The sequence below is a fragment of the Triticum aestivum genome, chromosome 2A, assembly GCF_018294505.1.
Source record: "Triticum aestivum cultivar Chinese Spring chromosome 2A, IWGSC CS RefSeq v2.1, whole genome shotgun sequence".
NCBI classification, from domain to species: Eukaryota; Viridiplantae; Streptophyta; class Magnoliopsida; order Poales; family Poaceae; genus Triticum; species Triticum aestivum.
This window is the reverse complement of record NC_057797.1, coordinates 214,241,765-214,313,853: the sequence shown is the minus strand read 5'-3', so window position 1 is coordinate 214,313,853 and position 72,089 is coordinate 214,241,765.

The following is a 72,089-nucleotide window of genomic DNA, read 5'->3' as shown; positions in this document are numbered from 1 at the left end:
CTTCAGACGTCAACGACGGAGCGGCGCGCGCCGGATTGGACTGGAACGCCTGCTAGGCTAGGTCTGCTTCCGGTCGCCCACGCAACGTGCAGGTGTGCATTGGGCGATGGGCCCAGACCCTGTGCGCTTAGGTTTAGACCGGCGTGCTGGCCTCTCTGTTGTGCCTAGGTGGGGCTGCGACGTGTTGATCTTCCGCGGCCGGACATGACCCAGGAAAGTGTGTCCGGCCAAATGGGATCAAGCATGTTGGGTAAGTTGGTGCACCCCTGCAGGGAAGTTAATCTATTCGAATAGCCGTGATCTTCGGTAACAGGACGACTTGGAGTTGTACCTTGACCTTATGACAACTAGAACCGGATACTTAATAAAACACACCCTTCCAAGTTCCACAGACAACCCGGTGATCGCTTTTCCACATGGCGACGAGGAGAGGATCGCCGGGTAGGATTATGCTATGCGATGCTATTGGAGATGCTACTTGGAGATGCTACTTGGAGATGCTATTTGGAGGACTTCAACCTACTCTCTTCTACATGCTGCAAGACGGAGGCTGCCAGAAGCGTAGTCTTCGGCAGGATTAGCTATCCCCCTTTTATTCTGGCTTTCTGCAGTTCAGTCCACTGATATGGCCTTTTACACATATACCCATGCATATGTAGTGTAGCTCCTTGCTTGCGAGTACTTTGGATGAGTACTCACGGTTGCTTTTCTCCCTCTTTTCCCCCCTTTCCTTTCTTTCTGGTTGTCGCAACCAGATGCTGGAGTCCAGGAGCCAGACGCCACCGTCGACGACGACTACTACACTAGAGGTGCCTACTACTACGTGCAGGCCGCTGACGACGACCAGGAGTAGTTAGGAGGATCCCAGGCAGGAGGCCTGCGCCTCTTTCGATCTGTATCCCAGTTTGTGCTAGCCATCTTATGGCAACTTGTTTAACTTATGTCTGTACTCAGATATTGTTGCTTCCGCTGACTCGTCTATGATCGAGCACTTGTATTCGAGCCCTCGAGGCCCCTGGCTTGTATTATGATGCTTGTATGACTTATTTATGTTTTAGAGTTGTGTTGTGATATCTTCCCGTGAGTCCCTGATCTTGATCATACACATTTGCGTGCATGATTAGTGTATGTTTGAATTGGGGGCGTCACACCACTTCTTTCATCTTAGGATTTAGCCGTCGTTGGTGATCAATAATTGGTTTGGCGTCTTTCTCCAAATTTATTTTGTGTTGACATAGAGTAGGGCTAATGCCCTTAAGATCATCAAGGGTATATCCAATAGCAGCATGGTGCTTCTTCAAAGTTTTCAATAATCTCTCTTCTTCATGCTCTGAAAGGTTAGCACTAATAATAACAAGATATATCTTCTTTTCATCAAGATAGGCATATTTAAGAGTATCAGGCAATGGTTTAAGCTCAAACACGGGATCACCCTTGGGTGGAGGAGGATCCCCTAGGATTTCAACAAGCAAGTTGTGTTTTAGAATAGGTCCCTATTTAAAGAATACTTCATCTATTTCCCTTCTTTCATTCATAAACATATCGTTTTCATGGTCTAGCCAATATTGTTCTAAAGGATCAGTAGGAGGCACGACAATAGAAGCAAGACCAATAATTTAATCTTTACTAGGCAATTCTTTATCATGGGGTTGTCTACGAAATTTAGCAAAATTAAACTCATGAGACATATCCCCTAAACCAACAGAAACAATATCCTTATTGCAGTCTATCTTAGCATTAACAATATTCAAGAAGGGTCTACCAAATATAATGGGACAAAAGTCATCTTGTGGGGAACCGAGAACAAGAAAATCAGTAGGGTATTTAACTTTCCCACATAAGACTTCAACATCTCTAAAAATCCCAACTGGTGAAATAGTATCTCTATTGGCAAGCTTAATTGTAACATCAATTTCTTCTATCTCAGCAGGTGCAATATCATGCATAATTTCTTGGTATAAGGAATGAGGTATTGCACTTGCACTAGCACCCATATCACATAAGCCATGATAGCAATGATCTCCTATTTTAATAGAAATAATAGGCATGCCTACAATAGGTCTATGTTTATTTTTAGCATCAAGTCTAGCAATTCTAGCAGCTTCATTGTAGAAGTAAATAACATGCCCATCAATATTATCGGCCAAGAGATCTTTAACCATAGCAATACTAGGTTCAACTTTAATTTGCTCAGGGGGTTTAGGTGTCTTAATATTACTTTTGTTAACCACAGTTGAAGCTTGAGCATGATCCTTTATTCTAACAGGGAAAGGTGGTTTCTCAATATAAGCAGTAGGAACAACAGGATCATTATAAGTGATAGTCTTTTCTTCAGCTTTAATAGGTGCAACTACTTTTACTTCAATGGGAGGATTATATTCAAACCACTTCTCCTTAGGGAGATCAACATGAGTAGCAAAGGATTCACAGAAAGAAGCTACTATCTCAGAGTCAAGTCCATATTTAGTGCTAAATTCATGGAAAGCATCGGTATCCATGAAAGATTTAACACAATCAAACTTAGGTGTTATACCCGACTCTTTACCTTCGTCAAGGTCCCAATCTTCAGAGTTGCGTTTAATTCTTTCCAATAAATCCCATTTGAATTCAATAGTCTTCATCATAAAAGATCCATTACAAGAAGTATCAAGCATGGAGCGATTGCTGAGAGAAAGCCGAGCATAATTTTTTTGAATAATCATTTCTCTTGAGAGCTCATGATTGGGGCATGAATATAACATTAACTTAAGCCTCCCCTAAGCTTGAGCAATGTTTTCTCCTTCGCGAGGCCAAAGTTTATATATATAATTATGGTCGTGATGAACAAGATGCATAGGATAAAACTTCTAATGAAATTCCAATTTCAATCACTTGCAGTCCCATGATCCCATATCATCACATAACCTATACCATGTCAATGCCTCTCCCTTCAAAGATAAAGGGAATACCATCTTCTTGATAACATCATCGGGCATACCTGCAATCTTAAATAATCCACAAACTTCATCCACATAGATTAGGTGTAAATCCGGATGCAATGTTCCATCTCCTGCAAAAGGATTAGCTAGCAGTTTCTCTATCATACCCGAAGGAATTTCAAAGTAAACATTTTCAGTAGGTTCAGTAGGTTGAGGAGCAACTCTTTGCTCTACTGGACGGGGTGAAGATACCCCGAACAAGCCCCTCAAAGGATTATGTTCCATATTAACAAGTGATAGTAAATTTTAGCACACTATATAAATTTTTCCTTACCAAATTCCACCTACCAAAGGCGCTTCACTCCCCGGCAACGGCGCCAGAAAATAGTCTTGATGACCCACAAGTGTAGGGGATCTAACATAGCCTTTTCGATAAGTAAGAGTGTTGAACCCAACAAGGAGCAGAAGGAAATGATAAGTAGTTTTCAGTAAGGTATTCTCTGCAAGCACTAAAATTGTCGATAACAGATAGTTTCGTGATAAGGTAATTTGTAATGAGTAGCAAGTAATAAAAGTAAATAAGGTGCAGAAAGGTGGCCCAATCCTTTTTGTAGCAAAGGACAAGTCTGGACAAACTCTTATATGAAGGAAAGCGCTCCCGAGGACACATGGGAATTATTGTCAAGCTAGTTTTCATCACGTTCATATGATTCGCGTTCAGTACTTTGATAATTTGATATGTGGGTGGACCGGTGCTTGTGTACTGCCCTTACTTGGACAAGCACCCCACTTATTATTAACCCCTATTGCAAGCATCTGCAACTACAACATAAGTATTAAGGTAAACCTAACCATAGCATGAAACATATGGATCGAAATCAGCCCCTTACGAAGCAACGCATAAACTAGGGTTTAAGCTTCTGTCACTCTAGCAACCCATCATCTACTTATTACTTCCCAATGCATCCCTCTAGGCCCAAACAATGGTGAAGTGTCATGTAGTCGACGTTCACATGACACCACTGGAGGGATGACAACATACATCTCATCAAATTATCGAACGAATACCAAATTCACATGACTACTTATAGCAAAACTTCTCCCATGTCCTCAGGAACAAACGTAACTACTCACAAAGCATATTCATGTTCATAATTAGAGGGGTATTAATATGCATAATGGATCTGAACATATAATCTTCCACCAAGTAAACCAACTAGCATCAACTACAAGGAGTAATCAACACTACTAGCAACCCACAGGTACCAATCTGAGGTTTGGATACAAAGATTGGATACAAGAGATGAACTAGGGATTGAGATGAGATGGTTCTGGTGAAGATGTTGATGGAGATTGACCCCCTCCCGATGAGAGGTTCATTGGTGACGATGATGGTGATGATTTCCCCCTCTTGGAGGGAAGTTTCCCCGGCAGAACAGCTCTGCCGGAGTCCTAGATTGGTTCCGCCAAAGTTCCGCCTCATGGCGGCGGAGTTTCATCCCGTAAGCTTTCTTATGATTTTTTTCCTCGACAAAATACTCCATATAGCCAAAGATGGGCATCGGAGGGCCACCCGGGGCCCATGAGGCAGGGGGCGCGCCCAGGGGGTAGGGCGCGCCCCCACCCTCGTGGCCAGGGGGTGGGCCCCCTCTAGAACTTTCTCCACTCAGTATTTTTTATTAATTCCAAAAACAACTTCCGTGAAGTTTCAGGACTTTTGGAGCTGTGCAGAATAGGTCTCTAATATTTGCTCCTTTTCCAGCCCAGAATTCCAGTTGCTGGCATTCCCCCTCTTCATGTAAACCTTGTAAAATAAGAGAGAATAGGCATAAGTATCGTGACATAATGTGTAATAACAGCCCATAATGCAATAAATATCGATATAAAAGCATGATGCAAAATGGACGTATAAATTGTCCCTGGGTAATTGAATATAACATGATAAATACTTATCATATGCAATGAGGGAGAGGCATACGCTGACATACTTTCCGTACTTGGATCACATGTTCTTATGATTGGAACTCTAGCAAGCATCCACAACTACTAAAGATCATTAAGGTAAACCCAATCATAGGACTAAGTAACAAGTCCCCTTTACTCCCATACGCAACAACCCCCTTACTCGGGTTTAAGCTTCTGTCACTCTCGGAACCCACTATAAGCGAATCGTGAACGTATTGGAACACCCTACAATAGGAATTCCCAGACATGTGCGTGACACGGAGGGGGCCATAGTACAACACCATATTAACATACATCTCATATGAATCATGCGATACCACAACTAACATGTAGGACAAAAGGAATCTACTCAAACATCATAGGATGGCAACACATCATTGGATAATAATATGTGGCATAAAGCACCATGTTCATGTAGATATTTCAACGGGAAAAGAGAGGTTACACCGCTGCATAAAGGGGGAGAAACTTGGTGATGATGGTGGCGAAGTTGTTGGTGTAGATCGCCATCACGATGGTTCCCCCGGTGGCGCTCTGATGCGGCTTGAACTACGTCGGTATTTCCCCATAGAGGAAGGGATGATGCAGCACAGCTACGGTAGGTATTTCCCTCAGTGATGAGACCAAGGTTATCGAACCAGTAGGAGAACCACGCAACAGCACGTAAACAGCTCCTGCACACAAAGAACAAATACTTGCAACCCGGCGTAAGAGAGGGGTTGTCAATCCCTCACGGGTAAAAAGATAGGTAAAATTGTAGTAGATTGGATAAATAGATCTCACGGGAATGCGAGATAAAATAAATAATAATAAATTGCAGCAAGGTACTTTTGTATTTTTGGATTATTAGATTTGAAAATAAAAGCAAATAAAAATAGATCGCAAAGGCAAATATAATAAGGAAGAGACTCGGGGGACGTAGATTTCACTATGGCTTCTCTCGAGAAAAATAGCATATGGTGGGTAAACAAATTATTGTTGGGCAATTGATAGAACTTCAAATAATCATGATGATATCTAGGCAATGATCATTATATAGGCATCACGTCCAAGATTAGTAGACCAACTCCTGCCTACATCTACTTCTATTACTACACACATCGACCGTTATCCAGCATGCATCTAGTGTACTAAGTTCATGGGGAAACAGAGTAATGCAATAAGAATGATGACATGATGTAGACAAGATCTATTTATGTAGAAATAGACCCCATCTTGTTATCCTTAACAGCAACGATACATACGTGTTGATTCCCCTTCTGTCACCGGGATCAAGCACCGTAAGATCGAACCCATCACAAAGCACCTCTTCCCATGGCAAGACAAATCGATCTAGTCGGCCTAACTAAACCAAAGATTCAAAGAAAAAATATGAGGCTATAATTAATCATGCATATAAGAGATCAAAAGACTCAAATAACTTTCATGGATAAAAACATAGATCTGATCATAAACTCAAAGTTCATCAGATCCCAACAAACACACCACAAAAAGAGTTACATCAAATAGATCTCCAAGAGACCATTGTATAGAGAATCAAAAGAGAGAGAGGAAGCCATCTAGATACTAACTACGGACCTATAGGTCTACAATGAACTACTATGCATCATCGGAGAGGCACCAATGAGGATGATGAACCCCTCCGTGATGGTGTCTAGATTAGATCTGTGGTTTCTGGAACCTGCGGCGGATGGAATTGATTTTCGTCCACTCCCCTATGATTTTTGGAATATTGTGGTATTTATAGAGCAAAGAGGCGGTGCGGGAGGCCACCGAGCTGGCCACAACCCACCTAGGCGCACCTGGCCCCCAGGAGCGCCCTGGTGGGTTGTGCTCTCCTCGGAGCCCCCCTCTGGTACTTCTTTGGCCCAACATGTGTCTTCTCACTAGTATGCGTCGGTGCTATACGAATGGTTTTTAACCCCTTTCCACGACGACATTTGGAACATCGCCAAGTGAGTGTGGGCGATAAGGGGGTCCTTCCCACATGACCCAGAAATCATCGAGGATAGGCCCTCCTGGGACACAGGCTGGGTCCGTGTGCGATCGGGCGCGGCATCGAAACCCAATCATTTCTGTAAGTATGTACATCCCACACGGTGGATCCCAGAAAACATTTCCGTAGGTATGTACATCCCACGTGGTGAATCCCAGAAAAACATTTCCGTAGGTATGTACATCCCACCCGATGAATCCCAGAAAAACATTTCCATAGGTATGTACATCCCACACGGTGAATCCCAGAAAAACATTTCCGTAGGTATGTATATCAGACACAATCAATCCAAGGAATATGTTTCCATTCTTATGTACATCCCACACAGTCAATCCAGGGAAAACGTTTCCGTTCATATGTACATCCCACATAGTTTTATGTGTAGGATCGTGTGTGAAAGGTGTAACTATCACACACGGTCTTCCTTGGTTAATTGTTTGCTTTTATCAACTACATCACACACGATTTGATGAAGAAAACTGTGTGGCATTGGGCTATCCATCGCAAGCGCTTTTACTGCTAGAACCGTTTGCAAAGGTCCATGACACATTTAGCAGGTTTATTAGTTTACAATTAATAATTCTAGTATTACGCAAATTCACATTTCATATCGAACAACTGTTTGCCAATTTCATATCAGGCACATAAATATATTATAACATCATAGTACGATAGCTACATGAACAACATAGTACAACATATAGCCAGTTCAACTTCATAAGAACAATATATTCATTTCCCTAATCGAGATCATCCGGGCTCGTCTTATCCACCTCTGCTTTCAACGAGAGGGGAGAGTGTGTCTACGTATCCTCGTAGACCGAAAGCGGAAGCGTTTAGTAACGCGGTTGATGTAGTCGAACGTCTTCGCGATCCAACCGATCCTAGCACTGAATGTACGGCACCTCCGTGTTCAGCACACATTCAGCTCTAGGACTTCCCTCGAGCTCTTGATCTAGTTGAGGACGAGGGAGAGTTCCGTTAGCACGACGCGTGTTGACGGTGATGATAAAGTTACCGGCGCAGGGCTTCACCTAAGAACTATAACGATATGACCGAGGTGTGTAACTGTGGAGGGGGGCACCACACATGGCTAAGAGAAGACTTGGTGTGCCTTTGGGGTGCCCCCTCCCACGTATATAAAGGGGGAGGAGAGGAGGTCGGCCATAGGGGGGCGCAGGCCATAGGGGAGTCCAACTAGGATTGCCAATCCTAGTTGGAGTCCCCTTCCTTTCCAAGAGAGGGAGAGCGAGGGAAGGAGGAAGACGGGAGAAGGAAAGAGGGGGTGCCGCCCCCCTGCCTAGTCCAATTCGGACTGGCCATGGGGGGCACAGCCTCCCTTGTGGCCCTCCTCTCCTTTCCACTAAGGCCCATGAAGGCCCCTGAACTTCCGGGGGGGGGGGGGGGGGGGTTCTGGTAACCCCCGGTACTCTGAAACTTATCCGAATCAACCTGAACCATTCTGGTGTCCGAATGTAACCTTACAATATATGAATCTTTACCTCTTGACCGTTTCGAGACTCCTCATCATGTCCGCGATCTCATCTGGGACTCCGAACAAACTTCGGTCATCAAATCACATAACTCATAATATAAATCGTCATCTAATGTTAAGTGTGCGGACCCTACGTGTTCGAGAACTATGTGGACATGACCGAGACACATCTCTGGTAAATAACCAATAGCGGAACCTGGATGCTCATATTGGCTCCTACATATTCTATGAAGATCTTTATCGGTCAAACCGCATAACAACATACATTGTTCCCTTTGTCATCGGTATGTTACTTGCCCAAGATTCGATCGTCGGTATCATCATACCTAGTTCAATCTCGTTATCGGCAAGTCTCTTTACTCATTCCATAATGCATCATCCTGTAACTAACTCATTAGTCATATTGCTTGCAAGGCTCATAGTGATGTATATTACCGAGAGGGCCCAGAGATACCTCTCCGATACACGGAGTGACAAATCCTAATCTCGATCTATGCCAACTCAACAAACACCATCGGAGACACCTATAGAGCATCTTTATAATCACCCAGTTACGTTGTGACGTTTGATAGCACACAAGGTGTTCATCCGGTATTCGGGAGTTGCATAATCTCATAGTTAGAGGAACATGTATAAGTCAGGAAGAAAGCAATATCAATAAAACTAAACGATCATTATGCTAAGCTAACGGAAGGGTCTTGTCCATCACATCATTCTCTAATGATGTGATCCCGTTCATAAAATGACATCACATGTCTATGGTTAGGAAACTTAACCATCTTTGATTAACAAGCTAATCTAGTAGAGGCATACTAGGGACACTCTATTTGTCTATGTATTCACACATGTACTAAGTTTCCGTTTAATACAATTCTAGCATGAATAATAAACATTTATCATGATATAAGGAAATATAAATAACAACTTTATTATTGCCTCTGGGGCATATTTCCTTCAGTCTCCCACTTGCACTAGAGTCAATAATCTAGATTATATAGTAATGATTCTAACACCCATGGAGTCTTGGTGCTGATCATGTTTTGCTCGTGAGAAAGGCTTAGTCAACGGGTCTGCAACATTCAGATCCGTATGGATGTTGCAAATCTCTATGTCTTCCTCCTTGACTTGATCGCGGATAGAATTGAAGCGTCTCTTGATGTGCTTGGTTCTCTTGTGAAATCTGGATTCCTTTGCCAAGGCAATTGCACCAGTATTGTCACAAAAGATTTTCATTGGACCCGATGCACTAGGTATTACACCTAGATCGGATATGAACTCCTTCATCCAGACTCCTTCATTTGCTGCTTCTGAAGGAGCTATGTACATCACTTCACACGTAGATCCCGCCACGACGCTCTGCTTGGAACTGCACCAACTGACAGCTCCACCATTCAACATAAATACGTATCCGGTTTGTGACTTAGAGTCATCTGGATCAGTGTCAAAGCTTGCATCAACGTAACTGTTTACGACGAGCTCTTTGTCACCTCCATAAACAAGAAACACATCCTTAGTCCCTTTCAGGTATTTCAAGATGTTCTTGACCACTGTCCAGCGATCCACTCCTGGATTACTTTGCTACCTCCCTTCTAAACTTATAGCAACGCACACATCAGATCTGGTACACAGCATTGCATACATGATAGAACCTATGGCTGAGGCATAGGGAATGACTTTCATTTTCTCTCTATCTTCTAAGTGGTTGGGCATTGAGTCTGACTCTACTTCACACCTTGTAACACAGGTAAGAACCCTTTCTTTGACTGGTCCATTTTGAACTTCTTCAAAACTTTATCAAGGTATGTGCTTCGTGAAAGTCCAATTAAGCGTCTTGATCTATCTCTATAGATCTTGATGCCCAATATATAAGCAGCTTCACCGAGGTCATTCATAGAAAAATTCTTATTCAAGTATTCTTTTATGCTATCTAGAAATTTGATATTATTTCCAATCAACAATATGTCATCCACATATAATGTTAGAAATGCTACAGAGCTCCCACTCACTTTCTTGTAAATACAGGCTTCTGCAAAAGTCTGTATAAAACCATATGCTTTGATCACACTATCAAAGCATATATTCCAACTCCGAGAGCCTTGCACCAGTCCATAAATGGATCGCTGGAGCTTGCACAATTTGTTAGCACCTTTAGGATCGATAAAACCTTTTGGTTGCATCATATACAACTATTCTTTAAGATATCCATTAAGGAATGCAGTTTTGACATCCATTTGCCAAATTTCATAATCATAAAATGCGGCAAGTGCTAACATGATTCGGACAGACTTAAGCATCGCTATGGGAGAGAAGGTCTCATCTTAGTCTACTCCTTGAACTTGTCAAAATCTTTCACAACAAGTCGAGCATTATAGATAGTAACATTACCGTCAACGTCAGTCTTCTTCTTGAAGATACATTTATTCTCTATGGCATGCCGATCAACGGGCAAGTCAACCAAAGTCCGCACTTTGTTCTCATACATGGATCCCATCTCAGATTTCATGGCCTCAAGCCATTTCGCGGAATCTGGGCTCATCATCGCTTCCTCGTAGTTCGTAGGTTCGTCATGGTCAAGTAACATGACTTCCAGAACAGGATTACCGTACCACTTTGGTGTGGATCTTACTCTGGTTGACCTATGAGGTTCAGTAGTAACTTGATCCGAAGTTTCATGATCATCATCATTAGCTTCCTCACTAATTGTTATAGGAATCACTAGAACTAATTTCTGTGATGAACTACTTTCCAATAAGGGAGCAGGTACAATTACCTCATCAAGTTCTACTTCCCTCCCACTCACTTCTTTCGAGAGAAACTCCTTCTCTAGAAAGGATCCATTCTTAGCAACGAATATTTTTTCTTCAGATCTGTGATAGAAGGTGTACCCAACTGTCTCCTTTGGGTATCCTATGAAGACACATTTCTTTGATTTGGGTTTGAGCTTATCAGGTTGAAGCCTTTTCACATAAGCATCGCAGCCCCAAACTTTAAGAAATGACAACTTGGGTTTCTTGCCAAACCACAGTTCATATGGTGTCGTCTCAACGGATTTAGATGGTGCCCTATTTAACGTGAATGCAGCCGTCCCTAAAGTATAACCCCAAAATGATAGCGGTAAGTCAGTAAGAGACATCATAGATCGCACCATATCTAATAAAGTGTGGCTACGATGTTCAGACACACCATTACGCTGTGGTGTTCTAGGTGGCGTGAGTTGTGAAACTATTCCACATTGTTTCAAATGAAGATCAAACTCATAACTCAAATATTCACCTCCACGATCAGATCATAGAAACTTTATTTTCTTGTTACGATGATTTTCCACTTCACTCTGAAATTCTTTGAACTTTTCAAATGTTTCAGACTTATGTTTCATTAAGTAGATATACCCATATCTGCTCAAATCATCTGTGAAGGTCAGAAAATAGCGACACCCGCCGTGAGCCTCAACACTCATCGAACCATATACATCAGTATGTATTATTTCCAACAAGTCAGTTGCTCGCTCCATTGTTCCGAAGAACGGAGTCTTAGTCATCTTGCCCATGAGGCATGGTTCGCAAGCATCAAGTGATTCCAAAAGCCAATCAGCATGGAGTTTCTTCATGCGCTTTACACCAATATGACCTAAACGGCAGTGCAAAAAATAAGTTGCACTATCATTATTAAACTTGTATCTTTTGGCTTCAATATTATGAATATGTGTATCACTACTACCGAGATTCAACAAAAATAGACCACTCATCAAGGGTGCATGACCATAAAAGATATTACTCATATAAATAGAACAACCATTATTCTCTGATTTAAATGAATAACTGTCTCACATCAAACAAGATCCAGATATAATGTTCATGCTTAACGTTGGAACCAAATAACAATTATTCGGGTCTAAAACTAATCCCAAAGGTAGATCTAGAGGTAGTGTGCCGACGGCGATCACATCGACTTTGGAACCATTTCCTACGCGCATCGTCATCTCGTCCTTAACCAATCTTCGTTTAATCCGTAGCCCCTGTTTTGAGTTGCAAATATGAGAAACAGAACCAGTATCAAATACCCAGGCACTACTACGAGCATTAGTAAGGTACACATCAATAACATGTATATCAAATATACCTTTCACTTTGCCATCCTTCTTATCCGCCAAATACTTGGGGCAGTTCCGCTTCCAGTGACCAGTCCCTTTGAAGTAGAAGCACTCAGTCTCAGGCTTCGGTCCAGACTTGGGCTTCTTCACTTGAGCAGCAACTTGCTTGCCGTTCTTTTTGAAGTCCCCCTTCTTCCCTTTGCCCTTTTTCTTGAAACTAGTGGTCTTGTTAACCATCTACACTTGATGCTCTTTCTTGATTTCTACCTCCGCAGCCTTTAGCATTGCGAAGAGCTTGGGAATTTGTCTTATCCATCACTTGCATATTATAGTTCATCATGAAGCTTTTGTAGCTTGGTGGCAGTGATTGAAGAACTTTGCCAATGACATTATCACCAGGAAGATTAACTCCCAGTTTAGTCAAGTGGTTGTGGTACCCAAACATTCTGAGTATATGTTCACTGACAGAATTGTTCTCCTCCATCTTGCAGCTATAGAACTTATTGGAGACTTCGTATCTCTCAATTCGGGCATTATCTTGAAATATTAACTTCAACTCCTGGAACATCTCATATGCTCCATTACGTTCAAAACGTCTTTGAAGTCCCGATTCTAAGCCATAAAGCATGGCACACTGAACTATCGAGTAGTTATCAGCTTTGCTCTGCCAAACATTCATAACATCTAGGGTTGCTCCTGCAGTGGGTCTTGCACCTAGCGGTGCTTCCAGGATGTAATTCTTCTGTGCAGCAATGAGGATAATCCTCAAGTTACAGACCCAGTCCGTGTAGTTGCTACCATCATCTTTCAACTTAGCTTTCTCTAGGAACGCATTAAAATTCAAGGGAATGGTAGCACAGCCCATTAGTATACAATAACATAGACATGCAAAATACTATCAGGTACTAAGTTCACGATAAATTAAAGTTCAATTAATCATATTACTTAAGAACTCCCACTTAGATAGAAATCCCTCTAGTCATCTAAATGATCGCGTGATCCATATCAGCTAAACCATGTCTGATCATCACGTGAGATGGAGTAGCTTTCAATGTTGAACATCACTATGTTGATCATATCTACTATATGATTCACGTTTGACCTTTCGATATCTGTGTTTCGAGGCCATATCTGCATATGCTAGGCTCGTCAAGTTTAACCCGAGTATTCTGCACGTGCAAAACTGGCTTGCACCCGTTGTATGTGAACGTAGAGCTTATCACACCCGATCATCACGTGGTGTCTCGGCACGGCGAACTGTAGCAACGGTGCATAATCAGGGAGAACACTTATACCTTGAAATTTAGTGAGGGATCATCTTATAATGCTACTATCGTACTAAGCAAAATAAGATGCATAAAGGATAAACATCACATGCAATCAAAATAAGTGATATGATATGGACATCGTCATCTTGTGCCTTGATCTCCATCTCCAAAGCATCGTCATGACCACCATCGTAACCGGCTTGACACCTTGATCTCCATCGCAGCATCGTTGTCGTCTCGCCAACTATTGCTTCTACGACTATCGCTACCGCTTAGTGATAAAGTAAAGCAATTACATGGCGATTGCATTTCATACAATAAAGAGACAACCATAAGGCTCCTCCCAGTTGCCGATAACTTTTACAACACATGGGCATCTCATACAACAATTTATATTTCATCACGTCTTGACCATATCACATCACAACATGCCCTGCAAAAACAAGTTAGACGTCCTCTACTTTGTTGTTGCAAGTTTTACGTGGCTGCTACGGGCTTCTAGCAAGAACCGTTCTTACCTACGCATCAAAACCACAATGATTTTTCATCAAGTGTGTTGTTTTAACCTTCAACAAGGACCGGGCGTAGTCAAACTCGATTAGACTAAAGTTGGAGAAACAGACACCCGCCAGCCACCTGTGTGCGAAGCACGTCGGTAGAACCAGTCTCATGAACGCGGTCATGTAATGTCGGTCCGGGCCGCTTCATCCAACAATACCGCCGAATCAAAGTAAGACGTTGCTGGTAAGTGGTATGACTATTATCGCCCACAACTCTTTGTGTTCTACTCGTGCATGTAACATCTACGCATAGACCTGGCTCGGAAGCCACTATTGGGGAACGTAGTATTTCAAAAAAATTACCTAAGATCACGCAAGATCTATCTAGGAGATGCATAGCAACGAGAGGGGAGAGTGTGTCTACGTATCCTCGTAGACCGAAAGCGGAAGCGTTTAGTAACGCGGTTGATGTAGTCGAACGTCTTCGCGATCCAACCGATCCTAGCACTGAATGTACGGCACCTCCGTGTTCAGCACACATTCAGCTCCAGGACTTCCCTCGAGCTCTTGATCCAGTTGAGGACGAGGGAGAGTTCCGTTAGCACGACTCATGTTGACGGTGATGATAAAGTTACCGGCGCAGGGCTTCACCTAAGAACTATAACGATATGACCGAGGTGTGTAACTGTGGAGGGGGGCACCACACACGGCTAAGAGAAGACTTGGTGTGCCTTTGGGATGCCCCCTCCCACGTATATAAAGGGGGAGGAGAGGAGGCCGGCCATAGGGGGGCGCACGCCATAGGGGAGTCCAACAAGGATTGCCAATCCTAGTTGGAGTCCCCTTCCTTTCCAAGAGAGGGAGAGAGAGGAAAGGAGGAAGATGGGAGAAGGAAAGAGGGGGTGCCGCCCCCCTACCTAGTCCAATTCGGACTGGCCATGGGGGGCGCGGCCTCCCTTGTGGCCCTCCTCTCCATTCCACTAAGGCCCATGAAGGCCCATGAACTTCCGGGGGGGGGGGGGGGGGTTCTGGTAACCCCCGGTACTCCGAAACTTATCCGAATCAACCTGAACCATTCTGGTGTCCGAATGTAACCTTACAATATATGAATCTTTACCACTTGACCGTTTCGAGACTCCTCGTCATGTCCGTGATCTCATCTGGGACTCCGAACAAACTTCGGTCATCAAATCACATAACTCATAATATAAATCGTCATCTAATGTTAAGTGTGCGGACCCTACGTGTTCGAGAACTATGTGGACATGACCGAGACACATCTCTGGTCAATAACCAATAGTGGAACCTGGATGCTCATATTGGCTCCTACATATTCTACGAAGATCTTTATCGGTCAAATCGCATAACAACATACGTTGTTCCCTTTGTCATTGGTATGTTACTTGCCCGAGATTCGATCATCGGTATCATCATACCTAGTTCAATCTCTGTCGGGGAAACTGATCCACGAACACCTATGGGGCCGGCGGACCGGGCCCCTTTCGGTTTGGCGGGGGGCGGAGATCACACGAAGAGCAGATCGAGGCGAAGCACACAAGCAGTTTACCCAGCTTTGGAACTCTCCGGAGAGATAACACTCCTACTGCTGCTTGTTTGATTATCTTGTGTTCTTGCTCCAGAGAGAGAGCGTAGTGTTTTTCTGGGTTACGAATGAGTCGAACCCCGCGAACCTCCTCTACGTTGCGCATGGGCCTCCTTTTATACGCTAAATGGGTCACCGACACGTGGCAACGCAGAGAAGGGTACAAATGTAAAAAGTGAGGTGGTTGGTACAGTTACTTGTATAGTGCACCCTACCTAACCCTGACGGCAGGGGACAAGGGCATTAAATGCCCGTCTGAGTCGCCCAAACAGTGCAGAAAAGGACCGTTAGGGGCGCCACCGTTCGCCACGATGGCGATCTTGTCAGCTTCGCATGCCACTGCGCACCGCTGGCTGCACAGCCTCCCGCCACGCGCGCCTGGAGAGGCCCCCAGAGCGACACGTTGGTGGATGCGCTGGAGCGTGGGCACAGAGTGGCCGCCTGCCGCGGCAAGCGCCTTGCCGCTGCTGTTATCTTGTCGGGTCCGGAAGCTTGTCGCTCACCGGGCCTCGAGGTACCTTGGTTGGTCTTCCCGGCAAGCTCCTCTTGCCGGGGCCTTGTTGCCTTGCCGGAGCGCGTGGCGCGTCGCGGCAAGTTCCTTGGAGTGCCTTGGTTGGCCTTCCCGGCAAGCTCCTCTTGCCGGGGCCTTGTCTCCTGAGCTTAAATACTTTGTTCTTGAATGGCTCCAAGGGAACCACGGAGGATCTTGGCGTTCGCCCGGCAAGCCTTGCCGCGGGGTGCTGCAACTGCCCGTGCACAAGTTCGGGGTACTAGGGTACCCCTATTCTAGTACACCGACAGGAGCCCCCGGGCCTGGGCCAGACACGGTGCCGAGCGCTGTTGGGCCAGGCCCAAGACAGGGCACGGGCACACGCGGACTGGGCCACGCCGAATCTCGCTCCGTATCCACCGCGCTCTCCCCTAACGGCACGCGTTGAATGCGGCATCGTGGGAGAGATCGTGGGTGGTTCTTTATTCGGAAGGGCGAAACGTCCGCCCCGTCCCTCTTTATAAGCAGAGGAAACAGGGGCAGTTCGTTCCCCCTCGCTGGTTGCTACTACTCCATCTTCACGAACCTCCGCCGCTCCCCCCCTTCTTCTCGAAGCCGAGAGAGCAGCGCTCCGCCCCCCATTGCCACCAGCATCACCAACGCCGTCGACCTCCCCCACCACCTCCGCCATGGCTCCGAAAGCCGACAAGGGAAAGGGCGTGAAGTCGGCCGAGGCGCAGCGGCTCGCGGCGCTGCGGAAGGAGCGGGCGATCTTCTCCCCCCAGCTCGGCGTGAAGGAGCTGAGGGAGTACTTCTACCTCTTTTGGGCGACGGAGACGCGGGCGCATCCGCGCACGAGGGTACTCCCGGCCGCTGCTTCGGAACTGGCTCCAAACGGGTACCCATTCTTCGCGCTGTTCTTCTATTGCGGGCTCTGCCCGCCCTTCTCGGAGTTCTTCTGCGATATCATGAACACCTACGGCTTCCGCCTCCTTGATTTCACCCCCAACGCCGTTCTGACCATGGCAGTTTTCGCACATTTGTGCGAAAACTTTGTCGGAGTCCACCCCAATGTTGCCCTTTTCCGCCACTTCTTCATACCTCGGGTAGAGAGAGGAGAGCCGCTTGCCGGAGGGATCGCCTGGATCTCGAGAGTCGGCAAGAAGGAGGCGTACTTGGAGGGTGAGCTCCGCAGCAAGTGGGAGGAGTGGAGAGCGGAGTGGTGCTGGATCGTCGAGGAGAATCCGCAGCCCTTCACCGCCGTGCGCCAAGCTCCAATAGTGCGCGGCAATGACTGGAGCAACGTGGCCCCGGAAGACGAGAGGCTGAAGATCGCCATTACTAGGATCCTTCGCCTCAGGCTTGCCGGGCTCACTGTAGGCGCTGTAGGCGCAGATTTCCTCCGCCGCCGCATCGCCCCCCTGCAGGAGAGGGGGAGGCCCGCCTGGGAATTCAAGAACTCGGCGGACATCATGAGGCTGCGGCCGGGCCTCAACTACAACTTCACCGTCATGGAGCTGGATGCAATGCTCCTGGAGTTGTTCAAACGCGATCCCCAGCACCCATTCACGCTGGCGAGGGGCGTCGTTCCATTGTGCAATAATTCTTCGCTTGACCGGATCCGCGCCATGATGCCGTTGTGCGATTCACACGGAATCGTTCCAACTTGGCAAGAGCCTGCGGATGACGTCGTGCAAGCGTTCTTCGACAACTTGGAAGAAGTGCCGGTCCGCGCTGACGAGCAGAAGAGCCTCACCCGTGACACCACCGACGAGGAGCTGCAGCGCATCGCCACTAGGGCGGAAGAGGTTGCGGCCGCAGCTGCCGCGGGCGCGTTCGGGTTCACTGTGGAGGAGGCGGAGGCGGCAGAGGCGGCAAACCTCGCCGAGCGCGCGGAGTTCATTGGCGAGGAAGAGCCTGCCGGCTCTGAAGCTGAGCCGAGCGAGGCCGGCGAGGAAGAGCCCGAGCCTTCAGAAAGCTTGCCGCAGGCGGAGCCCCCGGCCCCGCCAAGAAGGCGTCTTCGCAGGGCCGCGGACGTAGCGGGGCGGCAGCCGGGTCAACAGCCGCCGAGCCGTGCGACACGCTCTACCGCGGCAAGCAATGTTGCCGCGGGAGCGCCTCACGCAGCAGCGGCAACTGGAGCGGGATCTTCCCGGGCCACCGCCACCGCCCCCGCCAAGCGGGCAAGGGATCCTACTCCTCCGCCTCGCCGCACCGGAGGGGAGCCGGACTTCGATCTTTCCGCGCTCAGCTCCGACGAGGAGGAAGAAGAGTAAGTTTCTTTGGTGCTCTTGTAGTTCTTCAATCTTGCTGTTTTTATCTTGTATCTGACTTGCTTCAATCTGGACTCCTTTCTTTTCAGGACGCTGGCCCAGAGAGCGGCGAAGAGGGCCAAGGCCGCGGTGATTGTCATCGAAGATGACCCCACCGTGTCAGCAGGGGGTGGGTCCGAGACCACCTTGACGGACCCGGCAACCACTCCTCAAAGCAGCCCCCAGCGCAGCCCCTAGCGTAAGTTCATAGTTAGCTTTCCGCTGTCAGGCGCGCATGAGTGCTTTTTCCTTTGTTGATATCTTGCTTGTTGATTCGTGTAGGAGCAGAGCAGCCATATCAGGAGCGCCCGGAAGCTGGTCCCGAAGTGCCATCTGCTTCGACTACGCCGCCAAGGGAGGAGTTCCCGGTAAGGGAGCGCTCTCCGGCAAGGGGCAGCACCGTCGATCCTGCAGCGGCCGAGACCGCAACTGCAGGTCTTGGCACAGGTAATTCACTTGTCCAAAAACTTTCCCTTGGGTTCTTCTCCTTCTGATTTTCTTCTCTTGGATTTTTGATTGATTTTTCTCCCTTCTTCGTTCTTCAGACCCATCTGCTGCTGAGCCAATGGAGACAGAGGGCGCCGGCGAGGAAGGGGCCGGTGCTGATGAGACCGCCGGCGAGGAGGCCGCCAAGGCTGCCGCCGCAGAAGCCGGCGAGGGTTCGGCGATCGCACTGATGACCCTGAGGCCGCAGGAGCGCCAGGCGCTGCGCCGACCGCTGATCCCTCTGCCGCTTCTACGGAGCCAGGCTCCGAGGAGCCCTAGCCCGGCGCCTACTTGAAGGCCGGTGACGATATTTTCATCAAGCTACCCTGGGCGTCGAGCTCCAGGGCGCCGGTCGAGGGGGAAACTTTCGATGAGGAGGTGCTCGCCTCTGCTGGACTGTCGTTGGTCGACGCGCCCAGCAGCAGCAGTGGCGAGCCTGAGGAGGAGCAGCTGCTGCGGAAGCTGCTGTCACTCTACCGCGCACGGCAAGCCAAGCTGGCTTCCCGGGAAGCGCTTGTCGCGAAGGCGGGAGTTGACATGGAGAAGCGCGCGGAGGAGCTCCGGGGCCACAATCAAGAAGCTCTCCGGTCCCTGGCACAGGAGCGGGAGCGACTCGACGAGGAGCGCACGGCCTTCCTTCTCGAGAAGGCCGAAGCTGAGGAGGAACAAAGGCTGGCCGCCGAGAAGCAGTCCGCGCGAGAAGGCGAATTGGTGCAGCGGAAGGCCAACCTCGACAGCTACGAGGAGGAGCTCGCCGAGCGCGAGCAAGCACTTGGCGGGGCGCTCAAGGAGGCAAAGGACGCTGCCGCAATCGCAGAGGCTGCCAAGAAAGAGCTGGAGGAGAAGGTGGCGCAGCTGGAGGCCAACATCGGGAAGAGCGGCGAGGAGCTTGCCGCGCTCAAGCGTGAGCGTGAGAAGGATGCTGCCGCCCACGGTGAGCTGCAAGGTCTTCTCGCTGAGAGGGGCAAGGAGCTCAGCGCCGCCAAGGATTCCAATGCAGACCTGGAGTTGAAGCTGGCCACGCTGACGCAGACGCTGGACGCCGCCAAGGAGCGGGAGAAGACCTTGTCGGAGAAGGTCAAGGCTGACAAGGCGCTGCTGGAGAGCATCGCAGTTACCCAGAACTCATTCAGAGATACTGTGGAGCACTGGACCGAGGGTCTGGTGAATATTGCCGCAGTCATCGACGAGGAGCTGGCGCAGCTGGGGATGGAGGACTTTGGGTATCCCTCCGACGAGAATCTCCAACCCAGCGCCAAGCTCAGCCTGTTCTTCAAGGGCGTGGCGACGGCACTCCAGCGGCTCCGGGAGAGGATCCCAAAGCAGCTGGCCGACGAGTCGCGCAAAATCTGCGCCGGGGTTCTCCAGAAGGTGCTGATGAAGGTGGCCTTCCGCAATCCAGGCCTCAGCTTCACCAACGTCCTCAAGTCCTTGCCGCCAGACGCCGATCGGGACGCACTCAAGGCCCTTGTCGCACCCATTGTGGACAAGGTGAGCGAGATCAAGAGGGTTGAGGGCGATCGCGTAGACTAGGCCGCTCATTTCTTCTTTTCCCTTGTCGCTGCTAATCATGTTATGAAAACAGTCTGTTAGAGCTGCGACAAGTTATCTTGTAATATAACTTTATTTCTGTTATCAATTGCTATGTTATTTCCTCTACTAGATTCCTTCCTTTGTATGTTTTTACCCTACGCTTCTAGGGAACTTGTCGGCGCAGGCACCCGAGCCGCGAGCGCTGAGTGCGGAACGTCAGCAGCCTGCTGGCGGCGCTGCTTCCGACAAGAAACCTTGTCGCGACTAGATGCAGCACACTTAAGTTGTTGAGCGGACTCGAAACAAAGTAAGGGCGCAACTAGCCACGAGTTGGTTCCTCCGCGCACAGGTTTTCCATACAAAGCAGGGTCGTTCAAGGAAGATAACTCAAAAATTTAAAAACTGATTGCTCAAACTTTGGCAACTTAGCTTTTCTGTCGTTTGCTTCCCGGCAAGGCAAAACTTTGCTTGAACAACGCCTGGTCCATACCACAATCCTCTCCTTCCCCCCCGGCAAACTTGTGTGCGAGGGAACCTTCTTTTCCTTTGTTGAAAAAGAAGAAAGAAGAGAAAATAATGATATGGAGCCCTTCGGCTCGTTATTGCTTACCGGATGTAGGTGTTGCACAAAGTGTCAGATAACGCATGCAAGAAAGAAACTAATGCATGAAATGGACAAGTTGTGCGGAGCACATGGGGTTTTACTTATGCACGGGATCTGCGCCCGGCTTTGTACAAAGGATTACATGCAACAGCGGCAAGACTTGTACAAAAGGTGGTTGTCGGAACGGGTTCCGGCAACCGTGCCCTACGGGAAACACTTATGAAGATGTTCTATGTTCCAGGAGTTGCTCACCGGAATGCCATCTTCGGTCTCAAGGCGGACAGCGCCGGGCCTAGTGACTCGTTTCACCCGATAAGGGCCTTCCCACTTCGGCGTCAACTTGTTGGAATTCTTGGCGGACTGAACGCGCCGAAGAACAAGGTCGCCTTCCTCGAAGCTTCTGGCCTTAACTTTGCGGCTATGGTAGCGGCGCAAAGCTTGCTGGTATCGAGCAGCTCGTACAGCAGCCTGAAGACGATCTTCCTCAAGGAGCAGCGCGTCGTCTTGTCGCAGCTGTTCTTGCTCAAGCTCATCATAAGCGAGCACTCGAGGCGATCCGTATACGAGTTCCGTGGGGAGAACTGCCTCTGCTCCATAGACTAGAGCGAAAGGCGTCTGGCCAGTGGCTCGATTTGGTGTCGTTCTGATCGACCAAAGAACCACTGACAGCTCCTCGTTCTAGTTTCTTCCGCACTTGTGCAGCCTGTCGAAAGTTCTGGTCTTGAGCCCGCGCAGCACTTCAGCATTTGCCCTCTCTGCTTGAACGTTGCTTCTCGGATGAGCAACAGAAGCGAAGCAGACCTTGGCGCCAAGGTCTTGGACGTACTACATGAAGGTGCGGCTCGTGAATTGCGTGCCGTTGTCGGTGATGATCCTTTTAGGGATCCCAAAACGGCAAACAATTGACCTGAAGAACTTGACTGCTGACTGTGCTGTCACCTTCCTCACTGGCTGCACTTTCGGCCACTTTGTGAACTTGTCAATTGCGATGTACAAGTACTCAAAGCCCCTGACAGCTCGGGGGAAAGGGCCGAGGATATCGAGCCCCCAGACCGAAAATGGCCAGGATAAAGGGATCGTCTGGAGAGCTTGAGCTGGCTGGTTTATCTGTTTGGAGTGGAACTGGCACGCTTCACACTTGGTTACTTGTGCAGTTGCATCCTGGAGGGCTGTCGGCCAAAAGAAACCTTGCCGGAAAGCTTTGTCGGCAAGTGCTCTTGCGCCAATGTGGTGGCCACATATGCCTCCATGTATCTCTGCCAACAACTTTTGTCCATCTTCCCGGCAAATACACTTCAATTTCACACCGTTGAGTCTTCTTCTGTACAGTATGCTATCGACAAACTGGTACATACTTGACTGCCGGGCTACTTTTTCCGCTTCTTCTTGCTCTTCGGGAAGTTCTCCTGTCTGAAGGAAATGGACAATCTGTTGTGCCCATGCTAGAGCTTGTGGCTCGACAACAAGGACTAAAGGCACATCTGCTGCTGTGGGAACATCCGCTTCTACGGAAAGTCTTCTTCTTCGGTGGCATGTTGATGAAGGGAATGAAGATCTAGCTCGTGTGAACGCCGGATCAGGTTCACACAATCTCGACGCCCCCTACCTGGTGCGCCAAAGATGTCGGGGAAACTGATCCACGAACACCTATGGGGCCGGCGGACCGGGCCCCTTTCGGTTCGGCGGGGGGCGGAGATCACACGAAGAGTAGATTGAGGCGAAGCACACGAGCAGTTTACCCAGCTTCGGAGCTCTCCGGAGAGATAACACTCCTACTGCTGCTTGTTTGATTATCTTGTGTTCTTGCTCCAGAGAGAGAGCGTAGTGTTTTTCTGGGTTACGAATGAGTCGACCCCCGCGAACCTCCTCTACGTTGCGCATGGGCCTCCTTTTATACGCTAAAGGGGTCACCGACAGGTGGCAACGCAGAGAAGGGTACAAATGTAAAAAGTGAGGTGGTTGGTACAGTTACTTGTACAGTGCACCCTACCTAACCCTGACGGTAGGGGACAAGGGCATTAAATGCCCGTCTGAGTCGCCCAAACAGTGCAGAAAAGGACCGTTAGGGGCGCCACCGTTCGCCACGATGGCGATCTTGTCAGCTTCGCATGCCACTGCGCACCGCTGGCTGCACAGCCTCCCGCCACGCGCGCCTGGAGAGGCCCCCAGAGCGACACATTGGTGGATGCGCTGGAGCATGGGAACAGAGTGGCCGCCTGCTGCGGCAAGCGCCTTGCCGCTGTTGTTATCTTGTCGGGTCCGGAAGCTTGTCGCTCACCGGGCCTCGAGGTACCTTGGTTGGTCTTCCCGGCAAACTCCTCTTGCCGGGGCCTTGTTGCCTTGCCGGAGCGCGTGGCACGTCGCGGCAAGTTCCTTGGAGTGCCTTCGTTGGCCTTCCCGGCAAGCTCCTCTTGCCGGGGCCTTGTCTCCTGAGCTTAAATACTTTGTTCTTGAATGGCTCCAAGGGAACCACGGAGGATTTTGGCGTTCGCCCGGCAAGCCTTGCCGCGGGGTGCTGCAACTGCCCGTGCACAAGTTCGGGGTACTAGGGTACCCCTATTCTAGTACACCGACAATCTCGTTACCGGAAGTCTCTTTACTCGTTCCGTAATGCATCATACCGTAACTAACTCATTAGTTATATTGCTTGCAAGGCTCATAGTGATGTGTATTATCGAGAGGGCCCAGAGATACCTCTTGATACACGGAGTGGAAAATCCTAATCTCGATCTATGCCAACTCAACAAACACCATCGGAGACACCTGTAGAGCATCTTTATAATCACCCAGTTACGTTGTGATGTTTGATAGCACACAAGGTATTCCTCCGATATTCGAGAGTTGCATAATCTCATAGTTAGAGGAACATGTATAAGTCATGAAGAAAGCAATAGCAATAAAACTAAATGATCATTATGCTACGCTAACGGATGGGTCTTTTCCATCACATCATTCTCTAATGATGTGATCCCGTTCAACAAATGACAACACATGTCTATGGTTAGGAAACTTAACCATCTTTGATTAACGAGCTAGTCTAGTAGAGGCATACTAGAGACACTCTGTTTGTCTATGTATTCACACATGTACTAAGTTTCCATTTAATACAATTCTAGCATGAATAATAAACATTTATCATGATATAAATAACAACTTTATTATTGCCTCTAGGGCATATTTCTTCAAGAAGTGTGGTATGAGTAGGTTGGGACCGTGACAGTGTCCGAATCACATCTAACAAATGATTTGTAACAACAAAAGAGGGTCTAACCTTCTCTGCACATGCCAGAAACTTCCTCCCACTGTCCGCAGATTCAAATGCAATTATCTTCATGCCTGGAGATTGATGGTGACAACGAGCAGATAGATTTTCAGCCACCCCGCTCCATTCGTTGCCACTTATGGTCCTAGGGAGCTACAGGAGGAAGAAATGACTCAAATCGACCACAGGTAAAATCCTTCATTCCAATTCATAGCCCGAGAGAGAGAAGAGAGGCATACCCGGGTGGTGAAGGAGTCTGAGAAGGAGGAGGAACCGCTGGAGAGGTCTTTCAAGAAGACCATGGCGACCCCGACGGTAGGATGAGAGACGGCGATAGCGAGGAAGTGGCTATAGCTTAGGAAGGAAGGAAGGAAGGAGGAAACAAGGGAAATGTGACTTGTGGTCGGGGAGAAAAGGGGGTGGGGAAGGGGGCGGGGACGGGGGTAGATATTTTGGCGGTAGGCCAAAATTTTGGAAATGTCGAGGGACACTTTGCGCGCGGTGCCGCCAGACCATTCACTTTGAACAATTATGTGCTTTGTTTGGACATTTTTATGCATTAATTGAGTTTTCAATGCATTTATGTGCATAATTCAACTTTAACTACATGCACATGCTCTAATGCATATAAATTGGTTGTAAATTCGAATTTGTGCCCTTGGTTGCATGCTTAGGTCCCATGCAAGAAATGGGAAGTGAATGTCAAACACCCTGCCACGGTCACTCGGCCGCAAACATTGAGATACCTGGTTTTTAAATTCTAGTAAATCCAAAGCTCGTCTGAAATTTATGAAACTTGGCATGCTATCATGGAGCGGCATCAACATGTCATGGTAAATTTTTTTGTCCCATTTGGGGCAGGTTTGGGGATATGCTTCTCACAAACCAGAGCTTCTCACAACAAGTCTGATGGTTTCTGTAGGGAACATCCCACCTTTGGGGACAAAACAATATCCATTGCCTCTTATTGCTTTCAAAATTTATCTCGTGTCAACATAGAACAACAGGAGTGTTGTGTCAATTTTTGGGATTTTTCGGGGTTCGTTTGGGCATTTTTGAGTGTTAGTTGGGTATTCAATGCATTTACGTGCATAATTCAAATTTTAACTACATGCACATGCTCTAATGCATATAAATTAGTTGAGAATTCAAATTTGTGCCCTTGGTTGCATGCTTAGGTCCCATGCAAGAAGTGGGAAATGAACGTCAAACACCCTGCCACGGTCACTCGGCCACAAACATTGAGATACTTGATTTTTAAATTCTAGTAAATCCAAAGCTCATCTAAAATTCATGAAACTTGGCATGCTATCATGGAGGGGCATCAATGTGTCGTGGTAAACTTTTTGTCCCATTTGGGGCAGGTTTGGGGATATGCTTCTCACAAACCAGAGCTTCTCACAACAAGCATGATGGTTTCGGTAGGGAAAACCGCACCTTTGGGGACGAAACGATATCCATTGCCTCTTATTGCTTTCAAAAAATTTCTCGTGTGAACATAGAACAACAGGAGTGTTGTGTCAAGTTTTAGGATTTTTTGGTGTTCGTTTGGACATTTTATGCATTAACTGAGTTTCTAATGCATTTATGTGCATAATTCAAATTTGAACTACATGCACATGCTCTAATGCATATAAATTGGTTGAAAATTCAAATATGTGTCCTCAATTGCATGCTTAGGTCCCATGCAAGAAATGGGAATGAATGTCAAACACCCTGCCACGGTCACTCGGGGGCAAACATTGAGATACCTGGTTTTTAAATTCTAGTAAATCCAAAGCTCGTCTGAAATTCATGAAACTTGGCATGCTATCATGGAGTGGCATCAACATGCCGTGGTAAATATTTTGTCCCATTTGGGGCAGGTTTTGGTATATGCTTCTCACAAACCAGAGCTTCTCACAACAAGCTTGATGGTTTTGGTAGGGAACGTCCCACCTTTGGGGATGAAATGATATTCATTGCCTCTTATTGCTTTCAAATTTTTTCTCGCGTCAACATAGAACAACAGGAGTGTTGTGTCAATTTTTGGGAGTTTTCAAGCTTCGTTTGGACATTTTTATGCATTAACTGAGTTTTCAATGCATTTATGTGCATAATTCAAATTTGAACTACATGCACATGCTCTAATGCATATAAATTGGTTGAAAAATCAAATCTGTGTCCTTGAGTGCGTGCTTTGGTTCCATGCCAGAAATGGGAATGAATGTCAAACACCCTGCCACAGTTACTCGGCTGCAAACATTGAGATGCCTAGTTTTTAAATTCTAGTAAATGCAAAGCTCGTCTGAAATTCATGAAACTTGGCATGCTATCATGGAGCGGCATCAACATGTCGTGGTAAATTTTTTGTCCCATTTGGGGCAGGTTTGGGGATATGCTTCTCACAAACCAGAGCTTCTCACAACAAGCGTGATGGTTTTGGTAGGGAACGCCCCACCTTTGGGGACAAAACGATATCCATTGCCTCTTATTGCTTTCAAAAAATTTCTCATGTCAACATAGAGCAAAAGGAGTGTTGTGTTAATTAGTGGGATTTTTCAGGGTTCGTTTGGACATTTTATGCTTTAGCTGAGTTTTCAATGCATTTATGTGCATAATTCAAATTTGAACTACATGCACATGCTCTAATGCTTATAAATTGGTTGAAAATTCAAATATGTGTCCTTCGTTGCATGCTTAGGTACCATGCAAGAAATGGGAATGAATGTCAAACACCCTGCCACGGCTACCCGGCCGCAAACATTGAGATACCTACTTTTTAAATTCTAGTAAATCCAAAGCTCGTCCGAAATTCATGAAACTTGGCATTCTATCATGGAGCGGCATCAACATGCGGTGGCAATTTTTTTTATCCCATTTGGGGTAGGTTTGGGGATATGCTTCTCACAAACCAGAGCTTCTCACAACAAGCGTGATGGTTTCGGTAGGGAACGTCCCACCTTTGGGGACGAAACTATATCCATTGCCTTTTATTGCTTTCAAAATTTTTCTCGTGTCAACATAGAACAACATGAGTGTTGTGTCAATTTTTGGGATTTGTCGGGGTTCGTTTGGACATTTTTATGCATTAATTGAGTTCTCAATGCATTTATGTGCATAATTGAAATTTGAACTACATGCACATGCTCTAATGCATATAAATTGGTTGAAAAATCAAATCTGTGTCCTTGGGTGCATGCTTAGGTCCCATGCAAGAAATGGGAATGTATTTCAAACACCAGGGCACCGTTGATTGCCGGAAAAACATTGAGATACTTGTTTTTAAATTCTAGTAAATCCAAAACTCGTCTGAAATTCATGAAACTTGGCATGCTTTCATGGAATGGCACCCGACATGTTGTGGTATTTTCGTGTCCATTTTGAGAGAAGGCGCACTCGAATAACAGCCAACAAACGCATTTTGAAAAAATAGCTGCCACTTTAATATCTCAAACGGTTGTATAATTCCAATTGTGTGTGTTCTGTTAACCATTCACGTGAAGCCACGTGTCTTCGTTTAATGGCTATAGGAGGTGCCGTGCAGACAGCTGCTTGACCTTGACCAAACAGGTGGCGTGCGAGCGATGTCCGGTGCGCAGGCTGACCGAGAGGCGTGCAAACTGTCCTCCAATACGCAGGCTCGCCGGGAAGCGTGCGAGTTGTACGTTGTGCAGGCTCACTGGGAAGGGAGCCCTTTGACTTCCATGGCTGCCTGCCTTCCTCTCCATTAATGGCACCCGAACCGCTGTTTAATACGGGCGGCCTTACTGTTCGCCTCCTATTCCCCTCCCTCCCGCAGACCTCCACCAATGCCATGGCGCAGAATGACCATCTGCCATTAGTTTTCAAGTTTGGTGAAGTCGACTCTGAGCCGGAGGAGATAGAAAAAAGGACGAATGGGGCCTCATGGACATGGCCCAAAACGAGCTGGCCACGGTGGTTGCTTCCCCTGCTCCTATCCCAGCTCCCATCCCCGCGCCCGCACCAGCGACCATCCCCGTAGCATTGTCGGACTGGTCGCCGAGCACTATTGCAGAGCTAGAAGCCACGAGCATCAGCGAGGTCTCCCCGGACCCACGCGAGCTCGTGTATATGCCAGCGCCAGCGCCCGTGCTTGTGCCCGTGCGCGCCCCTCCACCCACCGTGGCGTCGACCACTATGCGTTTGGCTGCACCCGCCGCGCCCGTGCTCCTGCCCGTGCGCGCCCCTCCACCCACTGCGGCACCGGTCCTCGTGCGTTTGGCTGCACCCACTGCGCCCATGCCCGTGCCCGTGGGCGCCCCCCAGCGGCATGGGACGATGCCGTCGACCGCTACCTCTCAACGGGGCCAGTTGTCGTCCTCCCGTGCCCCGCTCGTCAATTGCGCGACGACATGATGTTTGATTGACAAGTGAAGAACATTCTATGCTTCCTTGAAGACTTCAACAACGGCGTCCCGGAGGACGACAATGACAACGACGGTGCGGCACGCCGCCTCTGCCGCCGCCAGAAATAGGTTTTTTAGGGTTTAATGCTGTATCTCGAATTCTCGATCATATGAATATAAATTCGCAGTGTGACTGACTGAAAGATATGATTTGAACGAACTTGTGTTTTTCTCTTTTAATGTACAGACTTATCAAACTATTTTATTTTGAAAAAAAACGTCAATGGTATTTAAATATAAAACACTCATCGCAAACGTTTTGGTTAGAACACCTGTATGCAGACCGACAGCTTCCCCAGGAAGCCAAGGAAAAATGTGCCGAGCAGGATTTTTGCAGCTCTTGATCACAAACGTTTTAGATAGAACACCCATATGCAAAGTGAGAGTTATGGTCTTCCCTTGCAATGCAGGATTTGTGCATCCCTTCAATGCTAACGGTTGTTTTGCATGACCCGTGTGTAACCACGTAGAAACAATTGGGTAAGATTTGCATCTATCATTTTGGATATGTTTCCATTTTTCAATCTGGAAAGATTGACATTTGTTTATCTAGTAACATTGCCATTTGTCAACCTTGTAACACTGCGATTTGTCAAAATATGCAGCTAAAAATCACTAGCACTATCTATTTTTTGCAACTAAAATCACTAGCACTGTTCATATGGACACCACTAGCAGGCATGAGTTGATGGACGCATATGCAAATGTACCATTGATTACATACAACGAGCCATCAACCCACAACGACAACGAGGATACACGTTGGATTATAGATCATTTACAACAAAACATTCTAGTAAAGTAAAGTTTTTCTCACATAACAAATAACAAAGCGATGAAATGAACTTCAGCTCAACCACTCGTCGGCGTTGGACATTCTTGCTTTGAACCAAATGTGATTCTCTAGGAAGGGCCAGCTACTGTCAATCTCGAGACCGACACAGGACTGGTCATCCAGCCTAAAGCGGCCTATGCCAGGACCCATATTGGGACGGTAGGGAAGCATATCAATGTCCGAGGTATATATACAATTGCTTCTCATAAATGGTAGTAACGTTGTGTCAACAGCAGCTGGATCGCCTTCCACCATCATTGGATAGTTTTGTCCAAGGAAGAGTGAGTTTCCTCCAAGACTTTCAATACTGAACCAGGGAGAAGGTGTTGGCGCTAGTACACTAGTATCCATCTCGAATACCCTGCAACGGATGTTGGAATAGGTCTGGAGAGTGCGACCATGCGAGACAACACCTGCTTCCTTTGTAACATCAACAATGCCCTGTATAGAGACAAGAAGAGGTGATCCATCGGAATAAGTTTCTAGGCACCACAAAGTATATGGGTCCTGCTCGTCCTCATGCTCGTGATCATCAACATCATCATCCCCCCTTGGTTATAAAAATTTTCATGTATAGGTGGTGGAATGTTCACAGGAGCTTGGAAACATAAGAAGGTTAATTAGTAAAGAGAAACTAGCTAACCCGCATGCATGTGGATGAAACAATTATAATTACAATGGAAGACAAACGTACCGAAAGCATCAGGATTCCATGCAAAAACAGTGCCACGAGTGGTGGCAGCAAACACAAGACCCTCGTATTGATTTGCATCACAATACTCATCCGTGTACAGAAATTGATTTTTGAGCAATATCCATCTAGGCGTGGAAGTAATGACGGCAACAAGTTGTCGAAGATAGCAACAACATCATAGTTTGTGTAATCCCAAGAGATGTTGGGAACTCGACAAATTGCAATCTTCCGTAGACGACAGTCACCATGATCGTATTTGAACTCATGTAGAATACCGGTGTACTCAACCTCTGGTCAGTCTGAGATTTTTGGAAGTGGAACCCGGTGACGAGTGTACACATTCACAAGTTCCCACTTGCGGTTGCACCCAATATAAACAACCCGATCTCCATTTGTGCCTGCCCAAGCCTTGCCCTCAAGCGATGGCATCTTAACATCACACGTATCATTATAAAGCAGCATCAACTTGCACAAGGCGAGGCTTCTCTCGTCCCCACGCCAGTCAACAGGGACACGACGAAGAAGATAGGGGAGATCAAAGTGCTCCTGGACCCTTGGGTTCCTTGTAATGATGTTATTAGTTGAGTCGAGAATGGTCTTGAATGAACCTGCCATGCTAGCCGAGGTGATGACATTGCATCATTCAATGAGTTCCTCCACCACATCATCTTTTAGATTGGGGCAAGAATAACGGGGTCGTTTCCGGCCTATTCCCTCCAGGGACAAGATGATCGAACAATGGCAGAAGGAAGGGTGAAGGAAAATGGAGGGAGGAAGAGCGTGCGACAGCAGTTCCAAATCGAGAGGGAAAGGCAAAGAGGTGGTGGACGGTTTCCATGGTACAAGAAGAGGCTAGTGGGGAGAGAACGGTTGCCACAGAGGTCACACACTGATGACAAGGCCGAGTGAACTGCATGCCGTATATCGCACACACCTTGATCTGGCTGACAGTTTCTTTTGTGTTGCCTAATCACAAACAGTTCATCCGAGTGAACCGTTTGCTATACATCGCACACACCTTGATCTGGCTGACCGTTTCTTTTGTGTTTCCTAATCACAAACAGTTCATTCGAGTGAAACGTATGCTGTACATCGCACACACCTTCATTTGGCTGCCCGTTTCTTTTGTGTTGCCTAATCACAAATAGTTCATCCGAGTGAACCGTATGATGTACATCGCACACACCTTCATCTGCCTGCCCATTTCTTTTGTGTTTCCTAATCACAAACAGTTCATCTGAGTGAACCGTATGCTGTGTATCACACACACCTTCATCTGGCTGCCCGTTTCTTTTGTTCCTCCTCATCGCAAATAGTTAATTGAACTGAACGTATGCCCTGCATCGCACACGGAACTAAAATCCGAACCATGTTTGATGCATCCGTCATCGCAAATGTTTTGCACCTTTTTTGACGGTTTTTTGACACCATTGTTTGTGATTATTGCATCGCACACAGTTTTCATCGAAGGGTCTCTGATCGTAGTGTCGCGTTAGCAGCATCCTGCAGTAGTGTCTGGTCCAGAAAAAATCTCCAAAAAGTTTCGCTATGTTTGGACTCTGTTTGGTATTGATTTTCTGTGAAATAAAAAAGAAGCAAAAAACAACAAATAGCACTGGCACTATGTCAACAGGTTAGTCCCAAAAAATGATATAAAGTTTCTATAAATTGATTGTAAAACATCCAAATAATGATAATATAACAACATGGAACAATCAAAAATTATAGATACGTTGGAGACGTATCAGCATCCCCAAGTTTAATTCCTGCCCATCCTCGATTAGGTAAATGATAAAAACATAATTTTTGATGTGGAATGCTACCTAACATGTTCATCACATATTCTTTTCTTTGTAGCATGGACATTTGGACTTTTATATGATTCAAAGCAATAGTCTAGTTTTTACATGAAGATTTCAATACTCAAGCATTTCTACAAGCAACCATGTCTTTCAAAATATCAACACTAAAGCAAGTTATCCCTAGCCCATTATGCTCAGTCATTGATCCATTCATGAAACACACTCACATATTAGCTACACCCAATGCTCAAGTACGATCATAGTGCCCCTTAGTTGGTGCTTTATAAGAGAAGATGGAGACTCAAGTAAAAATAAAAATTGCATAAAGTAAAAGAAAGGCCCTTCGCAGAGGGAACTAGGGATTTGTAGAGGTGCCAGAACTCAAAGTGAAAAAGATAGAGATAAAAACATTTTGGGTGGCATGCTTTTCCTGTCAACGAAAACGATCGAGTAGTTCCGAATACTTTCCATGCTAGATATATCATAGGTGGTTCCCAAATAGAAAATAAAGTTTATTCCTTTTCCCACCATACTTTCACTTTCCATGGCTAACCGTATCCACGGGTGCCTTACATACCAACACTTTCCAAGGAATTTCTTATTTGACAACATAAAGTAAATTCATTTTTCATTTCGGTATTGGGCATCCCTAATACCTTTGTCGTACTCTCATGCAATGACAAGTGAATAAACACTCATCTTGAGAATAACACATCTAGCATGGAAATATATCAGCCATCCCTTACCATTTCATGAGCGGTACGAGCACACAAAGGATAAGTTTATTTTGAAAATTAGAGATGGCACATAAAAATTTGCTTATAATGGAAAAAGAATACCGCATATAGGTAGGTATAGTTGACTCATATGGCAAAACTGGTTTAAAGGATTTTGGATGCACAAGTAGTGATCATACTTAGTGCAAATGAAGGCTAGCAAAAGATTGAGAAGCATCCAACCAAGAAACAAAAAATCATGTAAGCGAGCATTAAGCATAACTAACACCGAATAATGCACTATAAGTAGGATGTAACTTCATTGCATAACTATTGACTTTCATGCTTGCATAGGGAATCACAAACCTTTACACCAATATTCTTACTAAAGCATAATTACTCATAAACATGACTCACATATTATACCATCATATCGCAAAACTATTACAAGGAATCAAGTTTATTTTGTCCAATGATCTTCATGAAAGTTTTTATTATATCCCTCTTGAATATCTATCACTTTGGGACTAATTTCATATGTTGCATTTGATAGCTCAAACAAATCTAAGTGAAGAACATGAGCATAAAAAAATTCTTCTCTCAAAATAATTTATGTGAAGCAAGAGATAATTTCTTAAAAAAATTACTAACTCTAGAATAAATCTAAGTGAAGCATGAGTGCATGTCTTCAAAAATAACAAAGCACACCATTCTCAAAAAGATATAAGTGAAGCATAGAGCAATTCCATAGCTCAAAAAGATTTAAGTGAAGCATAGAGAGCAATTCTAACAAGTCATAGCATAATTTTGGCTCTCTCAAATAGGTGTGTCGGATTCATGACTACAAATACAAAGCAAAACAAGCAAAGACTCATATCATACAAGACGCTCCAAGAAAAACTCATGATATGTGACGAATAAATATATAGCTCCAAGTAAAATACCGATGGTCGTTAGAAGAAAGAGGGGATGCCGCTCGGGCATCCCCAAGTTTGTTGCTTGCTTATCTTTAGATAATAGCTTGGGATACCATGGGAATCACCAAGCTTAGGCTCTTCTTACTCCTTGTTCCTTCATCCATCGTAAATATCACCCAAAACTTGAAAACTTCAATCACATAAAAGTCAACAAAACCTTCCTGAGATCCGTTAGTATAAGAAAGCAAATCACTATTATAAGTATTGTTTCAAACCCATTCGTATTTTATTTTTGAATTATATCTATAGTATTCCAACTTTGCTATGGCTCAAACCCCTCAAGAGACTCCATAGATAAATCAAAATAAGCACACAACACAAAGAAAACAGAATCTGTCAAAAACAGAACAGTCTATAGCAATCTGAATATTTCAAATACTTCTGTAACTCTGAAAATTCTGAAAAATTAGGACAACGTGGGAAATTCGTATATTAATCTTCTGCAAATAGAATCAGTATTTTATCACGCATCTGTTAAAAATGATAATTATGTTTCTGGGCACAAAAGTTTCTAGTTTTCAGCAACATCAAATCAGCTATCACCCAACATGATCCCAAAGGCTTTGCTTGGCACAAACACTAATTAAAACACAAAAAAAACACAATCATAATAGTAGCATAATTGTGCAAACACTCAAGAACAGAAAGAAAAAGACAAAAATAAATTTTATTCATTGGGTTGCCTCCCAACAAGCGCTATCATTTTATGCCCCTAGTTATGCATAACGTAATGATCTAAGTATTGCCATCTTTGTTTTGAGATCCATAAGATGCCCTCATGATTGATTCATATGGTGGCTTAATTCTTGTTCTAGGGAAGTGTTCCATACCCTTCCTTATTGGAAATTGAAATTTAATATTGCCTTCTTTCATATCAATCACGGCACCAATAGTACATAAAAACGGTCTACCAAGAATAATTGGACAAGATGGATTGCAATCAATATCAAGAACAATAAAATCTATGGGCACATAATTCCTATTTGCAAGAATAAGAACATCATTAATTCTTCCCATAGGCTTTTTAATAGTAGAATCCTCCAAGTGCAAATTTAAAGAACATTCTTCAATATCGGTAAGACCAAGCACATCACATAAAGATTTTGGAATTGTAGAAACACTAGCACCCAAGTCACATAAAGCAAAACACTCATAATTTTTATTCTCGACTTTGTTAGTATGTTCCCATTCATCATGCAATTTTCTAGGAAATGAAATCTCTAATTCCAACTTTTCTTCCAAAGCTTTCATCATAGCATCAACAATATGTTTAGTAAAAGCTTTATTTTGTTCATAAGCATGGAATGAATTAATCATGGATTGCAACAAATAAATACAATCAATCAAAGAGCAATTATCATAATTAAAGTCTTTGTAATCCAAAAGAGTGGGCACATCAATAGTTAAAGTTTTGACCTCTTCAAACCAACTTTTATCAATTTTCTCAACAAGATTTTCACCCTCTGAATAGCTAAAGTTCACCCTTCTTAAGTCCCTTTATTATCAATCTTAATTTTACTAAACAAGGAATGAATAGAAGAGACACCAATCACTTTAGGTTCTTCATCACTATCATGAAAGCAATCACTAGAAAACGCCTTTTCTAAAAATTCTCTTTTAGCTCTAAGCATAGTGGTTCTTTTCTTACTTTCATCCATAGAAACATATGAAGCTTTAATTGATTCTTCAACCTTAGGCACAAAAAATTTCATGTTGAGATTTTCCACATCATGAAAAATTCTATCATTGCTTCTAGACATATCATCAATCTTACTAAACTTTTCTTCTATCATAGTATTAAAATTCTTTTGAGCATTGATAAATTCTTTAATATTACTCTCAAGATCAGAGGTGTTCCTATTATTATAATAAGGATTACCATAGAAATTACCATAATTATTAGAGGAATTTCCTACAAAAGGTCTAGGATTAAAATTACCTCTATAAGCATTGTTATTAAAATTGTTTCGTGAGACAAAATTCACATCTACGGCATCACTATTTAGCTCAATAAAAGTAGACAAAGGCACATCATTAAGATCAATAGGAGCATTTTTATTATCAATGAACTTCATAAGAGCATCAACTTTTTCACTCAAAGAATTTATTTCTTCCACCAAATTAACCTTTTTACTAGTAGGAGTTCTTTTGGTATGCCATTGTGAATAATTTGCCATAATATTATCAAGCAATTTAGTAGCTTCACCCAAAGTAATTTCCATAAAAGTACCCCTCGTGGCGGAATCTAAAAGATTTCTAGAAACAAAATTTTAAACCATGAGTAGGACAATTTCTAAGCATCAATTTCATTCTTTCCCAAGATTGTGCAACATGTTCATGCTCAAATTCCTTAAAATTCATGATATGCGTCCGAAGGGAAATAAATTTTGCGGGCGGAAAATATTTAGTAATAAAAGCATCTTTGCACTTATCCTGAAGATTGATACTATTGCGAGGCAAAGAAGAAAACCAAGTTTTTGCATGATCTCGCAAAGAAAACAGGAAAAATGTCAACTTCACAATATCATTGTCCACATCTTTTTTTTCTTTTGCATATCACATAATTCCAAGAATGTGTTAAGATGGGACGTAGCATCCTCATTAGGAGTACCGGAAAATTGATCTTTCATGACAAGATTCAAAAAAGCGGCATTAATATCACAAGACTCCACACTAGTGGCGGGAGGAGCAATAGGAGTGCTAATAAAATCATTCTTGTTGGTATTGGAGAAATCACACAACTTGGTGAGTCATCGGGACTATGCAACAAGATTGCACTCAAAAATAGATCTGACGAGAAAACAACGAACGCAAAAGAGGGCGAATAAAATGGCAAATTTTTGTGAAGTCGGGGAGAGGAAAACGAGAGGCAAATGGAATATAATGTAAATTGCAAGGAGATGAGATTTGTTATTAGAAACTTGGTAGATGTTGATGATGTCTCCTCGGCAACGATGCCAGAAATTCCCGTTTGATGCTGCTTGAACTACGTCGGTATTTCCCCAAAGAGGAAGGGATGATGCAGCACAGGTACAATAGGTATTTCCCTTAGTGATGAGATCAAGGTTATCGAACCAGTTGGAGAACCACGTAACACCACGTAAATAGGTCCTGCACACAAAGAACAAATACTTGCAACCCAACGTAAGAGAGGGGTTGTCAATCCCTCACGGGTAAAAAGATAGGTAAAATTGTAGTAGATTAGATAAATAGATCTCACGGGAAAACGAGATAAAATAAATAATAATAAATTGTAGCAAGGTATTTTTGTATTTTTGGATTAATAGATCTGAAAATAAAAGCAAATAAAAATAGATCACGAAGGGAAATGTAATAAAGAAGAGACGGGGGCCGTAGATTTCACTAGTGGCTTCTCTCGATAAAAATAGCATACAGTGGGTAAACAAATTATTGTTGGGCAATTGATAAAACTTCAAATAATCATGACGATATACAGGCAATGATCATTATATAGGCATCGAATCCAAGATTAGTAGACCGACTCCTGCCTGCATGTACTATTGTTACTCCACACATCGACCGCTATCCAGCATGCATCTAGTGTATTAAGTTCATGGAGAAACGAGGTAATGCAATAAGAATGATGACGTGATGTAGACAAGATCTATTTATGTAGAAATAGACCCCATCTTGTTATCCTTAATAGCAATGATACATACGTGTCGGTTCCCCTTCTGTCACTGGGATCAAGCACCGTAAGATCGAACCCATCACAAAGCACCTCTTCCCATGGCAAGAAAAATTGTCTAGTCGGCCTAACTAAACCAAAGATTCGAAGAAGAAATACGATGCTATAAGTAATCATGCATATAAGAGATCAAAAGACTCAAATAACTTTCATGGATAAAAACATAGGTCTAATCATAAACTTGAAGTTCATTGGATCCCAACAAACACACCACAAAAAGATTTACATCAAATGGATCTCCAAGAGACCATTGTATTGAGAATCAAAAGAGATAGAGAGGAAGCTATCTAGCTACTAACTACAAACCCGTAGGTCTACAATGAACTACTCACGCATCATCGGAGATGCACCAATGAGGATGATGAACCCCTTCGTGATTGTTTCTAGATTGGATCTGTGGTTTCTAGAACGTGCGGCAGCTGGAAATGATTTTCGTTGACTCCGCTAGGGCTTCTAGAATATTGGGGTATTAAGAGAGCAAAGAGGCGGTGCGGGAGGCCACCGAGGTGGGCACAACCCACCTGGGCGCTCCTGGGCCCCCAGGCGTGCCCTGGTGGGTTGTGATCCCCTCGGAGCACCCCTCTGGTGAGGGAGTCCTGGATTAGAGGGTCGTTGGATGTCCGAACAATTTGATATGGGCCGGACTGATGGGCCGTGAAGATACAAGCAGAAGACTTTCCCCCGTGTCCGGGTAGGACTCCTATATGCATGGATGGCAAGATTGGTGTCCGGATATGTTGTTTCCTTCCCCCAACAAACTGACTCTGTACAACCCTAGGCCCCTACGGTGTGTATATAACCAGAGGGTTTAGTCCGTGGAGGCTATCTGAATTCTCATAGGTAGACAACTAGGGTTTAGCCATTTCAATCTCGAGGTAGATCAACTCTTGTAACCCCTATATTCATCAAATACAATCAAGCAGTACATAGGGTTTTACCTCCATTAAGAGGGCCCGAACCTAGGTAAACATTGTGTCCCATTTGTCACTTGTTACCATCGATCCTCAGACACACAGTTCAGGACCCCCTACCCGAGATCTGCCGGTTTTGACACCGACATTCGTGCTTTCATTGAGAGTTCCATTGTGTTGTCGATAGAAGAATCGATGGCTCGCCTTGTCATCAATGACGACATCTCTTCTAGAAGGAGCTTAGCTTTAGGACAGGTTCTCCAGCTCGGCCGATTTACCGCAGGCACCCACACGGCCATCAAGCTAACGGCGCCCCCCGCGATCGCCAAACATCACCTACGCATCGGTCTCGAATACTCTGAAAAGATGGACCTAGCGGACATCTCATCCTTAAACGAGTTGCTAGATCGCATCGCTGCCCTGGGGCTTGCAACAGATTATGATCGGATTAGGCTCAAACCCAATCGGAGAGAAATCAATTCCCTGCCGATCACTCACCTAGTAGCGGTCGTCGAGGAACGAGCCGAAAACACCTCTTCCCCTAAGTTAAAGACCATCTATGTTCCGATCTCTGAGCCCCTCGAGCCGGACACCCTCCCTCGGGGTGAGACCTCATGTCCCCCGAGCTCAGGGTCAGACATAGGACCCGGAAAGCACTTGGATCTTCCCAGACCAGAACTTGCGACCTCAGAGATTTTCCAAGCTCCGGATTCAATATTGGGTCAGTATTCAGGTTTTAGCCCACCCACCCACCACAATCAATACTCTCCAAGTAATTCAGGCCCTCCAGACATATGTGACCTAATGTATGTACGGCAGCAACCTTAGGAAAAATGGTCCATCACTTCTGGGCTAGATTCCTCGTTAAAAACAAGATCAAAGATTTCTGCGATGACGATGCAGTTTTGGTTTTTCATCGTATTTGTATGGACGAGGGAATTTTGAACGCCCTCAGCCGTCGTCGCATATAGAATTTTACGGAATTATCACACTTAGTACGGAAGTACTGCGTGATGGAAGGCACATGGAAGGCCCAGAAAGCCCGGCTGGAACCCGTTGCCTCTAAGAAGTCCACAGCCCGGGCAAAACGTATACACCCTTACGAGGCATCCGATCACACGCCCGCCGGCAAGAAAAACAAACCCTTCACGAGATACAGGTTCGTTCTCAACGAATTCCTCGACAAGCCCTGTCAGGTACATGTGACGCTAAGCACAGAACCAACCCACACCCTTCGGGCATGTTGGGTACTTCGGCAAGTGGCTAAAAGCGGGGAGGCTCTCCTCACCACCGCTACTCCATAGAGGAATTCTCCGGAAGATGACGATCTTAACGTCTTTACGGTCTTTGAGACCTTCTCTTCAAACAATCAGCACAAAATGGCACACCGCGACCTCGCTGAAATTAACCAAGTAACCGCAATGATCCCATGGAACGACGCGGCGATAACTTTCACTGCTGATGATGAACCAAGGGCCCGATCAGTCCAATCACCCGCCGCCTTGGTCTTAAACCCAATGGTGGAAGGCTTATGACTTACCAAAGTGCTCATGGATGGCAGCAGTGGGACTAACCACATCTATGAGGACACGCTCGACAAAATGCATATTGATAGAGCACGCATCGAGCAAAGCAACATGACCTTTCAAGGCATCATCCCCAGTCGAGAAGCACGATGTTCAGGGAAAATCAAACTTGATGTGGTATTCGGCATGCCTGAGAATTACAGGTCCGAAGAGTTGCTCTTCCAAGTGCCCCCCTTCAATAGCGAATATCACGCCCTCTTGGGGCAGGACGCCTTCTCACGCTTTCAAGCCATACCCCATTATGGGTACATGAAGCTTAAAATGCCGAGGCCCAAGGGAATAATCATAGTTACAAGTGATCCGGATAAAACACTCTCCGCCGAAAACAAAACCGCATCCTTGGCCCTTGAGGCACTATCCGAAGCCCTCGCGACCGAGGAACTAACGACCCTGCGATCCACGGTGGACAAGGATGATGTGATTCTCGATAAGAGACCCAAATCCACCTCTTTCAAACCAGCAGATGAAATAGTAAAATTCCAAGTGCACTCAACGTATCCTAACAAAACAACATCCATTGGAGCATAGCTGGATTTGATGGTCGATGCCGCCCTACAAGCGTTCCTGCGTGAAAATGGGATATCTTTGCCTGGCACCCTTCGGACATGCCCGGGATCCCACACAGACTGGTCGAACAGAGCCTCAACATAATCAAGGCTTTCAAACCAGTTAAACAAATGTTGCGGCAATTTTCTGAACCCAAATGACAAGCTATGGGGGAGGAGCTAGCCAAACTACTCAAAGCCGAATTCATCAGAGAAATCAAACACCCGGATTGGCAAGCCAACTTGGTCATCGTGCCGAAGAATGATAAGTCTTGGCACCTTTGTGTCGATTTCAAAGACCTCAATAAGGCTTTCCCCAAAGACCCTTTCCCATTACCCCGCATCGACCAAATCATTGACGCGACCGCGGGACACGACTCATTGTGTTTCCTCAACGCTTACTCCGGATACCATCAAATTAAGATGAAGGAGTCCGACCAGGCCGCAACGGTGTTCGTTAACCCGTATGGGCCTCTCTGTTTCAACACTATGCCTTTTGGGCTTAAAAATGCCGGTGCCACCTACCAACGCATGATTCAAACATGTTTGGTAAAACAAATTGGCAAGACAGTGGAAGCATATGTGGACGACGTAGTCATCAAGACTAAACATGTCGAATCATTGGTGGATGATCTTGGCCTCACATTTGACAACCTCTGAACATATGACATATGACTCAATCCGGAAAAATGCATCTTCGACTTTCCAGCCGGAAAGCTGCTCGAGTTCATTGTCTCCAATAAAGGAATTGAAGCGAACCCAGCCAAAATCCGAGCCTTGTCACAATTGACTATGCCAATAGACTTAAAGCATGTCCAAAAACTAGTGTATTACGTATCGGAGGTCCTTACACCACATAAATCCTGATACCCTCACTACCAAAAAATAGCTTACACGGTCTTTATGGCATCCCGAAAACTTCGGCACTACTTTCAAGAGTATTCGATCATGGTGGCATCCGAAGTACCACTCAATGACATTATAAATAACAGGGATGCCACCGACCGCATAGCCAAAAGGGCCATTGAGCTCTTAGCATTCGAAATAATATACAAGCCATGCCGAGCTATTAAATCTCAGGTGCTGGCCGACTTCGTCACTAAGTGGACGGAAGCCGAGCTCCCCAAAGAGTGCAGTTCATACTCCAACTAGATCATGTACTTCAACGACTCTAAAATGTTGGCAGGATTGGGGGCTGGTGTCATCTTGCCATCCCCGACGGGGGGCACAGTCCGCTACATACTTCAAATCATGTATGCGGACTCCAATAACGCAGCCGAATACGAGGCACTTCTACATGGTCTCCGAATGGCTATCTCCATGGGTATACAACGCCTAGAGGTGTGCGGTGATTCAAACCTCGCAATATCTCAGATAAATGGAGAGTTTGATGCAAAAGATCCAAAAATGGCAGCGTACCAAAATGCCATATTAAAAATATCGGCTTGGTTTGAAGGGCTTGAGTTTCATCATGTCGCTCGATACAGTAACCAGGCAGCGGATATCCTTGCTTGAATGGGCACAACCCTATCCCAACTAATACCTTTGTGGAAAGGCTTTTTAAGCCATCCGTGGTGTGGCAGGACGAGAGCGGAAATGCCAGTGCAGACCTGATCATACCCCCAACAGCTGAACAAAATACATATATCATCGGGGGATCATATACCGCAATAACACCCTCTGCTCATGAAATCATGGTTGTTAAACAACCATGGATTGAACCCTTCCTAGCCTACCATAGTAGGTAGGAGCTTCCTAATGATCAAAATGAGGCCCGTCGCATAGTCCGACGTTCTAAAGCCTATAAAGTTCACGAAGGTGAACTATACAAGAAAAGTACCACTAGAGTCCTTCAAAGGTGCATCTCCAAAGATGAGGAACGGACACTCTTGGCCGAAATACATGCAGGTCTAGGCGGCCATCACGCCACAGCTCGGGCCCTTGTAAGCAAGGCTTTCCGGACAGGTTTCTTCTGGCCAACGGCCCAAGCAGACGTACAAGCCCTTGTGCAGCATTGTGTAGGATGTCAGCTTTCGCCAATCAAAGCCATATGCCTCCCACTACCTTAAGAACAATCCCCATCACTTTGCCTTTCATGATCTAGGGGCTAGACATGGTCGGACCCCTTAAAGGGGGAAGCCACAAGAAGAAATATGTACTGGTCATGGTAGATAAATTCACTAAGTGGATAGAGGTCAAACCAGTGAAAACGGCTGAAGCAAGGCCAGTGATCGACTTTATATCTGGCGTGGTACACCATTATGGTGTCCCACATAGCATCATCATAGATAACTATTCCAATTTTACAGCCGATGAGGTGAAGAACAGGTGTGCTAACTTGTGCATTAAGCTCGACTATGCATCTGTCTACCACCCTCAAACAAATTTTCAGGTTGAACATGCCAACGGCCTAATAATGAGTGGTAGTAAACCCAGACTGGTGCGCTCCCTACGGGAGTCAGATAAGCATTTCGTGGAGGAACTCAATTTTATACTCTGGGGGCTGCGAACTACACCTAATCGAATGACCGGATACACACCTTTCTTCATGGTGTACGGCGCAGAAGCTATCTTGCCCTGCGACATTAGTCATGACTCACCTCGAGTGCGCATGTACAAAGAGAGAGAAGCTGAGCTCGATCGGCAGGACGACCTAGACAGCCTTGAAGAGGAGCGTGATATTTCACGAGGCTGTTCCACATTTTATCAACAACAGGCCAGGCGATACCAAAGCAGAGAAGTGCGGGCCAAGACCTATAACATTGGTGAACTCGTTCTACGCCTCCTTGAGAAGAAGAAGGATAAGCACAAACCATGATGGGAGGGCCCCTTCATCATAGATGAAGTTCTCACAGGTGGAGCTTACCGCCTTCGTAATGCATCGGATAATCGCCTTGAGCCGAATCCGTGGAATGCCGCTCGGCTCCGACGATTCTACGGATAGTCGGCCGCATCCTTTTATCTTTTCTAGTTTCCCTTTCTTCTCATCTTCCTTTTTATGCATCCCAGGGTATGTTTGGATCTGCCGAACTATTAGGGGTACACATCTTCAAATGTATACACCCCACTATGACTGGGGGCTTCCTTAACGAAGCTTATTACTAACAGCTTATGGCTTACACTGTCTATGTCGTCTCTTATATATACTTCTTGTCATTATATGCACCTCCATGACTTAAGTTTTTGCCAAGCTGGGTTGCCTCGCTCCCGTATTTATACCCTACATTCCTGATTGTTCGGCTAGGGTGTAAAGGGAGCACCTCTGCGATTGCTACAGCTGGGTAGTTACTACCTCTTGAGAACTGCGTTGGTTTTCCCTTAAAGAGGAAAGGGTGATGCAGTAAAGCAGCGTAAGTATTTCCCTCAGTTTTTCAGAACCAAGGTATCAATCTAGTAGGAGACCACGCGCGAGTCACCTCGTACCTACACACACAAATAAGAACCTCCCAACCAACGCGACAAAGGGGTTGTCAATCCCTTCACGGCCACTTCCAAGAGTGCGATCTGATAGAGATGATAATAATAAGATAAATATTTTTGGTATTTTTATGATATAGATTGAAAGTAAAGATTGCAAAATAAAGTAGATTGGAAACTTGTATGATAGAGAATAGACCGGGGGCCATAGGTTTCACTAGTGGCTTCTCTCAGGATAGCATAAGTATTACGGTGGGTGAACAAATTACTGTCGAGCAATTGATAGAAAAGTGAATAATTATGAGAATCTCTAGGCATGATCATGTATATAGGCATCACGTCCGAGACAAGTAGACCGAAATGATTTTGCATCTACTACTATTACTCCACACATCAACCGCTATCCAGCATGCATCTAGAGTATTAAGTTCATAAGAACAGAGTAACGCCTTAAGCAAGATGACATGATGTAGAGGGATAAATTCATGCAATATGATATAAACCCCATCTTTTTATCCTCGATGGCAACAATACAATACGTGTCGGTTCGCTTTCTGTCACTGGGATCGAGCACCGCAAGATTGAACCCAAAGCTAAGCACTTCTCCCATTGCAAGAAAGATCAATCTAGTAGGCCAAACCAAACTGATAATTCGAAGAGACTTGCAAAGATAGATCAATCATACATAAAACAATTCAGAGAAGATTCAAATATTGTTCATAGATAAACTTGATCATAAACCCACAATTCATCGGATCTCAACAAACACACCGCAAAAGAAGATTACATCGAATAGATCTCCAAGAGAATCGAGGAGAACTTTGTATTGAGATCCAAAGAGAGAGAAGAAGCCATCTAGATACTAGCTATGGACCCGAAGGTCTGAAGTAAACTACTCACACATCATCAGAGGGGCTATGGAGTTGATGTAGAGGCCCTCTGTGATCAATGCCCCCTCCGGCGGAGCTCCGGAGAAGGCCCCAAGATAGGATCTCTTGGGTACAAAAGGTTGTGGCAGTGGAAATAGGGTTCGTGGTGCTCCCGGATGTTTGAGGGGTATACGGATATATATATATATATATATATATATATATGTGTGAGGAAGAAGTAGGTCGGTGGAGCAAGGAGGGGCCCATGAGGGTGGAGGGCGTGCCCAGGGGGTGGGCGCGCCCCCCTGCCTCGTGGCCTCCTTGATTGTTTCTTGACGTCCACTCCAAGTCTCCTGGATCACGTTTGTTCCAAAAATAACGCTCCCGAAGGTTTCGTTCCATTTGGACTCCGTTTGATATTCCTTTTCGGCGGAACTCTAAAATAGGCAAAAAACAATAATTTGGGCTGGGCCTCCGGTTAATAGGTTAGTCCCAAAAATAATTTAAAAGTGTAAAAATAAGCCCATTAACATCCAAAATAGATAATATAATAGCATGGAGCAATCAAAAATTATAGATACGTTGGAGACGTATCAAGCATCCCCAAGCTTAATTCATGCTCGTCCTCGAGTAGGTAAATGATAAAAACAGAATTTTTGATGTGGAATGCTTCCTAACATATTTCTCAATGTAATTTTTCTTTATTGTAGCATGAATGTTCAGATCCGAAAGATTCAAGATAAAAGTTTAACATTGACATAGAAATAATAATACTTCAAGCATACTAACTAAGCAATCATGTCTTCTCAAAATAACATGGCCAAAGAAAGTTATCCCTACAAAATCATATAGTCTGGCTATGCTCTATCTTTATCACACAAAATATTAAATCATGCACAACCCCGATGACAAGCCAAGCAGTTGTTTCATACTTTTGATGTTCTCAAACTTTTTCAATCTTCACGCAATATATGAGCGTGAGCCATGGATATAGCACTATGGTGGAATAGAATGGTGGTTGTGGAGAAAAAAAGGAGAAGATAGTCTCACATCAACTAGGCGTATCAATGGGCTATTCAGATGCCCATCAATAGATATCAATGTGAGTGAGTAGGGATTGCCATGCAAAGGATGCACTAGAGCTATAAGTGTATGAAAGCTCAACAAAAGAAACTAAGTGGGTGTGCATCCAACTTGCTTGCTCACGAAGACCTAGGGCAATTTGAGGAAGCCCATCATTGGAATATACAAGCCAAGTTCTATAATGTAAAATTCCCACTAGTTTATGAAAGTGACAACATAGGAGACTCTCTATCATGAAGATCATGGTGCTACTTTGAAGCACAAGTGTGGGAAAAGGATAGTAACATTGTCCCTTCTCTCTTTTTCTCTCATCATTTTTTCTTTTTTTATTTGGGCCTTTTTTGGCTTCTTTTCTTCTTTTTTTCGTCCAGAGTCTCATCCCGACTTGTGGGGGAATCATAGTCTCCATCATCCTTTCCTCACTAGGACAATGCTCTAATAATGATGATCATCACACTTCTTTTTTACTTACAACTCAAGAATTACAACTCAATACTTAGAACAAAATATGACTCTATGTGAATGCCTCCGGCAGTGTACCGGGATATGCAATGAATCAAGAGTGACATGTATGAAAAAATTATGAACGGTGGCTTTGCCACAAATACGCTGTCCACTACATGATCATGCATGGCAATATGACAATGATGAAGCGTGTCATAACAAACGGAACATAGAAAGTTGCATGGCAATATATCTCGGAATGGCTATGGAAATGCCATCATAGGTAGGTATGGTGGCTGTTTTGAGGAAGGTATATGGTGGGTTTATGGTGAAGGAAATACGCCCCAGAGGCAATAATAATGTTATTATTTTATTTCCTTATACCATGATCTTGCGTGTGCGTAGGATTTTTTTTGAAATTACTACGTTACCCAACATATGGTACCGGCGAAAGTTTCGCGGTACTAGAGAGGCTAGCAAATGGTGGACGGGTGAGGGTGCGTATAATCCATGGACTCAACATTAGTGATAAAGAACTCACATACTTATTGCAAAAATTTATTAGTTATCGAAACAAAGTACTACGCGCATGCTCCTATGGGGATACATTGGTAGGAAAAGACCATCGCTCATCCCCGACCGCCACTCATAAGGAAGGAAATCAATAAATAAATCATGCTCCAGCTTCATCACATAACGGTTCACCATACGTGGATGCTACGGGAATCACAAACTTCAACACAAGTATTTCTCAAATTCACAACTACTCAACTAGCATGACTCTAATATCACCATCTCCATATCTTGAAACAATCATCAAGTATCAAACTTTTCTTAGTATTCAATGCACTTATATGAAACCTTTATTATGCCTAAAAGCAAATTACCATGTTGTTTTAAAGGACTCTCAAAATAATATAAGTGAAGCATGAGAGATAAATTATTTCTATAAAATAAAACCACCACCGTGCTCTAAAAGATATAAGTGAAGCACTAGAGCAAAAACTATATAGCTCAAAAGATATAAGTGAAGCACATAGAGTATTCTAATAAATTCCAATTCATGTGTGTCTCTCTCAAAAGGTGTGTACATCAAGGATGATTGTGGTAAACTAAAAATCAAAGACTCAAATCATACAAGACGCTCCAAGCAAAACATATATCATGTGGCGAATAAAAATATAGCTCCAAGTAAAGTTACCGATGAACAAAGACAAAAGAGGGGATGCCTTCCAGGGCATCGCCAAGCTTAGGATTTTTGGTGTCCTTGTATTTTACCTTGGGGTGCCATGGGCATCCCCAAGCTTAGGCTCTTGACACTCCTTGTTCCATAAACCATCAAATCTTTACCCAAAACTTGAAAACTTCACAACACAAAACTTAAAAAAAAATCTTGTGAGCTCCGTTAGCGAAAGAAAACAAAACACCACTTCAAGGTACCGTAATGAACTCATTCTTTATTTATATTGGTGTTAAAACTACTGTATTCCAACTTCTCTATGGTTTATAAACTCTTTTACTAGCCATAGATTCATCAAAGTAAGCAAACAACACACGAAAAACAGAATCTGTCAAAAACAGAACAGTCTGTAGTAATATGTAAGGAACGCAAACTTCTGGAACCCCAAAAATTCTAAAATAAATTTCTGGACATGAAGAATTTATCTATTAATCATATGCAAAAATAAATAACTAACTGAATCTCTCCAATAAAAAATGGCAGCAATTCTCGTGAGCGCTAAAGTTTCTGTTTTTTACAGCAAGATCAAAAAGACTTTCCCCAAGTCTTCCCAACGGCTCTACTTGGCACAACACTAATTAAACACAAAAAACACAACCAAAGCAGAGGCTAGATAAATTATTTATTACTAAAAAGGATAAAAAAGCAAGGAATAAAATAAAATTGTGTTGCCTCCCAACAACCGCTATCGTTTAATGCCCCTAGCTAGGCATAAGATTTCAACGATGCTCACATGAAAGACAAGAATTGAAGCACAAATAGAGCATCATAAAACACGTGGCAAACACATCTAAGTCTAACATACTTCCTATGCATAGGCATCTTATAGGCAAACAAATTATCATAGCATGCAAAAACTAGCATATGCAAGGAAGTGGAAAGAAACAATAGCAATCTCAACATAACGAGAGGCAATTTAGTAACATGAAAATTTCTACCACCATATTTTCCTCTCTCGTAATAATTACATGTGATATCATAAGAAAATTCAACAAAATATCTATCACATAAAATATTTTCAACATGATCCACATGCATGCAAAGTTGACACTCTTCCAAAATAGTGGGATTAACATTAACTAAAGTCATGACCTCTCCAAACCCACTTTTATCAAAAATTTCATAAGATTGAACATTCTCCAAATATGTGGGATCTAAAGTTGACACTCTTCCAAACCCACTTTCAATAATATTTCAAACACTATTATCACTCTCATGTTTATCATGGGGCTTAAATAAATTTTCAAGTTCATAAGAAGAGTCACCCCAATCATGATCATTGCAACAAATACTAGTCATAGCAAAACTAGCATCCCCAAGGTTGAGGTTTTGCATATCATTAACATAATTGTCATTAACAAAATTTATAATAACATCATTACAATCATGCTTTTCATCGAAGGAACTATCAAGTATGGGTGCAATAGCAACGATCTCATGTTTAAAATAAGGAACTATAGCAAATTCATCTTCATAAATATTGGCATCATGGACACAAGAATAGCAAGCATCATGTTCATCAAGGGATATTTCAATCAAATCTTTGGAATCATAATTATCTATAGATCCATGCATATCATTATTTGCTTTTGAAGCAATGGTCATTTTTTCAATAAATTCTTTGACATAGACATTATGAGCATAGTTTTCATGGCAATATTTAAGTATGTCAAAATTTTCAGATTCGTAGAGAGTAATATCATACTTTTCAATCAAAGAAGCAACTTCGTAAGCACCCTTAAAAGCAACAAATTCTTCAATTTGTTCGATACCATAGTAACTATAAACACCCTTTGCATAAGAAGATAAGATTTTATTATCATTAAACTCACATAGGTAGGGGAGGTGTTTTTTAGGGTTCTTAGAGCAACAAGTAAGATCACAAATTTCACAGAGATTCCAAGCATAACATAGTAATCTGTTTATTTGATCCCATAAGAGTATCCCCTTTTCAAACAAATGGTGACGCACAAAATGAGCATGCTCATCTAAAGATTTCCCATCAACTAGGCTAGTTGGGGTTTCAGCACGAGTGCATAAGGATCAAAGATGATCCAAGTAGAACACTTTAAGTGGATCCATATCAACAGGTTCTTAGGAAGCAAAGATGCAAGCAAACAGAAGGCACATGGAAACAAAAACAAAGATACATACGGAAAGAAGGTGAAAGGAAAAGAGGGCGAATAAAATGGCAACGGTGAAGTGGGGGAGAGGGAAACAAGAGGAAAATGGCAAATAATGTAATGCAAAGGATAAGAGTTGTGATGGGTACTTGGTATGTCTTGACTTGGCGTAGATCTCCCCGGCAACAGCGCCAGAAATCCTGGTTGCTACCTCTTGAGCACTGTGTTGGTTTTCCCTTGAAGAGGAAAGGGTGATGCAGTAAAGCAGCGTAAGCATTTCCCTCAGTTTTTTAGAACCAAGGTATCAATCCAGTAGGAGACCACGCGCGAGTCACCTCGTACCTACACACACAAATAAGAACCTCGCAACCAACGCGATAAAGGGGTTGTCAATCCCTTCACGGCCACTTGCAAGAGTGAGATCTGATAGAGATGATAATAATAAGATAAATATTTTTGGTATTTTTATGATATAGATTGAAAGTAAAGATTGCAAAATAAAGTAGATTGGAAACTTGTATGATAGAGAATAGACCGGGGGCCATAGGTTTCACTAGTGGCTTCTCTCAAGATAGCATAAGTATTATGATGGGTGAACAAATTATTGCCGAGCAATTGGTAGAAAAGAGAATAATTATGAGAATATCTAGGCATGATCATGTATGTAGGCATCACGTCCGGGGCAAGTAGACCGAAACGATTCTGCATCTACTACTATTACTCCACACATCGACCTCTATCCAGCATGCATCTAGAGTATTAAGTTCATAAGAACGGAGTAACGCCTTAAGCAAGATGACATGATGTAGAGGGATAAATTCAAGCAATATGATATAAACCCCATATTTTTATCCTCGATGGCAACAATACAATATGTGTCGGTTCCCTTTCTGTCACTGGGATCGAGCACCGCAAGATTGAACCCAAAGCTAAGCACTTCTCCCATTGCAAGAAAGATCAATCTAGTAGGCCAAACCAAACTGATAATTCGAAGAGACTTGCAAAGATAAACCAATCATACATAAAAGAATTTAGAGAAGATTCAAATATTGTTCATAGATAAATTTGATCATCAACCCACAATTCATCGGATCTCGACAAACACACCGCAAAAGAAGATTACGTCGAATAGATCTCCAAGAGAACCGAGGAGAACTTTGTATTGAGATCCAAAGAGAGAGAAGAAGTCATCTAGCTACTAGCTATGGACCCGAAGGTCTGAAGTAAACTACTCACACATCATCGGAGGGGCCATGAAGTTGATGTAGAGGCCCTCCGTGATCAATGCCCCCTCCGGCAGAGCTCCGGAAATGGCCCCAAGATGGGATCTCTTGGGTATAGAAGGTTGAGGCGGTGGAAATAGGGTTTCGTGGTGCTCCCGGATGTTTGAGGGGTATATGGATATATATATATATATAGGAGAAAGAAGTAGGTTGGTGGATCAATGAGGGGCCCACGAGGGTGGAGGGCGTGCCCAGGGGTGGGCGCGCCCCCTGCCTTGTGGCCTCCTTGATTGTTTCTTGACGTCCACTCCAAGTCTCCTAGATCATGTTTGTTCCAAAAATAATGCTCCCAAAGGTTTCATTCCGTTTGGACTCCGTTTGATATTCCTTTTCGGCGAAACTCCAAAATAGGCAAAAAAATAGCAATTTGGGCTGGGCCTCCGGTTAATAGGTTAGTCCCAAAAAATAATATAAAAGTGTAAAAATAAGCCCATTAACATCCAAAATAGATAATATAATAGCATGGAGCAATCAAAAATTATAGATACGTTGGTTTCATATAAGTGCATTGAATACTAAGAAAAGTTTTATACTTGATGATTGTTTTGAGATATGGAGATGGTGATATTAGAGTCATGCTAGTTGAGTAGTTGTGAATTTGAGAAATACTTGTGTTGAAGTTTGTGATTCTTGTAGCCCCCACAACGACCAATTTGAAGGGGGATAACTAGTATAAGCTTTCCTGACAAAAGGTGGTCTTCGCCTGCTAAAGGCTTTGGTGGTGACGCCGTCGTGGGCTCCGTGATGACTTCCGTCCTGCCGTCCTGCTGGTCTTGGTGTTGTTGCACCGATATGGAAACCTTTCCCTGATGCCTCGGGACTCCTCACCTACGCCTGCTCCTTTAGCACCAAAGAGGCAACTGGTGCTCTGTACCGGCTGGTGCCCGCCTGGCACTCGCCTGGCCTAGGTCGTCATGGCTCACGTCATGGGAACCTGACGAGGTGCCCCTCACCTTGATCTCTCCGCTCCTCGCGAGCCAGCCTAGCGAGGCTGCCCCTGAGGAGGTCTTGTGTCGTCCGCCTCACAAGGCTTGGCCCCTCACGAGGGTCTTGAGTGTTTGCTGGTGAAGATGGGCCATACCAGGCCGCTTGAGGAGCCACGCCGTGGGCCGCAGGCAGGCAAGTCTAGGGACCCGGTTCCCAGAACGCCTACAGTAGCCCCCGGGCCGAAGGCGCACTCGAACTTGGCTTCGAGGCGAAGCCAAGGGGCAAGTGCGGAGTGCCGCAGGCCCCAATTGCCTGCGGCCTTGATTGACGCATGGCGACGGACGGGACGTGGGCACCTCCGCTTCCCCACGCTTCCTCGGCAACTGCCCGACTTGACGAGTCCCTGGTGCATGTAGAAAAGCCATCATTACCTACGACCGTGGGGGTTGTCGGTTGGCCTTCTCCCACTATAAATGGGGAGGGGCGGAGCCCCCATTGCCCATGTCTTCCCGTTCTGCTTGCTCCTTCTTCCTTGCTTCACTGCTAGTAGCGACATCCATGGCACCGATGAAGAGGTTCTCTACCACGGAGAAGGAAAAGGCTCTCCAAGAGGGCCCCGGCTCTCCTCCGCCCAAGAGGGGGGGTGGTCGCCCTTGCAACCACACCTCGACCCCCACTGCAGCTCCCCATGGTCGAGAACGGATCTCTTTGGGGTCCGGTGCCGCTCCGGGCATCCGAGGCGGTGTTTCTCCTCCCGGTGGAAGCCTCTTGGGGTGTGGCGGTCCCGTCGATGAGGGGAGGCATGTGTGGTCGCCAAGCCTCCCCGACCATGCTTCCAATCAACGGAGGTGCCGCCAGAGTTTGTTGTGTGGTCAGAGAACCTGACCGGCACCTGGCTCCAGCTTCCGCGCTTCTTTGCCGGAGAGCTGGCGGCCTCGGGTCCCGGCGGCCTCTGGCTGCAGGAGGACGGCTGTTGTAGCAAGGCCTCGTGGGTCGCGGTGGAGATCTCCGTCGCGGGCAACGTAGCCCTGGACCACGGTTGGCAGACGTTTGCCCTCGCGCGTGGCCTGGGCAGGCGGTGCGCCCTCCACTTGAATTATGACGGCACATCGACCCTCTTCGTGAGGGTGTTCGGGGAAGATGGCCGTCGTTCTGGATGTTGCCTTGATGACGATGACGGCGGTGGCAAGGTGCTTGGCCTTGGTGATGGCCGTGACAAGCACAAGGGCGATCTTCCCCTCAGTGGAGACCGTGGTTCTCCTAGCTACGGTAGCTCCTCCTCCGGCGAAAGCTCCAGCAGCGGCAAAGACGACCAGCCGCCACGCCGTCGGGCCCGCTTCTCCATCTTACGCACCTCCGCGAGGTACGCTTCCATGTGCTCGTCCCTCGGTTCGTACACCTTGTTGGAGAAGTTGACGAGGAGCTGGGAATCACCCTTGATGATGAGACGCTTCAATCCTAAGGCCACCGCTTCCTTGAGACCGGCGATCAACACCTCGTACTACGCAATGTTGTTGGAGACCTTCTCGCCCCACTGGAAGCAGAGCTGCATGGCATAGTAGAGCTTATCTTGGGTGGGCGAGATGAGCACGGCTCAAGCCCTCGCGCCCTGGCGCGCGAAGGCGCCGTTGAAGTACATGACCCAACCATCCGACGCTTCACTTCCTAGTGAGAGAGACAGACTCCTGCCATCTTCAGGATCCAGGATGTCAGTCCATTCAACCACGAAGTCGGTTAGGGCGGCCCCCTTGATGACCTTGGTTGTGCTGAACTCGAGCTGAAATGCCTGAAGTTTGATATTCCACTCGGTGACCCTTCCTGCGGCATTAGGGCTCCGGAGCACCCTCTCCAGTGGGTAAGCCGAGACGGCTTTGATCGGGTGGCCTTGGAAGTAATGGCGCAACTTACGTGAGGCCACTAGGAGGGCAAGCAGAAGCTTCTATGGCATGGGGTATCGCGCCCTTGCATCCCATAGCACCGTGCTGATGATGTACACTAGTTGCTCTCCGAGGGTGGGAGCATCGATGGAGCCCGTGTTTGCTGGAGGTCGGGGCGTCTCCTGAGGTGATGGGACCTTAGGAGCCTGGTCATTCATTAGGGCCTCTGCAGGCTTGAGGATGCCGCCTTGTCGGGCCTTATCATTTGTTGACATTGTCACAGCCTCTGCGGTATCCTCCTGGTGCCGTATCGCCCTGGCTAGAGGTGTGGCACGGCGCGGCGGACCCTTGGCCTAGCGCTCTTCCCGGACAGCCACTAGTGCCGTGCTGGCGGAGTAGGGAGTGGCGGCAAGGTAAAGCACCAGGGGCTCGAGGGGACGAGGCACCACCATCACCGGAGGGCTGGTCAGGTATCTCTTGAGGTCTTGAAACGCCAAGTCGGCCTCCGTGGTCCACTTGAATGGGCCCTTTGTCTTCATCAGCTTGAAGAACGGCAAGGCTTGCTCCCACAGCTTGGTGGTGAAGTGCCCTAGCGAGGTTACGCAGCCTGCAAGCTTCTGCATTTCCTTGAGAGTTTGCGGTGGGCTCATGTCTTCTATCGCCTTCACCTTCTCCGGGTTAGCCTCGATCCTCCTGTGTGACACGAGGAAGCCCAGCAGTTTGCCGGAGGGCACACCAACACACACTTCTCTAGGTTGAGCTGCAGGTCCACCTGGCACAAGCTTGCAAAGGTCTCCTCCAGATCTTGAATCAAAGTTCTTGCCTCCTGAGATTTTACCACGATATCGTCGACGTACGCTTCAGCGTTTCTCCCAAGTTGCTAACCTAGGGTGATGTGCATCAGCCGTTGGAAGGTCGCACCTGCGTTGCGCAGCGCTAACGGCATGCAAGTGTAGCAGTACACCCCACATGGGGTCAGGAAGGTCGACTTCTCCACATCCTCCACCGCCATCTTGATCTGGTGGTAGCCCAAGAATGCATCTAGGAAACACAGCAGGTCGCACTCGGTGGTGGAATCGACAATCTGGTTGATGCGCGGAAGCGGGAACGGGTCTTGGGGGCAGGCCTTGTTGAGGTTGGTGAAGTTAACGCACATGCGCTCCTTTCCGCCTTTCTTTGGCACGACGACGGGATTCGCCAGCCACTCCGTGTACTAGACCTAGCGAATGACGCATGCTGCTTCCAGCTTGCACATCTCCTGGATGATGAAGGACTACTTCTCCGTGGACTGCCGCCATGCGTTCTGCTTCACAGGGCGAACATTGGGGCACACCCTTAGGTGATGCTCGATCAACCCCCTCGCGACTCCAACCAGCTGCTTGGGTTCCTAGGTGAATACCTCCTCGTTCGCGTGTAGGAACCTCACCAATGCCTCCTCTTGATCCGGGTCGAGGTTGGCGCCTATGCTGAAGGTGGCTCCTAAGGGTCCACCTTCCTCGACTGATACTTGCTTCATCTCGGCCCGATCTTGAGTGAACAGCTGCTCCTTCTTTGCTAGCGTGGCCTCCTTGGCTCCAAGAGTGGCCTCGTTGGCCGGGTGTGTTGCCGCGGCAGCCCTCAAGGAAAGCTTGAGCGCCGTCAGAGCCTCCTTGGTGTCTCCAGCCACGGTGAGGACGCCATTGCTCCCTGGCATCTTTATGAGGTTATAAGCAGGATGGGTAGCCACCATGAACTGTGCCGAGGCTGGGTACCCGAGGATGGCGTTGTACGGGAGGCCGATACTGTCAAAGTCGATAAGCTTGGTGCAGTAGTTATCGCGGGGGCCGAAGGTCACAGGAAGGCGGATCTGCCCTAGGGGCTGGCGGAGCCGCCGTCGACCCCGAAGAATGACTTGGTGGGGCGAAGTCGTTCATGCGGCACATGGAGCAAGCCGAAAGTTTCCACGGAGAGCACATTAAGGCCGGCCCCGCCATCAATGAGGGTCTTGGTAACGGCTATGTTGCATATGGTGGGCGTGCAGAGCATTGGGAGCACGCACGAGCTGGTGGTGGCGACAGGGTGGTCCCTCGAGTCGAAGGTAAGGTCGGCCTTGGGCGCCGCTGATAACCCACAAGTATAGGGGATCGCAACAATTTTCGAGAGTAGAGTATTCAACCCAAATTTACTGATTCGGCACAAGGGGAGCCAAAGAATATTCTCAAGTATTAGCAGCTGAGTTGTGAATTCGACCACACCTGGAAACTTAATATCTGCAACAGAGTGTTTAGTAGCAAACTAATATGATACTAGTGGTAACGGTAGCAAAAGGCAATGATAGCAAAAGTAATGTTTTTGGTATTTTGTAGTGATTGTAACAGTAGCAACGGAAAAGTAAATAAGCGAAGAACAATATATGGAAAGCTCATAGGCAATGGATCGGTGATGGAGAATTATGCCGGATGCGGTTCATCATGTAATAGTCATAACCTAGGGTGACACAGAACTAGCTCCAATTCATCGATGTAATGTAGGCATGTATTCCGAATATAGTCATACGTGCTTATGGAAAAGAACTTGCATGACATCTTTTGTCCTACCCTCCCGTGGCAGCGGGGTCCTAGCGGAAACTAAGGGATATTAAGGCCTCATTTTAATAGAGTACCGGAACAAAGCATTAACACATAGTGAATACATGAACTCCTCAAACTACGGTCATCACCGGTAAGTATCCTGATTATTTTCACTTCGGGGTTAACGGATCATAACACATAATAGGTGACTATAGACTTTCAAGATCGGATCAAGAACTCTCATATATTGATGACAACATAATAGGTTCAGATCTGAAATCATGGCACTCAGGCCCTAATGAGAAGCATTAAGCATAGCAAAGTCATAGAAACATCAATCTCAAAACATAGTGGATACTAGGGATCAAACCCTAACAAAACTAACTCGATTACATGATAGATCTCATCCAACCCATCATCGTCCAGCAAGCCTATGATGGAATTACTCACGCACTGTAACGCCCCATATGTAACTTGCCATATTTGTATTCCAACTCTTGCCATTTCCGGCACTAAGTTATGATATTCCTCGTTGTTGGGTTCTGTCATCGTTTTGTTTTTTGTCTTTGTCATGCATCTCATATCATGTCATCGTGTGCATCGCATTTGCATACGTATTCGTCTCATGCATCCGAGTATTTTCCCCCTTGTCCGTTTTGCATTCCGGCGCTCCTACGTCCTCCGGTGTCCCCTTTTACCTCTTTTTGTGTGCAGGTATTAAACGTGATCGGATTGTACTGAGACTTGCCAAGCGGCATTGGTATACTACCGGTAGACCGACTGTCAAGTTTCGTGCCATTTGGACTTCGTTTGATACTCCAACGGTTAACCGAGGAACCGTAAAGGCCTCATGTGTGTCGCAGCCCAATACCCCTCCAAAGTGGCCCAAAACCCAGATAAACCCCCTCCATCATCTCGTCGTTCGATCACGATCGTGTGGCCGAAAACCGTGCTCAATTTGGAGCCTCCTAGCTCCTTCGATGTATAAAAAGGCATCTCCACCGAAAATCCCGGATTATTTCCACCCTAACCCTAGCCCCGTTCCCCTCCTCGCGTCGGACACGTCCGGTCCGCACCGGACAACCTCGCCGCCGCCACTCCCACAACGCCACGTGTCCCGTGCCGCCTCACATCGCCGCCGGCCCGCCGAGCCCAGGGTGGGCCCTCGAGGCCCATCCGCCGCCGCTCGCCCGCGGGAGACCCGCGCCTCGAGCCGCCGCTCGACTCCATCCGCCTCGCCGCCTTCTTCGTTGCCGGCCGCCGCCGCCATCGCCGGGTTGCCGCTCGCCATCCATCGCGGCCGCCTCCCTCGCCGCCGCGGAGCGCCGCCCAGAGCTCGCCGCGCCGTCCTCCTTCCTCTACTCCGGCCTCGTGTTGTTAATCGCAACTTTGTGCCATTATTGTTTTGCTTGTCGTGCATCCGATTCCGGTGATCTTTATATCGATTTCGACCGAAATCAACTCATCTTTCCAGCGGCACTCTTGGTTTTCCAAGTTGAGGCCTGGTTCAATCTTTCCCTTCCAAAGCACGCATATGCATTGCATATCACATCCTGCATATTGCCATGTTTTGCATCGTGTTGGTTGCGCATTGCACCATGGTTGATTGTGTCTCCCTTTGCTTGTGTTCTTGATTTGGGTAGAGCCGGGAGACGACTACGTGATCAAGGAACCCGTTGAGAACATTTACGAGGATCAAGCTTACGTCAACTCGGAGAACTTTGCAAGCAAGATGGCCATACCCTCGAAATCACTTCTATCTTTGCTTGCTAGATGCTCACTCTATTGCTATGCCTATTCTACGATACCTACCACTTGCTTACCATGCCTCCCATATTTCCATGTCAAACCTCAAACTCACCTTGTCCTAGCAAACCGTTGTTTGGCTATGTTACCGCTTTGCTCAGCCCCTCTTATAGCGTTGCTAGTTGCAGGTGAAGATTGGAGTTTGTTACTTGTTGGAACATGTTTATTGTTGGGATATCATTATTATATCTTATCTAATTTAATGCATCTGTACAGTTGGTGAAGGGTGGAAGGCTCGGCCTTATGCCTGGTGTTTTGTTCCACTCTTGCCGCCCTAGTTTCCATCATACCGGTGTTATGTTCCTTGATTTTGCATTCCTTACGCGGTTGGGTTATAATGGGAACCCCTTGACAGTTCGCCTTGAATAAAACTCCTCCAGCAAGGCCCAACATTGGTTTTACCATTTTCCACCTAGCCTCTTTTCCCTTGGGTTCCGTGGACTCAAGGGTCATCTTTACTTTAAACCCCCGGGCCAGTGCTCCTCTGAGTGTTGGTCCAACCTGTCAGCTGCCGGTGGCCACCAGGGGCAACTCTGGGCTGGCCTACCGGAACCTTGGACAATCCGGTGTGCCCTGAGAACGAGATATGTGCAGCTCCTATCGGGATTTGTCGGCATTTGGGTGGCTTTGCTGGTTTAGTTTTACCATTGTCGAGATGTCTTGTAACCGGGATTCCGAGTCTGATCGGGCCGTCCTGGGAGAAGGAATATCCTTCGTTGACCGTGAAAGATTGTGATGGGCTAAGTTGGGACACCCCTGCAGGAATTTGAACTTTCGAAAGCCATGCCCGCGGTTATGGGCAGATGGGAATTTGTTAATGTCCGGTTGTAGAAAACTTGACACTAAACTTAATTAAAATGCATCAACCGCGTGTGTAGCCGTGATGGTCTCATTTCGGCGGAGTCCGGGAAGAGAGCACGGTCTCGTGTTATGCTTGAACGTAAGTAGTTGTTGGATCACTTCTTGTTCTTTGTAGCTTCCCGACCGTGCTTTGCCTTCTCTTCTCGCTCTCATTTGCGTATGTTAGCTGCCATATATGCTAGTGCTTGCTGCAGCTCCACCTCATACCTTTTACCTACCCATAAGCTTAAATAGTCTTGATTGCGAGGGTGTGAGATTGCTGAGTCCCCGTGACTCACAGATTACTTCAAATAGTTGTAGGTGCCGATGATAACAGTGCAGGTGACGCAATCGAGCTCAAGGAGGAGCTAGATGAAGATCGTGTCATTGTGTTGTTTCGTTTCCATTTGATCTGTAGTGGAGCCCAGTCGGGGTGATCGGGGGTCTTTTGCATTAGGGGTAGTCTTCTTTTATTTTGGTTCCGTAGTCGGACCGTGATTGTATTCTGGATGTTGTAATGCTATATTTATGTATTGTGTGAAGTGGCGATTGTAAGCCAACTCTTTATCCCTTTCTCTTTCAGTATATGGGATGTGTAAAGATTACCCCTCTTGCGACATGCCTACAATGTGGTTATGCCTCTAAGTCGTACTTCGACACGTGAGAGATATAGCCGCATCGTGGGTGTTACAAGTTGGTAATCAGAGCCTTCCCCGACTTAGGAGCCCCCTGCGTGATCGAATCGCTGGCGTTGTTGAGTCTAGAAAAATGTTTTGAGTCTTATAGGATTATATATATCGGAGAGTAGGATTCTTTTTACTCCTCAGTCCCTTCGTCGCTCGGGTGAGGCCTCCTGACGTAGAGTTTTGACTCTTCTCTTCTCAAAATTTCACAAAAAAAAATTTAGGATCACGCGGGTATCTTAGAATCGTTCCCATGGTTTTGTGACGAGAACATTGTTATTGGTGCCTCCGGACATTTAGGGGTTGTGGCAGTGTCCCGTGGAGTTGAGCTCCGAGGTGTTGGCATCACAATTTTATCGTTGCAGTTCTAGAATACCTGAGTTTCGCCGACATCGGAAATCTCTTTTATGCAGTTGTTGGTGAGATAACCTCGACGCCACCCAGTACTGGCGCGGGAGTTCGGGAGTATTGCCATAACTCGTATAACGGATGCTTTTCGAAGGTTGAGGTAAATGATTTCCGAAGGTTTCTCGGTTATGTGTAGAAGGATGGATACAGCTGGATGTAGGATTTGCTAGTTTTGGGTGAGATATTATGCTTCCCCAGTATCCCCAACACCCGATTGCATAACCGGAAAGTTTCGGGAGTTTATAAGTGGGAATTCAAGTATATCGTAGGATATCTTTCCGACAGATGTATGATATGAAATTGAGGTTCGACGTCTAGTGGTCCGCCTGTCCACGGTTGATTTTACAGTGGTCTCGTTGTGTCTTAAAGAGTCATTGGCTATGCTGTCTCGGGGACGCTTCGTATGTCATGTGCACTACCTTGTACATGATGGTGCTATACGATCGAGCCCGTGTGGGCCCCACCACGAAAACTTCAGACAAAATCTCTATCATATGTTTGTTCTGGCTTATTCTGCAAGCTAATCCTTTGTTTTGTTTTTGGTTGTGGTATTCGAGTTGCTTCAAAGTCAAATGTTGATTCCATACCTTCCCTAAGCGGTGTTCTCATATTCCTATGTGAATACTAATCCTTCAAGATAATCGAGATTGTCATGTCAATCCTTTTTCATCCGGCGTGTTTCTCTTCAAGTGGATCCGATCATGTCAACATTCGCAAGACCACCTTTCAGTTCTTCTCAACGGTGTTCGTTTCATCCATCCCCAAGTTGACTTTGTTTTCCCAGCCAGCCACCCCTTTTTTCTTCAAGGACTCAGATCTCTTATTCGAGTATCCTTTTATTGATGCAAAACCTCTCCATTATTTCCCTTCAATCTTCTTATCCGGTGATTCTCAGAAAGATACTAACGGAGCCTCTCATTCACCATTCTTCATTCTTTTCTTCTCTGGTGGTTCCAACTCGAGCCTTTCAAGGTTGATCGTATTCTTTTCCTCGCTTCAAATGCTTTCTCATGTCGGTGCACCTCATAATCATTCACTTCTCGCTATTCATTTGTTCGGGAGTGCTGAAGACATCTCAGAAGACTCGTCTTTTCATTCAAGATCCGTTCAACCTATTTTGAGGTTGTTATCTCATTCAAACCATTTAATTCTACCGCTGCAATCTCTCTTTCAAATCTTTCAATGATGTTTCTTTTGAGTGGGACCTAACCCAAAGGTCTTTTCCCAGGATCTTACCTGACTCTTCTAATTTTTTCCCGGAGCTTTTCAAATACATTTCAATGTTTGACGTAAGAATGATTTATCATCAATCAAATGCCTTTCTCCAAGATCTTCCATTTCTTTTCATCATTGGTTCAACCTTTCTAATTTTCATCACGGAATATCTCAACAATTTGGTGGTGTTTCTTATCGTCATTCTCAACATTTGAAGACCGAAGAAGAGTTTTTCCTCCAAATCTTACCCGTTCTCTCAAGACTCGTGGTGCTAGCCTTATGCCATCCTCTCATAATTGTTTTCGATCGTGAGAATTCTTTTCACCCACTCTGAGCATTTCATGAGTTGTTTCCATTTCTTTCCTCCGAAGGCCATCTTTTCAAATATTATTCATTCCAGCTTTCAGCTCTTGTTCTTCATTCATACCGGTGCTTAAATCAAGTATTCTCGAATCATCTCATGATCTCTTCATTCCCTTGTATCTAAATTTCCCCAAGTATCTTTGTTCGTTTTCAAATTCTTATCGGTGATGCATTCCTTTACTTCGTTCGTTTCTAAATTCTTACGGTGGTTTGGTCAAAAGTTCTCTTCATTCGTTATCATATCAATTCATTCATTGTTTCAATCCTACCGGTGGATCGTTGGAGATCTTTCTCAAGTTTGCGCTATATCTCTTTTCAATCCTTTTCTATGAGAATAAGTGGTATGCCAAATCCGTGGAATGTCATTAATTTAAATTGATGAAGGATACGCATAACGTAATTCTTATTATTGTTTCATCCAAGGGATTAATTCCTTATTCCGGAGGATCATCAAATTCTTGATTTCTTTTGTTCATCTTTCTTTCCGGAGTTCCAAGTTTTTTTTCTCGGTTATATCATTTCAAAGCTTCACCTAACCATTGCAAGGCTTCTCCCGGAGTTCTTGTCAACTTTCCCTTTTCATTTGATCATTATTTTATTATCGGAGTTGTTCATGGAGACTCTACATGGTGGTTCGTCAAGGATTCCTTTCATTCTTCAATTGTCCTCAAGATTTTCTCTCGAAGTTAAGATCCGCCAAGCTATACTCTCAAATAAACATGGCGTTCAACGCATGTCTTGTTTTGAGGAGTTCAAGCATTCTTCATCTTGCACTCTGAAGTGCAATTCTTCCTACTTTATCTTTTGAGGTGGTGTTATGTCATTCTTGACAATTTCCCTTCGTGTTTCATGATTCGCAAGTTGTTAAGAATGAGATAGTTAAACCCATCAATTTCTTTGAGCATGAGCTCTTCTCAATCCATCAATCTCCTTGTTGGATTTATCTTGGGTTATATTTCACCTAAAGCTTTCCCTAAGGATTTTGCTATTTGTGGTGCTTATAAACGACCCTAGTTCTTCATTTATCCTTCCGGTAAAATAAGTTTGTCATCTCCTTGTTTATATCAATCCAATCTGTCGTTTTCAGTTAGTGGCAGAATTTCACCTCAAGATTTCGAGATGTTTTCCATAAGCCCACAACAAGCTTACTCTTTTCGTTGTTGGTTTCCAACAACTCCGTTATAACCTTCTTGGAAGAGTGCTTTCCCAACTTATTTGTGGTAGCAGTTGTCATTTTTATTCTCTGTTCTTTTGTTCCGGCGATCCACCTTCTATTCCTTCATTCGGAGGCATTGTGATGTTTCTCTTTTCTCTCATCATCTCAAATGGTGAGGATCGCGTTCTTTTCATGCTTATCCATTTAACCAGAGTGTCGTGTTTTCATTCGAGCCCTCTCATCTTGTCAAGTTTTGCCTTCCATCTCAACCGGAGTGCTGTCTGGAATCTTTCTTAACCATTGTGCCATTCTTTCAATAGTTCCAGAGGCAGTGTGTTGTTGATCTCATCAAGTATCTTCTCATCTTGTCAAGCTCATCTTCAATTCCTTCCATCTACAGTCAGAGTGCTGTCCAAATTATATCATTCTTATTCCTTCTCTATCTTATGTTAACTGGAGTGTTGTCGTAATTGATCCTTAGCGTTCCTCGTACATCTTGTTTCTACCGAAGTGCTTGCATGTACTTCTTGTCCATTGCAACCCTTTTTCTTATGTCTTTCAACCTACAAGGTTCCAGTAATGTTCCTTGTTCCTCTTTTCTAACGGAGTGTTTTCAACTTTGTTCATCTCCGTTGTATTCTTCTTTCTAATTGTTTAACCTCTCAAGGCTCATTGGTTTCACTCGTTTTTCAAAGAAGAAACTTAGTTCTACCTCTCCTCTTCCTCTTCCGTTTCTCTCCGGGCCATCCTAGATCTCGGGACGAGATCCTTTCGTAGTGGTGGAGTGTTGTAACGCCCCATATGTAACTTGCCATATTTGTATTCCAACTCTTGCCATTTCCGGCACTAAGTTATGATATTCCTCGTTGTTGGGTTTTGTCTTCGTGTTGTTTTTTGTCTTTGTCATGCATCTCATATCATGTCATCATGTGCATCGCATTTGCATACGTGTTCGTCTCATGCATCCGAGCATTTTCCCCGTTGTCCGTTTTGCATTTCGATGCTCCTACGTCCTCCGGTGTCCCCTTTTACCTCTTTTCGTGTGCGGGTATTAAACGTGATCGGATTGGACCGAGACTTTCCAAGCGGCCTTGGTATACTACCGGTAGACCGCCTGTCAAGTTTCATGCCATTTGGACATCGTTTGATACTCCAACAGTTAACCGAGGAACCGTAAAGGCCTCGTGTGTGTTGCAGCCCAACACCCCTCCAAAGTGGCCCAAAACCCAGCTGAACCCCCTCCATCATCTCGGTCGTTCGATCACGATCGCGTGGCCGAAAACCGTGCTCAATTTGGAGCCTCCTAGCTCCTTCTATGTATAAAAAGGCATCTCCACCGAAAATCCCGGATCATTTCCACCCTAACCCTAGCCCCGTTCCCCTCCATGCGCCGGACACGTCCGGTCCGCGCCGAACAACCTCGCCGCCGCCACTCCCACGCCGCCACGTGTCTCACGCCACCCCACATCGCCGCCGGCCCGCCGAGCCCAGGGTGGGCCCCCGAGGCCCATCCGCCGCCGCTCGCCCGCGGGAGACCCGCGCCTCGAGCCGCTGCCCGACTCCCTCCGCCCCGTCGCCTTCTTCGTTGTCGGTCGCCGCCGCCATCGCTGGGTCGCCGCTCGCCGTCCGCCGCGGCCGCCGCCCTCGCCATCGCGTAGAGCCGCCCCACGCCGCCCGGAGCTCGACGCGCCGTCCTCCTTCCTCTACTCCGGCCTCGTGCTATTAATCGCAGCTTTGTGCCATTATTGTTTTGCTTGTCATTTGCAAACCGTGCATCCGATTCTGGTGATCTTTATATCGATTTCGACCGAAATCAACTCATCTTCCAGCGGCACTCTTGGTTTTCCAAGTTGAGGCCTGGTTCAATCTTTCCCTTCCGAAGCATGCATATGCATTGCATATTACATCCCGCATATTGCCATGTTTTGCATCGTGTTGGTTGCGCATTGCACCGTGGTTGATTGTGTCTCCCTTTGCTTGTGTTCTTGATTTGGGTAAAGACGGGAGACGAGTACGTGATCGAGGAACCCGTTGAGAAAGTTTACGAGGATCAAGCTTACGTCAACTCGGAGAACTTTGCAGGCAAGATGACCATACCCTCGAAATCACTTCTATCTTTGCTTGCTAGATGCTCGCTCTATTGCTATGCCTATGCTACGATACCTACCACTTTCTTATCATGCCTCCCATATTGCCATGTCAAACCTCTAACTCACCTTGTCCTAGCAAACCGCTGTTTGGCTATGTTACCGCTTTGCTCAGCCCCTCTTATAGCGTTGCTAGTTGCAGGTGAAGATTGGAGTTTGTTCCTTGTTGGAACATGTTTATTGTTGGGATATCATTATTATATCTTGTCTACTTTAATGCATCTATACACTTGGTAAAGGGTGGAAGGCTCGGCCTTATGCCTAGTGTTTTGTTCCACTCTTGCTGCCCTAGTTTCCGTCATACCGGTGTTATGTTCCTTGATTTTGCGTTCCTTACGCGGTTGGGTTATAATGGGAACCCCTTGACAGTTCGCCTTGAATAAAACTCCTCCAGCAAGGCCCAACTTTTGTTTTACCATTTTCCACCTAGCATCTTTTCCCTTGGCTTCCGTGGACTCAAGGGTCATCTTTATTTTAAACCCCCGGGCCAGTGCTCCTCTGAGTGTTGGTCCAACCTGTCAGCTGCCGGTGGCCACCAGGGGCAACTCTGGGCTGGCCTACCGGAACCTTGGACAATCCGGTGTGCCCTGAGAACGAGATATGTGCAGCTCCTATCGGTATTTGTCGGCACATTCGGGTGGCCTTGCTGGTTTAGTTTTACCATTGTCGAGATGTCTTGTAACCGGGATTCCGAGTCTGATCGGGTCGTCCTGGGAGAAGGAATATCCTTCGTTGACCGTGAGAGCTTGTGATCGGCTAAGTTGGGACACCCCTTCAGGGATTTGAACTTTCGAAAGCCGTGCCTGCGGTTATGGGCAGATGGGAATTTGTTAATGTCCGGTTGTAGAAAACTTGACACTAAACTTAATTAAAATGCATCAACCGTGTGTGTAGCCATGATGGTCTCTTTTCGGCGGAGTCCGGGAAGAGAGCACGGTCTCGTGTTATGCTTGAACGTAAGTAGTTTTTGGATCACTTCTTGATCTTTGTAGCTTCTCGACCATTCTTTGCCTTCTCTTCTCACTCTCATTTGCATATGTTAGCCAACATATATGCTAGTGCTTGCTGCAGCTCCATCTCATACCTTTTACCTACCCATAAGCTTAAATAGTCTTGATCGCGAGGGTGTGAGATTGTTGAGTCCCCGTGACTCACAGATTACTTCAAATAGTTGCAGGTGCCGATGATAACAGTGCAGGTGACGCAACCGAGCTCAAGGAGGATCTCAATGAAGATCGTGTCGTTGTGTTGTTTCATTTCCACTTGATCAGTAGTGGAGCCCAGTTGGGGTGATCGGGGATCTTTTGCATTAGGGGTAGTCTTCTTTTATTTTGGTTCCCTAGTCGGACCGTGATTGTATTCTGGATGTTGTAATGCTATATTTATGTATTGTGTGAAGTGGAGATTGTAAGCAAACTCTTTATCCCTTTCAATTTCAGTACATGGGATGTGTAAAGATTACCCCTCTTGCGACATGCCTACAACGCGGTTATGCCTCTAAGTCGTGCTCTGACACGTGGGAGATATAGCCGTATCATGGGTGTTACACGCACGGCAGTGAGCATCATGAAATTGGTGATGCAGGATGGTTGATGATGACGATGGCGACAGATTCCCCTCCCCGGAGCCCTGAACGGACTCCAGATCAGCCCTCCCGAGAGGTTTTAGGGCTTTGCGGCGGCTCCGTATCGTAAAATGCGATGAATTCTTCTCTCTGATTTTTTTTCTCCCCAAAAGAAAATATATAGAGTTGGAGTAGAGGTCGGAGGAGCTCCAGGGGCCCACAAGCTTAAACCTTTGCTTGTCCTCAAGCAATTCAGTTGATAAACTGAAAGTGATAAAGAAAAACTTTTACAAACTCTGTTTGCTCTTGTTGTTGTAAATATGTAAAGCCAGCATTCAAGTTTTCCGCAAAGATTATGACTAACCACATTCACAATAATGCTTAGGTCTCTAGTTTACTCATATCAATGGCATAATCAACTAGCGAGCAATAATAATAAATCTTGGATGACAACACTTTATCAAAACAATCAAAATATGACATAACAAGATGGTATCTCGCTAGCCCTTTCTGAGACCACAAAACATAAATGCAGAGCACCTTCAAAGATCAAGGACTGACTAGACATTATAATTCATGGTAAAAGAGATCCAGTCAAGTCATACTCAATGTAAACTAACAATAATGAATGCAAATGACAGCGGTGCTCTCCAACTGGTGCTTTTTAACAAGAGGATGATGACTCAACATAAAAGTAAATAGATATGCCCTTCGCAGAGGGAAGCAGGGATTTGTAGAGGTGCTAGAGCTTAGTTTTAAAATAGCGATGAATAATATTTTTGAGCGGTATACTTTCATTGTCAACATAACAAGCAAGAGATGGCAATATCTTCCATGCTACACACATTATAGGCGGTTCCCAAACAGAATGGTAAAGTTTATACTCCCCTCCACCAACAAGCATCAATCCATGGCTTGCTCGAAACAAGGAGTGCCTCCAACTAACAAGAGTCCCAAGGGGAGTTTTGTTTGCAATTATTTTGATTTGATTTGCATAAAGCATGGGACTGGGCATCCCGGTGACCAGCCACTTTCTCGTGAGTGAGGAGCGGAGTCCACTCCTCTTGAGAATAACCCGCCTAACATGGAAGATATGGATAGCCCCAATTGATACATGAGATATTCGAGCGTACAAAACAGGATATTTATTTGAAGGTTTAGAGTTTGGCACAGACAAATTTACTTGGAACGGCAGGTAGATACCGTATATAGGTAGGTATGGTGGAATCATATGGAATAACTTGGGGGTTTATGGAGTTGGATCCACAAGCAGTATTCCCTCTTAGTGCAGGTGAAGGCTAGCAAAAGACTAGGAAGCGACCAGCTAGAGAGCAACAACAGTCATGAACATGCATTAAAATTAATCAACACCGAATGCAAGCATGAGTAGGATATAATCCACCATGAACATAAATATCATGAAGGCTATGTTGATTTTGTTTCAACTGCATGTGTGAACATGCGCCAAGTCAAGTCACTTAAATCATTCAAAGGAGGATACCAACCTGTCATACCACATCACAACCATTTTAATAGCATGTTGGCACGCAAGGTAAACCATTATAAGCTCCTGGCTAATCAAGCATGGCACAAGAAACTATGATCTCTAGTTGTCATTGCAAACATGTTTATTCATAATAGGCTGAATCAGGAACGATGAACTAATCATATTTACAAAAACAAAAGAGGTCGAGTTCATACCCGCTTTTCTCATCTCAGTCAGTCCATCATATATCGTCATAATTGCCTTTCACTTGCACGACAGAACGATGTGAATAATAATAATAATAGTGCGCGTGCATTGGACTAAGCTGGAATCTGCAATCATTCAATAAACAGGAGAAGACAAGGCAATATGGGCTCTTTTGTCAGATCAACAATAATGCATATAAGAGCCGCTTCAACAATTTAATCATGGTCTTCTCCTATCGACCCCCAAAGAAAAGAAAAGAAATAAAACTATTTACATGGGAAAGCTCCCAACAAGCAAAAGAAGAACAGGAAATCTTTTTGGGTTTTCTTTTTAATTACTACTACAAGCATGGAAAGTAAACTAATTAAAAGCTACAACTAATTTTTTTTGGTTTTTCTTAAGGTTTATTAAACACACAAGAAGAAAGCATAAAAAGAAAAATAAACTAGCATGGATGATACAATGAAAAAGTATGAACACCGACATCTAGCAATGAGTGTGTGAACATGAATGTAATGTCGGTGGGAAATACGTACTCCCCCAAGCTTAGGCTTTTGGCCTAAGTTGGTCGATGGCCACGGCTAGCCTGGCGCATATCCATAATAATAGTTGGGGTCGTACTACGATGCAGCGGCTATCGCCTCCTGAGCTGCAGCATGGCAACGAGCGGCCTCAGCCCTCCTCTCATACTCATCTGCCTCCTCTCTGGTAATAACATATCTTCCTTTTGCCTGATAATCAAAGAAGGCAGGAGCAGGGAGAGTAATATGGACATCACGTCGTTTGTCAAAGATTAGTCGATACTAGAGAGGTGATTCACTCCTCTCAACAAACTGGTGGTGAACCATAGCATTAAAATCTAGGTAAGCGGGAGGTAGTTCAATATCATCCTTGCGTATGGTCACACCGAGAAAATCAGCTAAGCGTGTTGCATAAATTTCACCAAATAAATCTCCATTAAATCTATTAAGATGCAACCTACGTGTAACAATGGCTCCCAAATTATAAGATTTGTCTCCTAACACAACACTCCTAAGAATACTGAGGTCAGGGACACACATGTGACATGCCTCATCTTTACCATTAATGCATCTACCTACGAAGAGAGCAAAATAATGTATAGTAGGAAAATGAATGCTCCCCTTGGTAGCTTGTGTTATATCTCTAGATCCCCCCACAGTTATACTAGCAAGAAAATCTCTAAATTCATATTTTCGAGGTTCCCTGATACTGCCCCATTGTGGAAGTTTGCAAGCAGTGGTAAAATCCTCTAAGTCCATAGTATAAGATTTTTCATAAAGATCAAATAGGACAGTTGGGGAATTACGTGAAGATGAAAATTCAAACCTCCTCGCAAAGGAACTAGTGAGATAGTGATATTGGCTGCACTTCTCTTCCTCGAAGCTCACAAGATCCGCGTTATGCAAACATGCGTTAAATTCTTCCTTTATTCCCGCTCGATCCATAAAGTTTTCAGAAGGCCATTCACAAAGACGCACTGGAGCGTCTCTTGGTGGCTCTTCATCAGCATCACGCATTGCAAGCCTGGGCCCTTGCTTCCTTGAAGAACCACCTTGGTACATTTTCCTAAGCATATTTCTTCCTCTGAAAAATTTCTGAAATTTTTAGTAACTTCAAAATAAAAGTAAACCAAACTCAACAAAATTGATAGCAACTACTCCTACAAGTGCCTAGAGCCTATATCATGCATCAAAACTACTTGAAACCATATAAATTTGACATGCAAGCTCGAGAATATGGTCACCTAGGCAGCACAAATTTGCAATGAATAAAGCACTAGAACAAAAACTAATTGGACCAATGGAGGAGTCACATACCAAGGAACAATCTCCCCAAGCAGTTTTGTGAGAGCTCCTTTGAGCAAGGAGATCGAAAATGGCAGCAAAACGAGCTTGGACTCGGGTTTGAGCTGGATATTCGTGTTTGTGGGAGGAAGAAGGAGTGTGGGTGAAAGGATAAGTGGAGGAGGGCCACCGTGGGCCCATGAGGCAGGGGGCGCGCCCAGGGGGGGTAGGGTGCGCCCCTGACCCTCATGGCCAGGTGCCAGCTCCTCCTGTTGTGTTCTGAGTGCCAAATATTCTCAAATATTCCAGAAAAAAATCATATTTAAATTTCAGGGCATTTGGAGAACTTTTATTTTTGGGGTATTTTTATATTGCACGGATAATTCAGATAACAGACAGAAAATACTTATTTTTATTTTATTTAAAATAAATAACAGAAAGTAAGAGGAGGGTACAGAAGGTTGTGCCTTCTAGTTTCATCCATCTCATGCTCATCAAAAGGAATCCACTAACAAGGTTGATCAAGTCTTGTTAATGAACTCATTCCGAATAACATGGAACCGGAGAAATTTCGAATAACACTATGTTACCTCAATGGGGATATGCACATCCCCAATAATAAGAATATCATATTTCTTCTTGACAGTAGGAAGAGGAAATTCAAAACCTCCAAATATAATCGATGGAATTTTTCCAATAGAGTTGATACTATGAACTTGAGGTTGTTTCCTCGGAAAGTGTATTGTATGCTCATTACCATTAACATGAAAAGTGACATCGCCTTTAGTGCAATCAATAACAGCCCCTGCAGTATTCAAAAAGGGTCTTCCAAGAATAATACACATACTATCGTCCTCGAGAATATCAAGAATAACAAAGTCTGTTAAAATAGTAATGTTTGCAACTACAACAGGCACGTCCTCCCAAATACCGGCAGGTATAGCAATTGATTTATCAGCCATTTGCAAAGATATTTTAGTAGGTGTCAACTTATTCAAATCAAGTATACGATATATAGAGAGAGGCATAACACTAACACCGGCTCCAAGATCACATAAAGTAGGTTTAACATAATTTCTTTTAATGGAGCATGGTATAGTGGGTACTCCCGGATCTCCAAGTTTCTCTGGTATTCCACCCTTAGAGGTATAATTAGCAAGCATGATGGAAATTTCAGCTTCCGGTATCTTTCTTTTATTTGTAACAATTTCTTTCATATACTTAGCATAAGGATTCATTTTGAGTATATCAGTTAAGCGCATACGCAAAAAGATAGGTCTAATCATTTCAGCAAAACGCTCAAAATCCTCATCATCCTTTTCCTTGGATGGTTTGGGAGGAAAAGGCATGGGTTTCTGAACCCATGGTTCTCTTTCTTTACCATGTTTCCTAGCAACAAAGTCTTTCTTATCATGACGTTGATTCTTTGATTGTGGGTTCTCAAGATCAACAGCAGGTTCAATTTCTATATCATTATCATTACTAGGTTGAGCATCTTCATGAACATTATCATTAACATTATCACTAGTTTCCGGTTCATTACCAGGTTGTGTTTCAGCATCATAGATAGAAATATCATTTGGATTCTCAGGTGTTTCAGTAATAGGTTTACTGGAAGCATGCAAAGTCCTATCATTTTTCTTTTTCTTCCTATTAGAAGGACTAGGTGCATCTACATTATTTCTCTGAGAATCTTGCTCAATTCTCATAGGGTGGCCTTCAGGATACAAAGGTTCCTGAGTCATTCTACCAGTTCTAGTAGCCACTCTAACAGCATTATCATTATTCTTACTATTCAATTCATTGAGCAAATCATTTTGAGCTTTAAGTACTTTTTCTACTTGAGTGGTAACCATAGAAGCATGTTTACTAATAAGTTTAATTTCACCTT